The sequence below is a fragment of the Mytilus trossulus genome, chromosome 14 (assembly GCF_036588685.1).
Source record: "Mytilus trossulus isolate FHL-02 chromosome 14, PNRI_Mtr1.1.1.hap1, whole genome shotgun sequence".
NCBI classification, from domain to species: Eukaryota; Metazoa; Mollusca; class Bivalvia; order Mytilida; family Mytilidae; genus Mytilus; species Mytilus trossulus.
Genome location: NC_086386.1, coordinates 58033612 through 58105700, shown reverse-complemented (window position 1 = coordinate 58105700; position 72089 = coordinate 58033612). Strand labels below are relative to the sequence as shown.

At 31.7% G+C, this 72089-nt stretch overlaps 3 protein-coding genes across 3 annotated transcripts; all 3 read left to right on the top strand.

The window, feature by feature from the left end:
• The first annotated feature begins 16056 nt into the window (after positions 1–16056).
• On the top strand, positions 16057–30438 carry LOC134696470 (uncharacterized). Its single transcript, XM_063558298.1, has 2 exons — positions 16057–16108; positions 27699–30438. Exon 2 carries the CDS (start codon positions 27701–27703, stop codon positions 29621–29623), a length of 1923 nt encoding a protein of 640 aa, XP_063414368.1. The 5' UTR covers positions 16057–16108; positions 27699–27700; the 3' UTR covers positions 29624–30438.
• Positions 30439–43767: 13329 nt separating this feature from the next.
• LOC134697916 (uncharacterized) lies at positions 43768–51747 on the top strand. Its single transcript, XM_063560202.1, has 3 exons — positions 43768–44734; positions 50658–50864; positions 51660–51747. The coding sequence occupies exons 1-3, from the start codon at positions 43788–43790 to the stop codon at positions 51745–51747; spliced, it is 1242 nt and encodes a 413-aa protein (XP_063416272.1). The 5' UTR covers positions 43768–43787.
• A 6570-nt stretch (positions 51748–58317) lies between these two features.
• LOC134697915 (uncharacterized) lies at positions 58318–65918 on the top strand. Its single transcript, XM_063560201.1, has 2 exons — positions 58318–58455; positions 64006–65918. The coding sequence occupies exons 1-2, from the start codon at positions 58449–58451 to the stop codon at positions 65916–65918; spliced, it is 1920 nt and encodes a 639-aa protein (XP_063416271.1). The 5' UTR covers positions 58318–58448.
• Positions 65919–72089: the final 6171 nt, after the last annotated feature.

Sequence of the window (72089 nt, the reverse complement as noted above, 5' to 3'; positions counted from 1 at the left end):
TTTCAATAAACTCATCATCATGATCATAGATACCAGGATTAAATTTTCTTTTTTACGCCAGAGGCGCGTTTCGTCTACAAAAGACTTATAAGTGACGCTCGAAGACAAAAAAGTTTAAAAATCTCAAGTGTGACAATATCTTGATACAATAACATCGGCACTTGCAAACCCTTCGAAGAAGTTTTTTTTATCAAAGACAGAAGATATAAAACCAGGTTTAACGTCCATAATCACTGAACTAGTATACATATTTGTTTAGGGGCCAGCAGAAGGACTTATCCGAATTCGGGAGTTTCTCGCTGTATTGAAGACCCATTGGTGGCCTTCGGCTGGTATCTGCGCTATGGTCGGGTTGTTGTCTCTTTGATAATTCCCCATTTCCATTCTCAGTTTTATTCGCAATGTTATGTCTGAAGTAAGCATTCCAAAATGCCAAAAAAATGTGAACGATTCAGAGTTGAATTATATTTGTCAAATTTCCCATTCATAAATGTATTTTTGCATGGATGATATTACTTCCATTTTACACGGACCATGTGTGATCGACAGGAATGGGTTTATCGACCTTTACCGTTGTCTTTACAGTAAATATTGGGTCAAACCTGCCGCACAGTGGATTACTAGGTCAAATAATTGCTGGTAATATCACAAGACAAAGCAGTTGATCGTAAATCATGAAGTGGGGTTTGCGCCAGTAGGTATCAAAGGGTAACCAGCTGAAGAATTGGAATTGCGTATATCATTTTCAGTTGAAGACAAATTTCTAATTTTTACATTTAGTCATATACAGCTTCTTTGTTATGTTCTCATGAAAATTTTGTTAAAGAGTGTTATAAATAAGGATATCAGAAATAAAGATATCATATGCCAATGTCAAAAATCTTTTAGCGCATAATGTGTTTCTATGTGTTAATCATTTTGATAACTACAGTATAGCTGTACATCAACTGTGTTCATATTGTTCTTAAACATGCAATGCATTCATACTTCATATCTGTGATATGTTGTCAAGTTTCCCATTCCATAGATGGGAGCAATTCCTACAGGAGTATGATTATATAAAAGACACAACACGTGTCTTACTAATGCATTAATGAACCTTAATCGTGATGCTGTCATCAGGGTGGTTTATGTTGGCTTCACTTCATTTTATCTGAGAAGGAACCTCTTTGAAAATATTCCAATATTAAAAATTGAAAAAAATTGAAGAAATAAAACTTCCATGATTGAGGGATTAAAAATGAAAAACTTGACTTCATTTCTCAATGATTACTTTTCGTTTATGCTGTGGAAATAAATAAATAAATGAATGTTAAGGAATGTATCTGAAAATGTTTAGTATTCAAACATAAAAAAAATGAGGTACAAATTAATTTAGTTATGTGATTCTCTTTTTATATTGTAAAGTGTTGTTTTTTTATTCAAAAGGATCCCATGAGTACTGTGTCTCGTTGTGTTTTAAATATGTATATAACATGTATGATACTTTAAAAGTCAGGGAATATATGTAAAAAAATCCAATATTAGATATTTAGTAAATAAAATGAAACTTTTATGACAAAAACAATCCCGGAAATAAAACTCAGTTTTGTTAAAATATTGTCCTGGTGAACTTAATCCATTAAAGTTAAAGTTAAAAAAAAAAGATAATGTTTCTCGCCATTGAAATTGTTTTTCATAAGGAAAATTTTACCGTTTGTTGTAAATCATAGACAGGATATTTGTATCTTTTATAAGTTGTCAAGTTAGATACCAACTGACTGACAAGCACATGTGTAACTGTGAATTCCATTTTATTATTTCGATCTTAGCGACACATACACTTATTTCAGCTTTTGTTTTCAAAGAGATTCTGTAAAATTCTGCACAGTGTGTAAATCTGTTGTAATAGATCTATATTAAAGGTGGTGAAACAATATAGAAGGTAGGACAAAGCCAGTTTATATTGATAATTTCAATATTTACTTTGTAAATGTTAATGTACTAAAAGTTCAATACTGTAAATTCACCAATGTTTCTAATATTTCTATAAAGGCGACAATGTAGCTATAAAAACGGTTAAAACTCGCATATCAATATTTTATCAGCTAAGCTAATTTCCGGTAATGGAGAACACGAAAACCATGCATACTTCATAGTTTCACGATTTTTCATTCAGCACGACAATGGTTTACACTTATTAGACTGTCCATTCAGTGCAAAACTTATATAAAAGGAATGGGGCCTCCAATAAAGGAATATTGTTATTTTTTTATTTGAAAAGCCTGAGTTTTGGCCAGGATAGGGGATGTGTCCTGTAATTTACCCATCACCTTTATGATACATGTTTTTTTTCCATTACATATTATTTGATTCGTGAAGATTATTTCTGCTTTTCAAACCGCAACACTTACACTCATGTTTGTCCTTAGTAATAAATAGGTCGATACAGTTCGTGAAAACGTTAATGTTCCGATCGTCTTCACATTACTTACTTAATAAATTACGTAAAACAACATCAGCAAGACTGGATATTTCTTTTCTGCATTAAACTAGGTACTGATTTTATCAAGGAAGATCTTAATTTCGTGCCCTACTATATAATGTTTTTGTACTTTATTTAACTGGTAATATGAAATTTACTCAAAAACTAAGACATGTCTACCTAGCACTGTTTGGTTCACTATCAACAGTGTAGATTATAAGAGCTCATTCAGAGTGTTTTTGGCATATGGTATTATAAATATTTTTTGTACTTTCACTATTGTTCCGGTAAATACTCATACTAATAGTACAAGATTTAGTAAGTTTCTATAGCGATCTGTTCTCAGTATAAGTATTTTTATGTTTCATTACTGAGATCAGAATTTTTTTTTAAATGCTATGTTTTACTCCTTCATACTTTTCCGTGATTAGTCTAGTAAGGAATGAATGTTTTAATTTACTATTTATCAATGTCTCTTTTATCATTTATTTCATTTGGTATTGATGACAGATCTGGGATATATTCTTTCATATATGCTCTTTATAATTATAAACACAGTACAATTTGCCCATAACAAATTTTAAACTCGCTTGTTGCTTCAAATTACATGTTCCTACCTTTTTCTATTATTAGTTGTGTGTAACGTTTGCATTGGCTGGTGTCTACCGGACGTATGCAAAACATTAACATAATTTTACAATGCGTTACTTGAAGCATAAACTTATGGTAAAATTATATTAACGTAGCTAGTTTTGTTTTTTAGGCTTTTTCCTCTTACATTTTGACCTCAAATATATGCGCAGCTCACCAGTTTATAGAATAAAGTTATGATGAAATATCAATTTCAGTAAGACTTTGATGTGTACGCTTCAAACATACAAATAGATGTATTGCATTATTCAAATCATGGTATCCTTGAAATGGGCAAGATAAGCACCCATAAGTATGTAAGCAAACAAGTGTATTGATCATGTTAATATATAGATTAGTTTATACATAAAACATTGGACATAAAAAATGGAAAATTCAAATATCACAAACGTATAATTATTGAAAAATGTTAGTTATTACATGTAGTTATCTGCCTCTCAACCTGTGGAATAAGAACACAACTTTTGTTCCAAATATGACTTTAACTTTTTTTTTAAAGGTGTAAATCAAATTGGCTGATATAGAATGAATTTTCAATAACCATGATGTATTGATGAACTATTCTCGTAGTGTAGTCAAATATGTTGTACTGAAGTCAAATAAAATTGATAAAGACATCCTTAATAGTTTACTTGAAGCCATGGTGTCCTTTAAATCAGATTGAACAACAAAATACCTTGAAAAAGATCAACCGACTGGTAGTTATCTCGTTTCAACATGAAGAATATAGACATATCCCTTTGTTTTATAGAGAACGAATATCGAAGTCATACATTTTTCAATCGCTATAAAGTTCATTTACTTGTTGAAGCTGTTAGTCATCCTTTTTGAAGAAAAATTGTAAAACATAATTTGTTCTGGGAACTTGTGCTAAAAATAATCTTCTTACACAGTGTTTATAACAAAACTTTGAATTTTTCGAAAAACTAAGAATTTTCGTATCCCAGGCATACATTACCTTAGTCGTATTTGGCACCATTTTTTGGAATTTTGGATCCTCAATGCTCTTCACCTTTGTACTTGTTGGGCTTTATAAATATTTTGATATGAGCTTCACTGATGATTCTTATGCAGACGAAACGCGCGTCTGGCGTACTCAATTATAATCCTGGTACTTTTGATAACTATTTATAAACAGGTAACCGTTTTTGTAATATATGTTCCTCTTTGCATATATATCTATATAAAAGTTCATTTACATCTTAGTTATCAGCACTTGTTTATTATTCTTTTTATTTTTTAATTCATTGCAAAAGAATTCTATATGAAAACAGACAAGTATATATATGTTCAATAAAAGATATAATTATAATTAAAACAATCGTCAACTAAAACCCGAGAGCCCCGATAAAGCTAATGGAGCTGACTGTGCGTTTCTCAATAATCAAAGTATTTGAAGTATTATATGATGAAGACACTATTTCAATCAGTTTAACTTTGACTTCTTTTAAACTGAGTATTACAGTGCGTATTGTTGTGTGTTTGATTATTCTACATTGGCTAGAGGTATAAGGGGATGATTGATATCTCATAAAACAGGCTTTACCCCGCCGCATTTGTGCCGCACGTGAGCGTCTCTCCCAAGTCAGGAGCCTCTCGCCTTTTTAGTCTTGAGTTTTCATTTTTTGTTTTATTTTAGTTTATTTATATGTTCGGAGTTTAGTGTGACGTTCATTTTCACTGAACTAGTGCACACTTTTTTTGGAGCCAGTTGAAGCCCGCCTACGGGGGCGGGATTTTCTCGCTGTGTTGAAGACCCAGTTGTGGCTTTAAGCTGTTTTCTGCTCTTTGATCGAGTTGTTGTCTCGTATCTATGATGAGTTTATTTGACACATTCCTCATTTATATTCTCAATTTTATTCATTTGCAGACGTACGTTTTCAGAATCGCTCAAGCATGGTATATGTTTTACATTGATATGCTATTGATTACTTAATAGATATTTCTGATAATTAAATAGGTTATTGTTGATCATTAAATAAATTGATTATTTATTGTTTCAGGTGTGTCATCATCCCTTTATCGTCATATGTGCAAATACGTAGTCGGAACAGAAAATCACGTTAAAACCATAAGACTGATGAACACAATTATTGATAATCTTTCCAGTGACGACATAAAAGTGATCATTACAAGTGGAAGTTTTGGTGAAGGACTGCAGATGATAGGTAGTGATCTAGATCTTATGTTTGTCTTAAGGGACATCGAGGTTCACGATAGCAGAACACCTATTGTTTTTAGTCGTTCAAAAACGAATTTCTCAATGATGACAGAAGGTACAAAACCAGGTTTTGTAATGTTGCAACTTATCGGTAGTCCTCATCCCCTCTTTTGTAAAAAATGCAGGATGGACAATTATCTTTCAAATGTCTTATTCAAACAAACATTTTTAAACGAATTAGGTCCCTTTGTACATGGACCTTGCATATCAGATATTCATGGTCTTTATGACATGGCTCCTAGCCTCCATAGTAAATCTTGGTTTAAACCCGCATCAGGATGGATTGTGAGATCAAATAGTGCATGGCCAAATGAAAACACAAAGCAGATGATCATTGATCACGGCGTGCTGTTTGTACCAATCGGTGCTAAAGGATCACCACACGAGGAATTTGAATGGCGAATTTCATTTTCAGTTGCTGAAAAACTTCTTATTTATACGTTCAGTCATACGCAGTTACTTTGCTACGCACTCATGAAAATTCTTTTAAAGGATGTAATAAATACTGATAGTAGATGTACACATTTATTGTGTTCCTATTACTTGAAGACAATTATATTTTGGATATCAGAAGAAATACAACCGTCTGCATGGACACATGAAAACTTGATACCATGTTTTATGAGATGTTTCAGTCGGCTGATTTATTGTGTGCAGTATCAAATTTGTCCACATTATTTTTTTCCAGAAAATAATATGCTTGAGAATAAGATAGAAGGTTTAGATAGAACTAATTTATTACATACACTTCATGTGCTATTTAGCTATAGATGGCGATGCATATTATTCTCTAAACAAATATCACATGTTTCGATTTTCCGATGCAATGTTCAAAATGGTCACAGTGAAATTTATTATGAAGATATACACAAATTGTTAAACTCAAATGTGATTATTCGTGTTGCTTCAGTAAGTGGCAAATACAAAACTCTAAGTATGACTGTTCATAACAGTATGTCTTATAACTCTAAGGAACTGAAATACCTATATGCATATTTCATGTCAATCATGTGCAACAAACATTGCCAGTCCGTTTCTCTGAACAGAACAATCAGTAATAAGAATCAATATAAACAATACAAGACTTGCCTGAGTTATCTACTAATGAACATCAACCATGATACTGTCTCTGGATGGTTGATGCTTGCTTCGTTTTTCTACAAGACGAACCAATATAAGAAATCTCTCATAATAATCTCGTATGCATTATCGAAGTGTACACATGAAAAACTATTCCGCGGATCGGAAATGTCAGTCATGCAACGTCTTATAGTCAAATGGCATTTTGTACAAAAGCTAGGAATGGTTCATTTATTAAAAAAAGTACTGGTAGATTATGTCATTTTTAAAACTTCTACATTTATTCCAATGGAACTGCTAATTGAAAGAACTGTTATTGCAATACCGCCGGTAGTTTATGCACATTTTTTGTCTTTCCTATGCCATTACCATCTAAAAAACGAGCTAAAATTTCGAAATTCCATTCAAGATCTTAAATTGACAATTGACGAAGACTACTTCATTGGGGAGGATGTAATTGTAAGAGCATCATCCTACTATTGTCTTGGTACTGCTTTACAGTTAATGGGAGACAAAGTATCAGCCAAACAAGCTTTCTCTGAGACAATTAAATTATTGTCTTCGTTACCATTGTTGATTAGGCGATTGAAAAGACTATCTATGGTAGCTTCCTTGTAAAAAAAATCATCGTAATTAAGATAATTTACGTGCTTGGTAATTTTGATGAATATTATTTAGCGATTGTATCTGACAATATCGGGACATCGGTACTTCGTTATATATTAATTGGAAAGATTTCTCAACCTCAAAACTAATGCGGATAAAACAAGTAACAATGTTAAATTGGTGATATTGTTTCAGTTAATGAATACAGGCGTAATTTTTGTATCATTTCTTAAAATAGTAAGAAATGTATAATGATTAAAGAATATACTATAGTAATGTGTGAAGAAGCTAGTTATTAGCTAGGAACATCAAGTTGTTTGACGCGCATTGGTCTTTGCATTCTTGAACACATTTGAAACGATTATAATGTTAAATGGTTTAGCATTTGTTGGCAGTCAAAATTCAATAGATAAATGGCTAATGCGTATATTGATAATTTTGAATCATCATATTAACTAGAGCTAGAATGCTATGTTCTTTTGGTATGCCATTTATTGGGAAAGTGATTTTCCTTTGATCTATGTTCTAATTCAAACCAGTCCTTCTAATTGATTAGGTTATTGTCTATGTTGAATCAATTCAGTATTTCATTATTCATAGTACATGTATAATGCATAATCAGTACAAAATTGATATTGAGTCTATAGCGTCTTTTTCAATATAATCATAAAGAATAAAGAATTGAGACTTTTTTTAAAATATCCTTTTACATGTTTTATTCAAATTTGATGTGAATAACATTGTTTGACAAAAGCGTCCCGGAAATAGAAATCAGTGCTTTTTTTTTCATACTGACCAACTAAACTAGCTTACGATATAAAAAGACGATTGATGCGTATGAATCAATTATTTTCACAGGGAAGCATAAACTGGTTTTGTAAATTTGATCTTTTAAAGACTTTTATGGGTTTTTTCTTCATACGTTGATTCAACGGTCAGAAAAGCAATGTTAAAAAAGGGCGTAACGATGGGTTCGATATGTTTACCCGAAATCTGCGACCCCGTATTTCAATTTTCACTGATGGTTTCTAAGTTAGATATTAATTAGATCCTACACAATAGAAAAATGTATGTTAATGGTGTACAGTGGTGAAGCATCATGAAAGATAAGATTAAACAATAAAATTGAGAAAGGAAATCAGGAATGTGTCAAAGCGATAACAAATCGGCCATAGATCAGACAACAGCCAAAGGCCACCAATGGGTCTTCAATGTAGCGTGAAACTCCCGCAACCGTAGGTGTCCTTCAGCTGCCCCTTGAAAAATATGTATACTAGTACAGTAATAATGAACGCCATACTAAACTCCAAATTATACACAAGAAACTTAATAAAAAAAATAATACAAGACTAACAAAGGCCAGAGGCTCCAAACTTGGGACATGAGCAAAATTACGACGGGGTTAAACATGTTTGTGAGATCTCAACCCTCCCCTATACCTCTAGCCAATGTAGAAAAGTAAACGCATAACAATACGCACATTAAAATTCAGTTCAAGAGAAGTCCGAGTCCGATGTCAAAAGATGTAACAAAAGATAATAAATAGAATGACAATAATACAAAAATAACAACAGACTACTAGCAGTTAACTGACATGCCAGCTACATACCTCAATTAAACTGATTGAAGTAATAAGTCTTTATCATATGAATATCAGGAACAATCCCTCCAGTTAAGGGTTTAGTGTCATACTTTTATAACATATATGAGAAGAACTTAACCCGTGTCATACCAACAACTGTTTGTTTTTTAAATAAATGTGTTTAGTTTCAATGCAAACACCCTATAAGTGAATCAATATTAAAACTAAAATAGGCAATCTTTAATGACCTGACAACAGTATCGTAACTATTTCCCTTCTTAATAAGTCTGTTTAAAGGTAATAATTTGTTAGTAATACATTAATTTCTCTCGCTACAATCTAATACGACGTTGTTACATACGCGAATCGTACAAGTTGAGATATAGAAACACCATAAGATGGTGACAAGGGAACGTTATCATATAAAATGGATAATTAACGATAGGAAATGAAACATTATCTCTTTTATCCTCAATTTTTGTATTAAGCTTCCCGTTAATGATATAGATATCAAGATCGAGGAAGTGACAGTGGTCATTGTTCGTTTTAACTGTATTTCAAATAATTTCAACAGTATAAATTTCTTTAGTATACATACTGAAGTCGTCATTATTGAGAGCCTATATATCATCCAAATATATAAAGGTATTGTTAAATGTTTGTATCAAAATATGTTTCCATGGGTCTTTGCAATTACAATTTAGTAGTAGAACAATGGTTAGAAGACGAAATAAAACTATATTTGTAAGGATTTTTTGGTAGCTTCGGAATCCAGTTTAGTTGGGACTTTCATTGTATTTGGTTCTGCTTGTAAAGAAGTAGTTACAAGTTTGTGTTTGATACAGATGTCGTTTTCTGAAAATGAAGAAAGTTGGAATGTTGGTGAATTCGTTATTTTCCTTTTGCTTTTTTCATTTATGTTGATAAATGATTTCGTCAGTGCTGATGCTTTTGTTATTTTATAGTTCATTGATGTAAATATACGAATATATCCGCAAGGGAGTAGGTCCTGTAAGGATCGATTTTGGCCTCAAATTTCAGATTCGTCAGACGAAATATTTTGGACATTTTTTAAACACTTAAGAGTCTATCTCAATTGATTCAAACCGTTTATGTGAAAAAATTTAGCTGATTAAGTCATTAAAAACGCTCCGGTGCAAGCTTAAATATGAAAAATTTATCAAATATACCAAAATATCGTTACTATTCAGATGGTTTTTGCCAAAAATGAAAGTTACCGCATCCGTGTTCAAACTCAACCTTTTAAAATATGTGTTATGTATTATCATCAAATACAACTAACATTTCAATATTTTGAATTAAAACGAATGCAGCCACTTTCAATTAAGACGAAAACTGTCTAAAATGTAGCCCATATTTATGTAGCAGACGCCTCCTGTTTTACAGTAAATAACTAAAAGATTCCATTTTCACAATTTTGTAAAACTGCTATATTTTGGGACCAAAAAGGGGTCTTACTGAACCTACTGAACCTACTCCCTTCGGTATTGATACAACGGCGACTGTATATGTTTTGGAAAGAAATATAAAAAATCACATTTTAACTATTGTTAGCATTAGTTGTACATGTACGGTATGCTGCATTTCAACAAATATTGCGTTTTCTAACAATCGCCATTATGAATCCACGCAACATTTCTTTATTTACGGAATATGGTTTTTTTCATGAGTTGGTGGGGTTTTTTTTTACTGTCTTATAAATGTATCTTAAACAGATTTTTGCTAATATATTTATTTATTACAATCATGATTATAGTGTTTCGCTGAATGATCAAAATGTTAAACCATTTAAAGCAGAAAGATACGGCAATATATATGCTGACACGATATACGATTACATAAATAAGATAGACAGACAGACTATAGCAGAAATTACTTTTTTTGATAAACTTAGATCATAATCATTTTCTGTTTTCTATTCACATTTCAGCCTTTACATATATGACTATAGGAAATTTGGAGATTAATCTCTGCCCCAGGTAGAAATTGAAAAAAAGTAAAAAATACTTAATTGACCAAATTACCATAATTTCTAAATGAATAACAAAATCCTGTATATCATAGCTGTTTTTAATTCATTCAATTTCATACATTTTCATTCATTTTCCTGTATAAAAAGATTAATATTTGAAAAGCTTTACTGTATTTGATTGTTGTCAAAAGATCAATGAATACTTTGTTATGATTAAATAGCAGATAACTGAACATTGTCATAAAACACTAATTAGTTTTTTTTACAATCAATCCTTTCACAATTTTGACACTTCGTCATTAGGCTCTTTGTTTATTATATAAATAAGAAAAATTCTCAGTAAAAATTTTGGTTGAAATTTAAAAAACAAATGTACATTTATAATAGTAAAACGATCATTAAATTAATATCATTAGTATTAAACTTCATCTCTATTATTTCTATTAGAGAAAACACAGACATGTATACCTTGAAATGTAGAATTCGCATGACGAATAAATTCTTTGAAACCCTTATGATATTTTAAAAAATGTAATATTTGTATCACATATTGAATAAACTTTTACATGTATATGTAAACTAAAATTCAATATATGGAACATTTACTGCATATGCGAGAATCTTTTGTGACCTCATATTGATTTCAAAATGTTTGATTTTTATTTTCACTTGCTAAATTTTATTTCCAATGTAATGTGTAATTCAATGCATTACTTTGATAAATACATGTAATTGTAATTGTAATTTAATGAATGGTTTTGTCAATGGTATTGTAATATTATGCATTTCATGGCAATGCCATTCGCCCCAAGCCTTGAGCGTAGTGATACCGTTGTTGAACTACTTAGACCACTCGGCCATCATATCTATGCTTACAAACGTTGAGCTTTTGAATTGTTGAATTCCTGCAAAATCCATTGATAAACTCTAATAAAAATGGTGGATTAACTCTATTGCAGTGCTCTTAGATATTTATTGTGTTATTCTACAGACTCCGAAAGTACAGAACATCCTTCAAAGCGAACACAATTCCTAGACACATTTACAAATGTTAGTGAGATATTACTATAAAAACAGTAATGCGGTTTACATGAATTGGGTGATTTTTACATTTTTTTATGTTTATGGATAAAAACAATAAGCCACGTAATTGATTCATGAGCCTGTTAGTGTGTTATAAATAATTGTGATAGAAAACGATTGTCAGTGTAATCTTGCTAATTATGCAAAACGATGCGTTTGTCCATTTTAAAGTTTTAGAAAATCATTGGCCGCAACCAACGATCAAAAATGTATTTTAACCAAGATTGGCCTAGCTATATATAAAATCCCTCGACACACCGGTCTGGGTTTGCGGTTGTGGCTAACATGGCTAAATGTAACTTTTCCGAAACCTACCGCAAAGTATAGAAAATGAACAAAAAACTGGCGTGATAACACAATGAAGCACACCTAATAGGTTAGAACTGTGTTATGTCTAATGTGATGAGGTGTCAGACAGTAGTTAACTTGTATTTTAAACTGTGTTGTTAGTAGAATTCTGGTAAGAGTTAAATACATTAACATTGCAGGACCAGTAGTTTTTAACACTTAGTGAACCTACGGATTTTTGGTATCATATACAGTTTTCAGAAAAAAAGTAAAGTATATGACAAATGTTTTCCGATGGAAGCAAATGTATTTTATACAAACAATCTTGAGATTTCAAGATTACAGATTGTCATTGCCACTTATGTATTTTTAATAACAAGAGAAAATGTTAGTACTCTAGATAACAGCCGATATTATTTTGTAGTCAATAATATTATCATTTGTTTTACCATTCTACCAGCATACAATTATCATTATAAAGTACTAATTTGGATAGTGTTGATTGATGCGGATATCATTTGTATTATACAAAAAAGTATGACAAAAATACCGAGCTCCTTGGCAAATTTAAAAAAAGAAAAGTCTATAAAAACTGCTAAATCAAACGCTATAAATCAACGGAACAAGTGAAACCATATTCTATATTTTTGACTTGGTACAGACTTCAAAAACAGTCCTGAGATATAAAAACTACCTATGTGTAATGATAATTTAATATAGTTATGAATACAAAGAGGAATCATTGGCGCTCTAAATTAAAGATGGTATCTTCAGTGTATGTAAAGTGCGGATCCTAAAATATCATTTTTACTGTATATGCCATAAATGTCTAATGTAGAATGATAAATAAACAGACGAACTTTTTTTAATTTTTGAAGAAAATGAAGAAAATTAGTTAAAATTTATATGTTCAGAAATACATAATACTAATAAAACAAAGTAAGAGATGCAGCGGGGTTTTATCGCGCCTAAAGCCATCCAGCTGTGAAATATATACCAAAATAGGTGAATATTTATGACTTTTCACGAACAGATCGTGCAGGTGCTTTATAACTAACAGGTGAGATTTTGTTGCAGTGAAAAATATTCATTTTAATACAATTAATAAAGTTGTATAACGTAGAATATGTTTTGTCATTCAGTTTCTTCATATTTAACTAAATTCCACTATGATGATTTCGTAATGCTAGTCATGTTTACTGTCGAATAATGATACTATTCTTTCATTTTCACTGTGGAGCGAATCATTAGTATTGTATACGCGGTGCATTTTCACTGTATATTTTTTTTTTGTTATCTATTACAGCTCATTTCTTTAAGCATGTAGAGCAAGGCTTTAGTTGACTTGCTTGCTTTTCTTTTATTGGATAATCATTATGATAACACCCAATGTAATTCAAATATCAAAAATACAGGTTAAACTATGCGTATTCATATTGTTTAGAAATGCAAATCTACAAAGTTTGTATAATCAATTATACAAACAAAGCAAGCAAGCCAACCAAAGTTTTGCTTTACATGCATTAGGAAATTAGCTGTAAAGCTTTAATTTAGCCGACTTGCTCAAACAATTATAGATAAAGTAAGAGAAAGATTTGATAAAATTTAACTTACGGAGGAAAGTTTGGTTTTAAAACACTCTAATATATTCAATAGAAATAACATTTATTTCAAATGTATTCCATTTAGTTTCTTATAAAGCGTATATAATTCTTTATCCTTACTGTTTTATCCATTTCCATGACACTTCACCACTAATTACGTACATCTTGATATAAATTGAACCTTTGTTTTCCCGTTTCAAAGGTTTTACACTGGAGCCCTTTATAGCTTGTTGTTCGGTGTGAGCCAAGACTCCATGTTGAAGACCGTATTTTGACGTATAATGGTCTACTTTTATAAATTGTGACTCTAATGGAGAGTTGTCTCATTGTCACATACAACATATATATATGGCTCAAAAACGAAACGAGACGGGATAAAAAAATCCACGCTACTTTTTTAATATATTTATAATGGGCTTAATATGAGTCAGAATAGAGTAAAATAGTGGGTCGCATTTGGGTATAAGCGTGACGCCGGATTGCCGTTTTTTTTTTGCAAGCGTGACAGGTGAAAGTCAAATGATTGTGTCGTGAAAAACGAGAAATGAAGTCTAGCGGGACACGGATAATTACAAAAAAAAGAGAACTGCATAGTATAAGCGGGATACGGGAATCTGACAAAACAATAAGCGGAATACGGGAATCTGCCAAAACAGTAAGCGGGATCCGGGATCAGAACCCCCAATGAGACCCCCAGAATTAGATATTTTTGTATATAAGTCCTATTGTTACAGTCATGCCTTCAATAACAAATGCATCCGATGCATGCATTTTTTTTTTATTTTTGGTCCCTTTTTCAATTTTGTGGGGCCCAAATTTATAGACAAAAGTCCTTTAATATAGATATTTAGGATTCGTTTACATGCTGAATCTAACCGTGTATCTAGTTTTGGGAAATTTTGCCTAGTTGCTGAAATAGCCCACAAAGAGTTCCAAAGGGTCTTAAATCAACAAAAATGATTTGTAGCATGCATTTCGTGTACAATAACCCAAATGTGTATGGTTTTACCTCTGCGGTAGTATCCATTCGCGGATCTAGAATTTTTCATTTTGAGAATCGCTTTTGTTACAAGTTTGAAAAGCTATATATTTGATGAAGAATGAATGAGGAGTTTGTATTTCAATTTGAAAATACATGTTTCATAAATCCTTAAGTCATCAACTAAGTTTTTTCGTTTCTTGCAAGTGCATTTATCACATAATTCAACAATAAAAATTCCGCGCATCTTTGAAAATTCTACATTTATAATGACTGCACTAACAGTGATAATTCATCGCATCTATAGTTAAAATGGATCGCTTTCAATAATTGATATGCTATATTATGATGCTTTTATAATATTTATTTGAACTTTAATGCTATGTTTGTATATTATAAAGACATATCACAATGAAAATATGTTAAAACTTATCTTCAAATCACTTAACTTGGTATTTTCAAAACATAAACAAATACAGTTTTGCCATGATCCTTTATTCTACAATAGACATACCCGCATATAACAGTAAAAATGAGCTAGCTGGATTCGCACTTTATATACACGGATCTTGTTTAGTCATTGTTCACCAAGATTTCTGTCATTTGCTTACATTATCTATCCGAAGCTGACGAATGAACTGTTATGTGATACTTGCACATAATGCTGATGGCAAAACACAAATATCACCTACGTCGGTTGCTATTTTTGTAACCCATCCGGAAATATGAAAACAAAAGAGTTTAAATTCTAGCTCAGTATTCTGAAAAAAATACAAAGAGTCATGCTGTCACCTTGAATGAAAGCAGACAAAACGATATTGTTGAAGTTATATTACATAACTCATCGTCATTTTCAATATATGTTTTGATTTATGATACTGGCATATAATGACGCTTATCTTTATTTCATGTAGTATATAACAAAGTATTTAAATAAGAACGCTCTTTACAAATTTATGTACAGGTAATTTATATTAAAACGTCATGCAATGGACTAAAGTAATGTTAAGCGCAATGTTTAAATTTAGATTATTTAAATCAATAATACGTGTGTGTTTTGTGTTTCAATTTTAAAGGATATTCTGCTGCTCTGTTTTTAAAACCAGAAATTGTACAGAAATGATGGAAATGAAAGGTAAACATGTTAATCTTTTGTTAATATCTATTACCATGACAACCAACTATATATCTTTATTTCTCAACAAACCAAATTACAATGGTATAGAGATACACACAATAATTACATAGTGTATATGTACAGACATACAAAAATTATACGATCTATAATATGATCTAGTGATCATTTTATTCAATAAAAGCAAATTTGTAGTTTCAATTAAATATTTACGACGAATAAAACAACGATGACACGTACAATGGAAAATATTATGCTCAATCAGTTTTTTTTTTTTTTAATAATACATACTAATTACCTTATCAATTTTTGTGTGTGTCTATTAGTAATATAGCTATATATAGACAAAAGAAACGAAACTAAATGGGAAATACACATTTCCGATAACATACATGCATGTACTAATGAAAGAGAAACAAAACGTATGTAAGTTGAACTATTCCAAACTTGTAAAAACCTGATAAATCTGAATATCGCCTTTTTTGAAAGAAAAGAACTAAGAGCTATATTTTGTTGGAAATGTGTCATATAGATTATCTTCTGATACAGTTTTCTTTACAATTGTAACCTATTTTGGTATGTGATGTTGCATATGTGCCTTTTAACCTTAACATGCTTAATTATCAGCATTTGACGGCGTAACACCTTCAACTGCCCCCAAGAAGAATTGGTTTTTGATTTTATGATTTACCTTAATATTCATTACAAATATAATGATATATTAAAACAAATAAGTTTTATACGTCCATTGAAAAGTATAGGCGTACATTCAAGCAACTGCAAAAACAGAAAGTCACGATTAAGCCAGTAGTGCCAAAATTGGTCTTTAACAACAACTGATCTATAAATTAATCAATCAAACAAGAGTTAATATAATAAATATATTTGTCCCTGTTGTTCGTGGGGTGATTTATTGATGGCATAAGCATGAACCTATGTAGAAATCAACAAACGTTAATAGTTACTAGACATTTTTATATTAATTTGTTTATAAACATATGTTAAATTAAATATGTTTTTCGTTACACTTAGCTTTGAATTTCAAAGTCTAATCAAATGAAATAGGCTTATACTTTGATATGATAATCACGTGTTTCGTCTGAATAAGACTGTTCAGTGGTGCTCGAACCAAAAAGGTTAAAAGGCCAAATAAAAAACGAAGTTAAAGAGCATAACTATGATAAATGACAGACAGAACCAAACAACAACCACTGCACTATGGACGGACAACAGACTCATGTCTTGGGACAGGCACATACAGAATGTGGAGGGGTTTGTCATGGATTTTTTTGTTTTTGTTTTTGTTTTTTTTGTCGATCGACATCATTATACCTCGAGCAGTGATGTAATAGAAGTATACAGTTTACAGATAAGAACCAATTGAAAATATGAATGGCTTACTCAAATCAAGTAATAAAAAAAGTCAAAAGATAAACACTAACTACCGATGTTCTCAGTAGTCAAAATCTCTTTCAAAGCTGATCTTCAACTATAGATACGCCATGTTTTCTAAAACTGACAATAACAGAAACTCCTACAGGCTAATGGTGAACACTTGAATAAATAGTCCAACAAAATGATGGCCTCGTAAAAGGAAAAGACATGTGAGACAGGCCACAAGATTTCCAGGTTTATGGAGGTTCCTATGTTAAAATAGGTTTATTGCATATTTATCAATTATAGAATTTAAGAAAACACCCTGTCATGTTGTTTTGACAGATATTTTTAAAATGAAAGTCTTAAGGGGGTACAGAACACCTAAGAAAAGATAACTCTTACCCATGGTCTGATTCATTGCTACGTTTTAAAATCATGTGCAATATGCAACCTTTTAGAAAGATCATGATTAAACTATTCACACCACTGGGTCGATGCCACTGCTGGTGGACGTTTCGTCCCCGAGGGTATCACCAGCCCATTAGTCAGCACTTCGGTGTTGACATGAATATCAATTATATGGTCATTTTTATAAATTTTCTGTTTACAAAACTTTGAATTATTCGAAAAACTAAGGATTTTCTTACCCCAGGAGTAGATTACCTTAGCCGTATTTGGCACCACTTTTTGGAATTTTGGGTCCTCAATGCTCTTCAACTTATAGTTTGGCTTTTTAACTATTTTGATCTGAGCGTCACTGATGAGTCTTATGTAGACGAAACGCGCGTCTGGCGTATAAAATTATAATCCTGGTACTTTTGATAACTATTTACATTATTGCTAAGAGCAGCTGTACACCTATTGTTATTCATTTAATCTTTTAATCCATTTAAAGTTACTCATTTTCCATGAAAGAACCTTCAAAGAGACATAAAAAGGAAATTTCAGAGTGAAATAAATATACCAAAAGAAAACCAAGACGTTAGAAAAGGAGGGAAACAGAAAGGTCAAATAACTGATTTCGTTTTTTACTTGCCAATGCATAGGTCTTACATAACATGAAATAGAGTACAAAAAATCAAAAGTCTAAGGATACTATCATTTGATTTTAGGGGGAGGTGAGAATAGGATTTTGGAATCTGGGAATTATTTTTCCAAATTTCGGGATGTCGGGATTTAAAATTTATTTAAACTCAGGATTTTGTGTTTTAAGCCTTGGATTTCGGGGTCCGGACCCTCCCTTATCTGACATCATTGTCCTGCATTTTTATTTTTCATTCTTTAGGGACCTGCAATTTTCATTAGTTTATCCTGAAATTGTTTCCATTAAAATAGTAATCTGCTTGTTATGCCAGATTACTATTCCTGTCTTTGTTTGCTCCAAAGCCTGTCTTGCCTTTTTTCAAATTTCATCCAAGCCTCCCTCCTGTAATGGTAGCTACCTCTGACAATAAAATATTAACCAAATGAATAAATAAACCATGGACAATTATACAATGCTTCTGTTCGTAGATCTTCGTACCAAATTGATTAATATCAAAACTGAATTGACTCCACAATACTTTTTTTTAAGCCATAGTTTTTAATGAAATACACTATGGGCTTAGTTCTACACGTAGTAAAGTTAAATAGGTTATGAATAATTTATAATTTTAAAATTTCTGGCATATTGAATATTTTATTACATGATTTATATTCATGTTAAAATTTAGAAGATACCGAGGGGGATAGTCAACCAATACTGACAAGTGTGGTGTTTTTGCAAGAGACAAGTAAAAATGTTTCTTCTCAAGTCTCAATTCAAGATTATTATTGAATTACAGTAATCATTCTCTATAATAATAAGGGGCCCAAAAAATAATGTGAAATTTGTAACTGCCGTGCTTTCATCTAAAAACCAGTTGTAACGTATTTTCATAACCTCTTCAGAAATACTAAAAAAGTTCTATGTTTAACGAACTTGATTTCACAGTATAAGGATTTTGCACTGTCAGCTCTATTTCATCTCTCATGCGCCGTGGTTCTTTGCACAATAGTTTTGTTCTTCAATTTTGAATTGTATATTTTTGAATCTGTGGACGAATAAAGTGAAAATCTTGATCATGTAAAGCAACTGCCAACTTTAAAGCTTCTCCTTATGTATCATATGTATTTTTGGCGTGTCATGATTTAAATTTCAACAGCTCGTATCTCAAATCAAAAATTACATCCTTTTTTTTGGGGGGGAGGGGGGTGGTATTGTTTTACCCCTAGCCGTCTGTCCTTCCGTCCGTACCATTATTGATATATAGTTATTTGGCATAACTCCTCCTACTGTTTGATTCCTAGGAAGTTTTCACTTTGCTGTTTGTTGAGTAGTCAAGTACGTACACTGCGCTTCAATAGAAACTATTCCTTTTTCAAACTATTTTATGTGACCACATGTCTATTATGTATTCCGTGTGCAAGGAATGGGTTGACAGGTCATAAAATGTGTCTATATTGTTATATGGTTGATTGAAGCTTGTGTAATATGATTTTTTATAAATAAATATGAATTTATAACTACATAAAAGTCATGGCCCGTACATGTGTTTCTTACCAAAAAGCACAATTATCGTCCTCAAGGTCAAAGTTCAAGGTCACATGAAGGTCAAAATTTTAAGAAGGTACACCACCTCATGATGACACATCCACATGCCAAAGATGTAAGGCCTAGGTCAAAAGGCGAAGAAGTAATGGCCTACATGGTTGTGTTTTTCAAGAAGAAAAAACATAAAGTTGACCTTGAGGTCATATTTGAAGGTCACAAAAAATGTCACCACGATTCAAGACACTTAACCCTGGGATGATACATCCGCATGCTAAATATCAAAGGCCTAGTTCAAATGACAAAAAAAAATATGGCCATTATGTTCTTTTTGAATAGATTTTGCTCTTATTTAATGAATCAATTTGAGGGTGGGTCGTATTTTAAACTTAAATACCAAAAATCTAACAGTTACATTTTAAAATGATTTTGCGAGAACAACCGACTGGTATAGCACTCCAAATGCTTAGTTTTTTGTTTTTTAAATTAAACCACAAAAAAAATCTTCTTCTAATACTAAAAGCATAGGATTAACTTGTCGGGGCTGATTATGATATCCCTATTAAAGTTTGGGCAAAATTTTAAACCCGAAATAAAAAACTTACAAGAAAAGGGTATCAGTGAACTTATATTCACCTCAGCTATCATTATAAGCTATATGCTATTGTCAATTAAGGAATTTTTTTTTTATTTTTAACATATTTAACCCTAAACCCATATTTCAGAAATTTCCAATTTTGACCAATACTAGTATGTAAAAGATGCCATATTTGAGTTGCCAAATCTTTTAAACCAATAGTTCAAAACTTTTAAATTTTTTACAAGATGTTAAGGTTGGCCTAGTTTATCAATGAAAAAAAAAAATAAGAAAAAATAAACGACAGGATTTTTTTGGGGTATAGTGTTGGGTCCCCCCTTTAGGGACTTTTTGTATTTCGTCATGTATGGAATTGAATGGCCGCCGAAAATGTTCGAACACTACGCATAAAGTATTCTATGAGCTTCTTATTCCAATAGTACATTTCTTTTAAATCATTTCACAAAGATATTGTAATAATTCCTTCACATAACAATATACATTTAATTCATAATAACTATTTTTTTATTTGATAATACACGATGATTGTTTGCTCATTTTTTTTAATGCAATCTATACATGTTTACATATGGATTTTAGTGTTTCTGTGTTGGTATGTTGCTGTCTCACTAATAAATACCTCATGTCATGTAAACAGTTCTAATCATATTCGTTAAGGATTTGGAAAAAAAATCTAAATACATTGTCAACTTTACTTTCATGCAAAGGGATTAAACAAGTGTGTTACCGTTGATATGAAAATGATATTTCCAAAGTTGCGATAGAAATAAAATACAAAAATAAAGAACTAAACAAATATTGTTTCTGTTTGGTTTTATGTAAACTTCGTTAGCTGCTATTGTTTTTGAATCATTATGAATAACCAAGATAAACATATAAATTTGTATTTGGACGCAAAAATGTATATCTGTCATGGTCATTCCGCTTTCAAATTGGCGCATGTTTTAAATTTGAATAAGTAGCTGAATATAGCGAATGTATGCGTTCTGATTTTTTATGTATCTCTTTAATCACCATGTAAGCAGTTTTGCTTAAATAAGTATGACTAATATTATATTCTAAAATCTCAAATCAATTACAGATTAGTGTACAAAGCATAATAGGTATCTAGTAGTCTACAGTATGGCATTGTCAATATTATTTTGTTTTAATAATGAAAGAACACTAATAACTCTTAAACAGAGAACAAATATCATCAAACTTCATTAACGTACCCACAAGAGTATAAAACAATTTATGGTTCATGAACATTCTTATGAGTATTAAGTGCAGAGCATTTCGAATGAAGATAAATTAGATAAAAATGTATTGGTTATTGCGGTTTTTTCTCTCTTGCAATTGGAATGCCCAGTGCCAAGATATAATTATGGTAAAACTTTCTTTCGAAAAAGTAAAATTTAACGTAACATTCAAAGTAACGTAGTATCCCAAAAATGATGTTAATCCGAAATAAGCCAGGAAATATCTCGGCGGGCCACATATATGTAACCCCATGATACAGAATCAACAAGTGTTCATAACTGGATAGGAATACGGGTTAAGTGGTGTATTTAAACTATTAAAACGAAATATCCTTACGTATTAATGATTATGGTAGTCCAGTCGAAATGTGAAACAATTGCTCAGATTGTGGCAAAAGCATCAAACTTTGCAAAGTGTTAGTTGAGGTCAATTAACATTTTTAGCTATGGACCCAATTCAGAAAATCAAAATGGCGGCTCTATGCGGCCATTTTGAAATCATGTCCAAAAAAAATAGAAAAATAATTAGAAAAAATATGAAAAATATTTCTTATGATATCGAATGTCAACTGAGGACTATTGAAGTATTCAGTGGACATCTTGAATGGTGGCTATCCGGAAAAGTAAATTTCCAATATATCATTATTCGCTATCCTAAATTGAGTTTTGAATTAATTCTAAGTTTTATTTGCATTTACAACTATTTTTGCTACTCATTTATTTATGACTGTTAATATAGGATATATTCACCAATTGCTCAAATAAGCCATGCGTATGTAAACATGGTTAACAAATAAATGTATGTAAAGAAATACGTAAATTATTTTAATTGCAGTTAAGCATATAGAGCTTAGTTACTTTTTTACCACCAAACAATGTGTACATGTATATACAATATGAGTTATGACCACTGTATGTTGAAAAGGAACTTGCGTAGCTATTAAAATCACTTGAGCTGAAAAAAAGTAATAAAAAATAGACTGGAAAGAATTCCGTTATGCGAAGAAAGGACACGTGAGGATTTACAATGCCAGGCAAATATAAAAAGAGCAGACATAGATATTTGAGCTGGTAATCAGTCATGTGTTGTAAGCATACAACTGTTCCAAGTTGATGAAGGCCATGTAATGGGAGAATAACAAGGCAAAAGGTACTAATGTTTTCAAGGCAAATCTTAAGATCTTAATATTTTTTGTCAGGAAAAACGAAAAAAGTCTAAGATGAGTCACGGATTGAAAAAAAAAACAGTAAAATAACCAGCCACAGTTGTGATGAATCAACAAAAACAATGACTGTAGGGTGTTTTGTTAGTCTTTCTTTTCAATGCGGTATCTGACTATCATTCATCATGAAGCATCGACAAGTTTTTAGATTTAATATTAAAACCTTTATTGAGGAAACTAGAGTTTTACATTCAAGACACAAAAGATTTTATCAATAGGATAGAGTCAAAGACCTGTGTACGTAGCTGTACACTAATTGCCTATGATGTAACTTCAATGTATACAAACATGAACATCGACAATTTACTAGATACAACCAAGAATTTCGTACATCAAATTGATCGAACAAAGTATAAGTTTAAAGTACCAAACAAATCAGATCTAATATCTTTTGCAAAAATTATATTGGAAAACAATGAGTTCCAATTTAATGGGACTTTATATAAACAAGTTATAGGGGCACCACAAGGAGGAATATTATCACCCACTGCCACCGATCTGCATCTGTCAACAATACTTACAAAAATCTCAGATTTCAATTTAAATATAGCATTAGTATGATTTGTCAATATCGTGACGATGGTTTCATGATTACAGAGTGCAACAAATCACAAGTTGAAGAGTTCTTTGCAATTGCAAACAACATTGACCCTCTACTTAAGTTTACGTATAATTTCTCCAATACAGAAGTGACGTACTTAGATACTGAGGTGTACAAAGGGGAGCGTTTTCAATCGAGTGGTGTCCTTGACATCAGGTTACAGGTCAAACCAACTGAAACGTATCAGTACCTCCCAATTGTAAGTGCACATCCTAAACATTCTTTTAGAAGTATTATTACAGGTGAAACAATTCGTCACATAAGAAACAATAGCAACGAAACTGAACTCAACAAACATCTTCTGACTTTGGAGAATAAACTTATAGATAGAGGCTATGATAAGTTGGAAACTTCAAAAAACATTTAAGATGTGAAATACAAGATTAAACGATGCAGTACTCTGTCAGAACATTTTAGACAAAGGGAAATTCCACTTACACTAGTAACTAAATATAACCCTACAGTTATAAATCTCAATTAAGAAGCATTGGCAAATTTTGCAATGAGATGAATATTGTAAAACAATAGTTAAACAGATGCCTATCATTGCGTTTAAACGCAGTAAAAAATTAAAAGAGCACCTAGCAAAAACAAGACTTTTAAATAGGGAGACTTTTGAGAAAGGACCCTTTGCTAAAATAAAACTTAGCGAAAAAATCCCGAAACACCGTTAATTAATTGTATATATATGTCTAGTAAAAAAAAGGCAATTAGTCATTACGACTCTATAAAAACGGTGTCAAGTCTTGAGGTTTAAGAATGTATGTTGGTGATGGGAATCTTTGCATTTGTGAAAAGTTTACCCAAATGTTTGTTAATTTTGTTAGTCTTTCTTTTTGATGAGGTATCTGACTATCATTCATCATGAAGCATCGACAATTATGATCGACAATAGTGTACGTTACTGTCACTTGAACTACTAACCATTGTTCTTTTAGCCAGACTCAGTGCTGGAGATTAATATTTCAGGGGCAGATAACATGGTAAATGTTTGTTAAAACTGCACGACAAGACAATTAGACAGAATTCGAGACACAGAAAGAAAGTGAAGAATCTGTTATCCATGGAATGGGTCTCGCCAAAATGATAGAAAACAGTGACGGCTCACTGTTTTAATATTTGAAATTGATGATATCTGTAAATTGTACGGTAAATGTTCTTAGTAAATATGAAAGGAATGATTAATACAACTCTCCTTAAAATTGAAAACTAGCTGCCATAGATGATATGCAAGCACACATGACTGGTTGCGTCTTTCTCCGGATTCTCAGCGAATATGTTGGGGAAGTTCTGAAACAAGCCATGACTTTTAGTCGTGATGGTGAAGGCCTCTCTATAGTCAAAGTAACTAGAATAGTTTGAAGAGTTAGGCTTGCTACTATAAAAAGGTTTACAGGGACACTCAATGTAGACTTTCAAAATGAATCAGTTCAACAATCTTTGAGACATCTTACTATCTAATTGAGGACTGATAAGTTGCAGTTGTATCCTTTCGACTACGAGTTGCACAATTGAACTATTATAGCTGAGAAATGGTATGTTTGTCTGCCACTCAACGATATAACAAGACTGTGTCGCGATGTTTAGCCATCATGTATCATTCTTACTGAGGAAACTTAATATGTCTGTTGAACTAATTCGTGTCAACAGCGTTTACTGAGTGTCCCATTAAAGCTATTTTTAGTATCAATTATATATATTATGCCTGCTATGGCTATGGTGATTCCTTTATGTTTACCCTTTTATTATGAGGTCTGTTTTAGAGCGTCACGAATACATGTGTTTAAAATCAGAAGAACTAATTTATCTTGTTTCATGCTTGCTATGGCAGCTTCATTCCACTTTTGCTAACAGCGTTGTATCAGTTCTTCCTTCCATGATAACTCCAAGTTGTTCCAGGCGTTAACTTTACAATTTAGCGTGAAGTGCAAGCTTGAAGATTAGTACAATACCTCTTTCTGACCGTGTGCCATCAATGTATTTTATTATTTTGAAAAGCACAGATCCAAGGTTAAAAGATTCCTGGCTTTCTTTGTGTGTCTTGTACTCTCTGATTTGCTATGTTGTCAAGTTTTATCATTCATCAAGCAGGAGATCAGTGCGTTTACATCTTCAGCTCTTACTTTGGCTAGGGGAATATGTCTTGTAGTACATGTGCACGGTCATGCCCTATTTTTGTCGATTTGAAAATGTCGATGTATCATGGAGATCTTAAGTTACATCACCACAGAAAAAATACGTTGCAGTCATTGATTTTGTTGATCCAGTATCACCTTACAGTGTCTGGTTACTACTTATTGTTTTCTTTCAATTGGCAACTTATCTAGTATGTTTTCCCTTTTACTGATGAATTATTTTGAGATCTGAACATTTGTTTGACATGATTTGTGCCAATATGCCTTATGATTCTGGAGTTCTTCTGCAGTTCCATAGCTCTCATTCAACTATTTCGAATTGAGCGAATGGAAAAGAATTTCAAATCCCAACATCTTCTTATGCTTGCATCAAAAGAGTGATTGCTAGCTCAAATGTTTGTGTCTGTTCCATTTGTACCTGCTTGACATTGCACACCTCCACGTGTCCTCTTTTGTCGTCTCACACATTCCGTCCAGTCTAATTGCCCATAATTTTCTTCTGATATTTAGCCCCAGGGTTTTCGAAATCTACATTTTGGTCTTTTCCAACAAAACTTTCGGTCATAAATTATATCATATATACGTAATTTCTGTTTGAAAAAGTTACTTAGGCTAACATATAAGTAACAAAAAATCTGATACTGATTTTTATTTTGTAAACATGTGCATGCCTTATCTGACTTCTTTGTGAATATCAAATATAGATTAGTAAAAAATGTATGAATGCAAACAGTGAATTAATAAGATTAGCGAATAATGAAATATTGGAAAATCATGTTTTCAAAATGGCCATCACTCAAGATGGCTACCCAAAAGAAATCAATATATATGAAGTTCTCAGATGACAGGCCTTGTCATCTGCGATGAATATTCCAAATGACTACTAGCATATGATAACTTCCTGCAGTAAGCGCTCAATTGTTACATGTCATAAGTCAAAGTGAACACGGTTACTAAGGAAATGCAAAGGTGTAAAGGAAGTATTAAGTAGTACTACGATTTGTAGATGTGGATGACAATGTGATCAAATTTGATAGACAGAGTGTGGTTTGCAAAACATGTACATTTCATTTATTGTTAGATATTTTTAACGTCAATTGAAAACATTTGAGTAATTGATATTCTTTTAACATTACTTGCATGCTTTGAAATTCATTATGTCTGCAATCAAGGTTTTTGAAAGTTGTTTCAACTGAATAATATCAACAAAACGAATTATCGTGTAATCAGACAATTACAAAATGTAGGTATACACATATTTTCTTGTTTTATTTGTACTTGTAAAATAAAATTCTCCTGTTATTCTATGTTGAACAAGTGGTGGGACGGTTATTGCTTTTAGAGTAGTTCATGTTATGATCCTCTTCGTGGTTCGCGTTTTAATGCTGTTATACCCGATACGAAATAGAAGAATAACTCGGGAAGGGGGTATGCTCACCTTTTCCTGTTTATATAGCTCAAACAAATACATTTGTATATCTTCGACAATGCTTCTTTTTATTTTTATCGAAAAATGACTCCATATTTTGGCTTAGAAAAATCAAGATTTTTCAAGATGGCCGCCATTCATTATGGGTAATATTTCCAAAACTTTTGTTCAACAAGACAATTGAAATCAGCACTGTTGTTCTATTAACCAGGTTTCATCATGCGCATGTCAATATCTTCTCTAATATCATTTTCATGATCTTTTTTTATTAATCTAAAGAGATAAAATGGCCGCCATTTTAAAATGGCTGCCTCGTCCACAAATTTCGACTTTCAGAGTGGGTCCATAGCTTCAAATGTTGTCCATGACATATACTACTACGCAAAATTTCATGTTTTTTCCACAATCTGAGGTATTTTGTCAAAAATCTGCACAAATCGACTGGACTATGGATCGTATCTGCAATTTAAGAGCATTATAAACAAATCAGTGTTAATGTTTATGAAAAAATTTAAACAGGTTTCATAAAAAAACAACGACACATTTATAGTTACATAATTTAAATTTTGTTTTACTGATACGAAATTTTTGGTTTAATATTTTACCAGCCATACGTTATCAACATAATCAATTGCACGATTTATTTTCTAAATATGCATGTATCTAAACTATTTTGCATGACTTGTTTCTTCAAAAATGTACCATGGAGTAACACATGTATCAATATATCGTACACTAATTTTTAGACAGGGCATACATTTCAGGCTGCACTTACATATGTTCACATTGGTATGTTGTTGATGATTAAATTTGATAATGTTGAACATTTATTGTTTTAGATATGTCTATATCCCTTCACCAATATCTATGCAAATTCCTTGTCGGAACAGAAAATCACGTGAAGATAATACGACAAATGAATACAGTATGCGATAATTTATCAAATGATGATATTTCAGTACAAATTACCAGCGGTAGTTTTGGTGAAGGACTGCAGATGCGTGGTAGCGATATAGATGTAATGCTTGTATTAAGATTCATCGAGGTCCACGATAACATAACAACTATTGCTTTCAATCCTACAAAAACGTATTTCATACTGATGACAGACAATACAAACTCAAGTTTTGCAATGTTACGTCTCGTAAGTAGTCCTCATCGCCGATTGGTAGAAAGTTGTGAAACATTCCAAGGGAATTATTATCTGTCAAGTGCCTTATTTAAAAGACTATTTTTGAGTGAGTTTTGTCCCGTTGAACATGGACCTTGCGTATCCGACAAACATAGTTATACTGATTATGCTCCTTGCCTGCATAGTAGATCATGGGTCAAGACAGCATCACGATGGATTGTGAAGTCCAATAATCCTTGGCCAAATGAAAACACAAAGCAGATGATTATCAACCACGGTGTGCTTTTTGTGCCAATTGGTAGTAAAGAATCAGCAAACGAGAAATTGGAATGGCGAATGTCATTCTCAGTTGGTGAAAAACTTCTTATGTATACGTTTAGTCATACGCAATTACTGTGTTATGCCCTCATGAAAATTCTTTTAAAGGATGTAATAAATACTAATAGTAGATGTAAAGACTTAATATGTTCTTATTATATAAAGACAATCGTTTTCTGGATATCAGAAGAATTACAACCCTCTGTGTGGACACCTGACAATTTGATACAGTGTTTTATGAGATGTTTTAGTCGGCTGATTTATTGTGTGCAGTATCAAGTTTGTCCGCATTATTTCATTCCAGAAAATAATTTGTTTGAGAATAAGATAGAAGGAATAGATAGGAATAATTTGATTGATACACTAAGTGTGCTATTTAGCTATGGATGGCGATGTATTTTATTCTCTGATCAAATATCAGATGGTCCGATTTTATTAAACAACATCCAAAATTATCAAAGTTTCTTGTATTATGATGATCTTAACAAATTGTTAAAGTCAAGTACGTCCATACGTGTTTCCTCTTTGACAGATAAACACTATAACTTCTGTAGATCTGTACATACAATAATTTCTTGTAACTCTAAGAAATTGAAATTCATTCATGAGTATTTCATGTCATGGATATGCAACTTAAAATGCCAGTCGATATATGTGAGCAGTACAATCAGGAATAAGAATCAATATAAACAACACAAAACGTGTCTGAGTTATCTACTAATGAGCACCAACCATGATTCTGTATCCGGATGGTTGATGCTTGCTTCGTTTTTCTACAAGGGAAACCAATATAAAAAATCGCTCATACTTATCTTGTATGCATTATCAAAGTGTACACTTGACAAATTAATCCGTGGAACAGAATTGACAGCCATGCAACGTCTTCTAGTCAAATGGCACTTGATATATAAGCAACGAGTGGTGCGCTCGTTAAAATTCATGCTGGTAGATCATGTCAATTTTGCAACGTCTGCATTTATTCCTATGGAACTGCTAATAGTAGAAAGTGGTTTTGTAATACCGCCTGTAGTGTATGCACATTTTTTGTCTTTCCTGTGTCATTACCATCTGAATAATGTGCGAGAATGTCAAATTTCCCTTCGAGATCTTCAATTGACAATAGCCGAAGATTACTTCATGGGAGAGGATATATTTCCTAAAGCATTTTCTAAATACTGTCTTGGCACTGCTTTGCAGTTAATAGGAGATCATTTATCAGCCAAACAAGCTTTTACTGAGACTGTGCAAATATTGCATTCGTATCCATTCTTTATTAGGCCATTAAAAAGACTTTCTATGATAGCTTCCGTATGAACAAAAATATCTTATACAATAAATGTACGTGTTTATTTTGATGAATGGTAACAGGAATCGCACTAATTTAACTGTTAAGTTATTTACTTAAAAAATATAATTTACAATCGTATTGAATATTTCTTCCGTACCGAACATATATAACTCAACTGCAGTTGCTTATGGTCGGTTACATAAACTTGTATTGTGAATTTGTTGAAATCATAGTTTTCATAGACTAATACATCGGTAAACACCTGGAATAAGGTTGACAAATTCTTTACATCCATAAAATGTTTACGACCTTTGACAATAGATTGCATGCGAATAACAAAAGTTTATAAATACGTTCAGAAAAGGGCTCATACCGTAAGCAATTTAAGTTTTAAAATAAACAGCATATTTAATGAATATTGAGTTCATACCAACGATATTGGTATTTTGCGAAACGGAAAGAAAAGAGTTAGCATGTTTAAGGCATCGTAAAAAATTGTAACGAATGTTACAGTTTTCATTTGTTTTCAAATTAGATATACTATTACGTGAATTACAATATCTTTGTTATTTTTATATACGATGATTCCCGGTGTTTTTTTTAAAGTTTTAAATCATACTCTTTAAAACAAATTAACCCTTCTTTCAATACTGTTGCATTCATAGTCGTTAAATTCTCCCTCCCCCTGTTCGTCCGAATTTAAAGTATTTAATCTCTAAATTTAATAGGCTATACACAAGACAAACACAGATATAGGATTAGTTGCTGGCAGTATCATCTTATTTTTTCTTGCGATAAAATATTTTATTTTACTATATTGTACATATTTCTTCGATTGAAACAATATATAAATACATGACAAATAACATTGTTCCTCTTTCGCATTGTTTCTTTTTCCTCGTCTTATACCTCCAAGGCCTGTACGTACAATAAACATAGCAGCAACTGCACATATACCTATGTGACCAACTTCAATTCGACGTAACTGCGAGCACCTTCGATACTTATACATTTAAATGCCAAACTTTATATAGTACCATTAAACCCTACCCATAAAAACCGCCAAAACTTTCTTCCTGCACCTAACATTAAATTATAAATAGTGCATACTGTTAGAAAACCAATATTCGAACTAGTTATACTAGTTCCCATCTATAAACAATAACTACAAATAGCAAATGGGAAAAACCATATTTCAAACGAAATAAAATACATTTTGTATAATGAGTTGAATTAAATAATGTGATACCTTTAAAATTAAGAAGGATGCTTTTTATTATAAAGAATGTATTATCATTGATAATTATAAAATCAAGAAGATGTGGTATGATTGTCAATGACACAATCCCACAAGAGACCAAATGACACAGAAATTAATGACTATAGGTCACCGTTCGGTCTTTAACAATGAGCAAAGCCCATACCGCATAGTCAGCTATAAGATGCCGCGATATGACATGTAAAACAATTCAAACGAGAAAACTAATGGCCTGATTTATGATATACAATTAATGATCAAAAACCAAATATGATATACAGCAACAAACGACAACCAATGTCTACAGGCTCCTGACCTGGGACAGCACATACAGAACGTGGTTGGGTTAAACATATTAGAGGGCCCCGTTCCTTCCCCTAACAGGGACAGTGGTGTTATCGTACAACATATGAACAAACTATAAAAATCAGTTAAAAGGGAAAAACTCACCAGATAGATACAAAGCACAAAAACAAGTAACAAAAACACAGAGTGGACGTGTCAGGGTACTTAAACATCCTCACCACAAAAAGACACTTAGTAAAGATCTGAGAGTACTCGAAGTTATTGACAGCTAGTTCAAAACCAATACCTACTAATAAAAAACCATGCAACTAAGACTAAAATATCAATCAGTACACACCAATCATCCAACGGGTTTAGTGTAAAGACGTCATAAATAGTTAGAGAAAAACATGACCTTGTGTAATGCTAAGATACAGACATCGATATATTGTGGAGCCATGAATATGAATATGTAAATACAAATAATATTTACTTTGGTTGTAATTTACTGATAACAAAATCGATATTAATACTAATAAAAACTATATTCAAAGATCTAATTACAGTGTTGAATAGGTAACCTTTTAGAAAATTTCTATTTAAAGGATCGATAAGTTTACCCGGATCGTTTCTACATTTTTGGGGGTCGGTAAATAACAGTACAAGAATAAGTCTGCTATTTAAGGGAGGTAATTGGTGACCATAGAAATACCTACGACCTGTCGATAAACTTTCTTGCCGAAACGTACATAAATATTATTAAGGATATGCTTGTTTATCTCCCTTTGATTTCTGATGTTTGAGTTGTCTCAGGCTCACTTAATTTCATGATACTAGTATACCATTAGGCTAAGTTCGAAAATAAATTAGAAAAATACATTCCTTGCATGTTTGTTAATATGTGCAATAAAGTCATTGTTAAAGGGGCATTATCTGTCAAATTCATGTTCGACCGTTTGACTCAAATTCCTATGTTTAAATTATAATATACTGAAACACATATTCAAATTACAAAAAGTCATAAATAAACAACTAACAATGATTGGAATCGATTAAATGCATAACTTTTTGTGTGTATTTGTCTAGACGCTATCTGATTAACCATTGAGATTACTTTAAGGATATTTATTCAAGTCTTTGCCTTTTTGAAGTTGGCCTAGTCTTTAAAGATTGGGTTTTTCTTTTTACATTCATGCGTTCTGAGGTCTGTACTATTATGCTAAGTTGCTGTCTATTAAATTGAGACTTACACTTGGCATATTTTTTATTGATTCATTAATTTCATCAGGTGATTTCTTTTTCAAATAATATCAAATAATAACTAAAGATTGGCCATTTGTCTGTTGTTACAGTAAAGAAAAATACTGAAAGAACAGAAGATTACAGAAAAATCCAGCATTTCATTCACTGATCTTCTGCTTTGGACTTTGTCAAGTACATGTAGAGATTTTGTGTCATGAAAAATAAAATTGTCTCAGGTTAATTGTATGATTGTTGTCCTTGTACAAGAACATGTTATAGGAAAACCTTATCTCAAGACGGCCAACTAAAATAGCTATCATGTTTAAATTCTTACTCATTACATTTTGTAATAATTAATGCTATGCAGTTTTTACAAATGTTTAAGTTGACAAATAATTACCCAATATAGCCTTTAAAAATGCATTTCTTAACTGTTAACAGTATAAAATTTAAACATTTTGCTTCATACTTATTTTTCCAATTGTTTTGATTATCCAGCAAAATTATTTGAACGCGTACATGACAAAGGGAAATCATTATTAAGTCACCTGTGATAACTACATGTATGACCATTTGAAAGGATTAGGTCCAGTAAGAACCTTTTTTGCCCCAAAATGTATGCAGTTTTACAAAATTGTTAGAATTTAAACTGTTAGTTATTTATTGGGCAGAAGAATGCTTCTGCTACATAAATATGGGCTGTTTTTTACAATACAATGCACATACAATTGGGTACTAGCACCTTTAAGTCATGCTAAATTACTGAAACCCTTCACAATTCCAGCAATTTAATTAAATTTTAGACGGTTTCCGTGTAAAACGAAAGTGGCCGCATTCGTGTTCATCCAAAATATTGAAATGGAACATTTAATTGATAATAATTCATAACATATATAAAGATTGAGGATGAACACGGATGCGGCCACTTTCGTTTTTGACAAAAACCATCTGAAAAGTGTATAAAAGTCGCATATTTGGTAGATTTTTTATATTTGGGCTTGAATCGGATCGTTTTAAATGACTCAGTAAGTTTAAATCTTTTACATAAATAAATTGAATCATATGAAATAGAACTTTAGTGTTTAAAAAGTGGTCCAAATCTTCCGTCAGATGAAACTGAAATTTGAGGTCAAAATCGGTCCTTACCGGACCTACTCCTTTTTACCCCAAGACAATTTACTGTTTTGGTGACAGCTGTGTATTACCTATACTAGGTACATGTATATTCTTATTTCTGATTATTAAAATACAATGTTATCCTGAGTATTACTTATTAAAATTAACATCCTGAGTATTACCTATTAAAATTTCACATTTTATGGTCACGAATTCAGGTTCAGTAAATATATTGTGTATCATGTATCGATATAAGAAGATGTGGTGTGAGTGCCGATGAGACAACTCTCTATCCAAGTCACAATTTGTAAAAGAAAACCATTATAGGTCAAAGTACGGCCTTCAACACAGAGTCTTGGCTCACACCGAACATCAAGCTATAAAGGGCCCAAAAATGACTATTGTAAAACCATTCAAATTTTGTGCATGTATTACATATACAAATATTTTTAAGAAACAAAATAACTATAAAATTATTATTGAAACCGACATTGTATTAGCTTATTTTCTAGACAATTATAAGTTGTATAACAATTAAGCTGTTATACAAGTTGTTTTACATAAAATAGTTTACGAAAATACGTTATATAAATTAAAACACATAAAAAGTGTAAATCAAAGACAAATTTGATTACCTCTTTTCCTGTTACCTTTTGTCTAGGGCTCTCTGTCCTGCATTCTCTAAATGGTTATACACATGGATATGATAGATGAGGAGATGTTGTGGGATTTTAAATGAGAAGCTAACCCAAGACCAAAGAATGCGGATGATAATAACTATAAGGCACTGTACAATGATCAACAACGAACATAACCCATACCGTATTATGCGGTGATAATAAATGGTCCAGAATGACAAATTCTGAAATTTTCATAAGATATGCCATGATTTATGCCTTAAGTTTTTGTTGTTTTATTTATTTAGGAGATGTGGAATGATTGTCAATGAGATAACTATATACCACAGATCAAATGAGCCATAAACCAACACACAACAGCAATACTTGAGTTGTCTTTGTTAAAAAAAAGATATTCTGAAAATCATAACATGTGGACAGTGGTTTTTACCAAATTTTAAAAATTGTAGTGTTCTTTAAATGTTACTGTCACAGGGAACACGTAATACCCCCTTCGCCTAGTGACAGGGGCATACAAAAAATCCAGTTTCTATTTTTTTTTATATTTGGAGACTTTATATCCAGTTTTGATGTAAACTATATCATTTAGTATATGTTTATTTGTCACATAGTCTCATATATACTCAAATATAAATCATGTGTACTAAGTAAGTTTCAAGTTGGATGGACTTCATCAAAAAAGCTGTTCAACCCAATCCCATTTTCATGTTCAATGAAACGTCAAATTTGGACCAAAACCCAATTTTGCCATACTTAGAAAGTCCCAATCATAATGACTATGTATGCAAAGTTACAAGTGGATGCAACTGTAACTTCATCATAAACTACTGTGACCACAACTTTAACCTGATCGACACGGGACAGACGAACAAACGGACGGACGAACGTACGAACGGACGGACGAACGAATAAGTGCATAGACCCTACTACTATAAAATTTATGCAGTGCAAATCAGAGTACTACCGAGACTATAGACTATTAAACGCATGCACAACAAAAACAAAAGTAAAACTATATTCAATAACAAATGATACCATTGTACTGCTCAAAATAAACCAAGTATCGTCCTATATACATGTATTTATATTACGGATTACAAATGTTTCAACTAAAATGATTAGATTACCACACTGAGATTCGAAACCAGTGTGGGTAAATAAAACGTGTTTTGTATTCAATTGGAACCTCAATAATGTCAATAAATAAACTCATAATAGATACCATGCACAAAATTGTGTGGACCAGACGCACGTTTCGTCTACAAAAAAACCTCAAACATGTTTTCTTATTTACATAACATGACAACTATACCTGTTCTAAATTACTGCTCATATTAATACAGTTTTGAAATGTTTTACCAAAGAAATGAGTCTCTACCTTAGAACTTATTCTAAAAACTTTAGCCTTGAACAGTTCTTGTATAACCTAAGAACTGATTTTGATTTTTGTTACCTAAAACAGTTCTAGAGATTGACTGTTCTAGTATCCTAGTCTTCAATGGTTCGTTTTTTAAAATAAAAATCACATAATGTAAACGCGTACGCCACATATTAAATTAATTACTGAATTGTTGTAATCTTTTAATACATTATGCATTTTAATAATCCTATGTCAATGTGTTTCAGGATGATAAATCATAACCTTAAGGTAGCGCTACAGTCTAACAAAAAAATTTTGAAGATATTTTTTTTATCACATAATTTTGAAGTAGGTATTATTCTGCACAGTTTGCATTGCAACAAAACTAATACTAAAACATAGAAGTTAAGAACAGAGATTTAGAAAAAGAAAAAAATATGAAAAGTATTAAATCTGAAGTGACAAAATCTATCAAAATAAAAAAAAACTATGGAAAAGAGTTTAAAAGTATCTTTGAAAGCCTCTGACTGCCTGTATAAATTTCTCATCTTTGGTCTTCTACATTTAAAAACAATTTTAGGCATTTCAACTAGTTCTAAAGTTATGTGAATTTTTTTTAATTCCATAAAACTCAAAAATCATGTAGGACAGTCTATTTTCAAGAAGGGGGCGTGTCTTTTAATGCACACTTTTATTACTCTAGCTAATTTCATGGTCATATTATATTTCTTTTTAAAACTCAAATGCATAGTATTCTTTATAGTGCGAATAATGATGTTAAATATTGCTTATATGCAGGTGGTCAATCTTGTTATTCTCTTATTTAAAACTTCCTTGACAAAAGAGAACACGGAAATTAAAATATATGATTTCTTAAATGTTAAATGCTGTCCTTAAAAACTAAATCCGTCCGAGATACAAAAGAATCTATTTCCATTATTACTCATAATAATATTTACGATGACATATATATATATATATATATTATATGCCAAAAAAAAGGCAACAGTAGTATATCGCTGTTCAAACTCATAAATCCATGGACAAAAAACAAAATCGGGGTAACAAACTAAAACTGAGGGAAACACATTAAATATAAGAGGAGAACAACGACACAATAATACAATGTAACACACACAGAAACGGACCAAGCATCAGACAAAATTCCACGAGAATAACAAATATAACATCAAAACCAAATACATGAATTTGGGTAATGGCACCTGTTGACAAATTTACCGTCAAGGAGGGGGGTTGAAAAAAATGAAAAGCGTAGGTGTGATATAAAAATGTTTTTGAACTCTGTGTGTTCTTGTATTGAACTTATCTAAAAAATACACAGTCATCATATATAAAAGCAAAAATTGTGCACGATATAAAAATGCTAGGTTAATAACTAGGTGATTGCATGTGAAGCAACGTGGCAGGTAAGATTTGTGTTATTCAATTCATATTCTGTTGAATACTTATTTCATTATTATTTCATTGATGTTTACCTGTCAACTTTAAACAAATTAGTATATCAACAGTATACACGTAAACTAACTCCGTTTTTGTTTTCGATTGATAACTCTAAATGAAGGTGTCAAGTAACGGTTTGCAAAAGTGGGATTTTTTTGGGGGGATATCCTGAGGATTTCCGTAATACAGGCATTTATCGGACCACAGATGAATTATCACGTTGTGATTGGTTAAACGCTGTCACGTGGTGACCCCCTATGAGACCATATGGGGTTAGTAAGTTTCATATGGGGTTCATGACGCGCCAATGGCGACGTCATCTATTATTGTTGTTTTGTTTCATTGTTTATTTTTCAACAAAACGCCGCAGAAAAAGTCCAGCGTTCGATAAATTCGTTATACGGTTAACTACTGACCCCCTACGGATCCATAGAGGGTGAATAAAATTCATAGGGGACTCGGCCTCCGGCTTCACCCCCTATGGATTTTACTAACCCTCTATGGATCCGTACGGGGTCAGTAGCGAACCATATAACTTATAATATTACCTTAATCGTATTTGGCATAATATTTTGGAATTTTTGAGTCCTCAATGATCTTTAACTTTATTATCTGAGCGTCCTTGGTGAGTCTTATGATATTCCCGTGCTTGCATTTCCTATCATGTTTTTCTTGATAGAGGGTTACTGCTTACAAGGAAGTTATTAAACCAAGAGTTCCAAATGGTGAAGTTGAAATCATCCCTTCGTAAATTTTACGGACGCCATCACGAGTTGGTTGACCGTTATGGAATAACCGTTTCACAAAAGATATCGGATATGTTCCTTACGTCGTAACTACAATCCCCTTCGCTTTCATGAATTTGACCTACCGAATTATACTATTTACCGGATTTGTAATCACACAAGCAACACGACGGGTGCCGCATGTGGAGCAGGATCTGCTTACCCTTCCGGAGCACCTGAGATCACCCCTAGTTTTTGGTGGGGTTCGTGTTGTTTATTCTTTAGTTTTCTATGTTGTGTCATGTGTACTATTGTTTTTCTGTTTGTCTTTTTCATTTTTAGCCATGGCGTTGTCAGTTTGTTTTAGATTTACGAGTTTGACTGTCCCTTTGGTATCTTTCGTCCCTCTTTTATGAAAATAAAACGCGTGTCCGTTTTAAATCATTTGCATCGTACCTCTTATAACTATATCTACAACAACCATTACCTGTATATACAATGCTGATCATTAAAAGTTACCAGTGTTTATGCACAAATTTGAAAAGTTTAAATTCAACTATAGCGGGAAAACTATCTTTTAAAATTATACAAAATGCATATTTGAATAATTGCTACCACAAACTGGTGTTGAATAAAAATAGCTTTTTCGATTAACTGGCTACATGCAAATTCATGAATTGATCTCATTTCCCTCATATAATTGCTTTGTGGTTTTTTGGGGGTTTTACTGCAAAAAAAATAACCTCTTTGCTTTTAGTAAGCAAATTTTCAGATTTCCTGTGCGAAACTTATTTTTATTGAATCTGTTTCGAAGTATCAATGCTGAACTTCATTATGTTGAAAAATGAAACTGAAAATCGTTTTGTGTTCATACATTAAAACGAATAGAATTATCGATAAAAAAAAATGCTCTTCACAGAATAAAGGCATGTTTTTTTTTCCTTTACCATTTTTGTATCATATTGCATTACACATGTTACAGGACATTATGTCATATAACAAACAAGATAATGTATATATAAAATTAGAAAGAAAATTAGCTGAACTACCTGTGCCGTGCCATTTATTGTGTGTGAACGTTTAATATTTCAGAACTAAATAATGAAACTTGCAGTTTTATCAATATTTTCTTTCAAAGTCTGCATTATCTGTGTATTTCATTTGCGTTAAATTTATAATTATTCTGTTGTACACAATAAAATTGAAAATGGGAATGGGGAATGTGTCAAATGTTTACAATGTTTTTTTCAAAATGATATGGAAAAGTTTACTTTTATTAAACATTATTAAATGAATTTTATGCAACTATAGAAATTTTAAATCATAATATAATTCAAATATACGTTTTCCGTTTGCGGACAGTACATAGAGTGTATGCTGCTTTTTAAGTGTATCCATTAATATCAACAAGTAAACCGATTATCTGATTAAAGAATGTCATGAAATTTGTCAGATTTTACAAATGGCATATTGGTATCCCTGTATTAATATTTGCGTCAAAATATAGTCGGTACAGAGTACCAAGTGAACACAATTAGATTGATGCATACATTTCTTGGTTATTTTTTTGGTTTTGGTCAAACAATAAACATTTCTGAAGAAAGTTTTGTTGGAAGACTCGATATGCGTTGGAGTGAAAAGATACTAAACCAGGTTTAACGTCCATTATCACTTAAAAACATTTAGTATACACATTTTTTAGGGGTCAGGTGAGGGACTCCTCCGGGTGCAATAGTTTCTCGCTGTGTTGAAGACCTCTTGATGGCTCTATGGTCGGGGTGTTGTCTTTTTGACACATTCCCCATTTCTATTCTCAGTTTTCTTTGCAATGTTATGTCTGATAAGTAAAAATTCCAAAATGCAAAAAAATATGAACAATTCCGATATATATTTTATTTGTCAAATTTCACACTTTTGTTCTATGAAATTACTCCTATTTTACACGGACCATGTGTGATCGACATGACTGGCCTTATCTACCGTACCCGTTGTCTTTATAGTGAATATTGGGTCAAACCTGCAGCCGAGTGGATAACTAGGTCAAATAATTCCTGACAATATCACTAGACAAAGCAGTTGATCGTAAATCAAGGAGGACTGTTTGTGCCAGTTGGTATCAAAGGGTTACCAACAAATAATTTAAATGGCGTATATCACTTTCAGTTGGAGACAAACTTTTAAATTTGACATTTAGTCATACACAGGTACTTTGTTATGTTCTCATGAAAATTTTGTTAAAGGACGTCATAAATAAAGATAAAGTAAGATAATGTCAAAAATCTTTCAGCGCATAATGCGTTTCTAAGTGTTAATCATTTTAATAACAACAGTATAGCTGTACATCAACTGTGTTCATATCGTTCTAAAAAATGCAATGCTTTCAAACTTCATATCTGTGATATGTTGTCAAGTTTCCCATTCCATAGATCTGAGCAATTCCTACAGGATCAAGATTATATCAAAGACACAACACGTGTCTTACTTAAGCATTAATGAACATTAATCGTGATGCTGTCATCATGGTGGCTTATTTTGGCTTCAATTTTTTTGTCTGTAAGGGAACCTCTTTGATAATAATTTTTTTTTAAATGCAGAAAAAAAACCTTCCATAACTGATCAAAAATGAAAAGATTGACTTCATTTCTCAATGATTCCTTTTCGTTTGTGTTGTGCAAATGAATAAATAACTGAATGTTTGGGAATGTTTTTGAAAATATTTAGTAGCCAAACAAAAAAAGAAGTACAAATGATTTCGAATAGGTGATTATTTTTTGCATACAATTGAGTACTATATCTCGTTGTGTTTTATTATATGTATATAACATGTATGATACTTTAAAAATGAGGGAATATTTGTAAAAACAATCCAATATTAAATATTAAGTATATGAAATGAAACGAAACTTTTATGACAAAAACGTTCCCGGAAATAAAACTCAGTTTTGTTAAAATATTGTCGTGGTAAACTTGATCCATTAAATAAATTTAAAAGTTAATAAAAAGATAAGGTTTCTCGTCATTGTATTTTTCTCATAAGGAAGAATTTAGCATTTGTTGTAAATTATAGAAAGGATATAAACATATTTGAATCTTTTATAAGTTGTCAAGTAAAAGATCATCGGACTTACAAGCATAGGACCGGTGTAAAAAAATATCGATCTTGGCGACACCTTACACTTTTTTAAACTTTTGTTTTCAAAGCGATTTTTTAACATTCTGCACAATGTGTTATTTTGTTGTAATAGATCTATATTAAAGGTGGTGAAACAATATGGAAGGTAAGATAAAGCCAGTTTATATTGATAATTTCAATATTTAATTTGTAAAAGTTAATTTACTAAAAGTTCAATACTGTAAATTCAGCAAGGTTTCTAATATTTCTATTATTGCGAATCAGACGACAATGTAGCCTTAAAAAGAAACCAGTAAAAACTCGCATATCAATTATTTATCAGCTAAGCTAATTTCCGGTAATGGAGAACACGAAAACCATGCATACTTTCACGATTTTCATTCACCACGACAATGGTTTACACTTATTAGTGCAAAACTTATATAAAAGGAATGGGGCCTCCAATAAAGGTATATTGTTATATTTTATTTGAAAAGCCTGGGTTTTTGCCAGGATAGGGGACGTGTCCTGTAATTTACCCATCACCTTTACAATACATGTTTTTTCCATTACATATTATTTGATCCGTAAAGATTATTTATGATTTTCAAACCGCAACACTTACACTCATGTTTGTTCTTAGCAATTAATAGGTCGATACAGTTCGTGGAAACTTTAATGTTCCAATCGTCTTCACATTACTTACTTCATGAGTTAAGTAAACCAACATCAGCAAGACTGGATATTTCTTTTCTGCATTAAACTAGGTACTGATTTTATCAAGGAAGTTCTTAATTTCGTGCCCTACTATATATGTTTGTGTACTTTATTTAACTGGTAATATGAAATTTACTCAAAAACTAAGACATTTCTACCTAGCAATGTTTGGTTCACTATCAACAGTGTAGATTATAAGACCTCATTCAGAGTGTTTTCGCATATGGTATTATAAATATTTTTTGTACTTTCACTATTGTTTCGGTAAATACTCATACTAATAGTACAAGATTTAGTAAGTTTCTATAGCGATCTGTTCTCAGTATAAGTATTTTTATGTTTCATTACTGAGATCAGAATTTTTTTTTAAATGCTATGTTTTACTCCTGCATACTTTTCCGTGACTAGTCTAGTAAGGACATTGCTCAATGAATGTTTTAATTTACTATTTATCAATGTCTCTTTTATCATTTATTTCATTTGGTATTGATGACAGATCTGGGATATATTCTGTCATATATGCTCTTTATAATTATAAACACAGTACAATTTGCCCATAACAAATTTTAAACTCGCTTGTTGCTTCAAATAACATGTTCCTACCTTTTTCTATTATTAGTTGTGTGTAACGTTTGCATTGGCTGGTGTCTACCGGACGTATGCAAAACATTAACCTAATTTTATAATGCGTTACTTGAAGCATAAACTTATGGTAAAATTATATTAGCGTAGCTAGTTTTGTTTTTTAGGCTTTTTCCTGTTACATTTTGACCTCAAATATATGAGCAGCTCACCAGTTTATAGAATTAAGTTATGATGAAATATCAATTTGAGTAAGACTTTGATGTGTACGCTTCAAACATACAAATAGATTGCATTATTCAAATCATGGTATCCTTGAAATGGGTAAGATAAGCACCCATAAGTATATAAGCAAACAAGTGTATTGATCATGTTAATATATAGATTAGTTTATACGTAAAACATTGGACATAAAAAATGGAAAATTCAAATATCACAAACGTATAATTATGGAAAAATGTTAGTTATTACATGTAGTTATCTGCCTCTTAACCTGTGGAATAAGAACACAACTTTTGTTCCAAATATGACTTTAACTTTTTTTTTAAAGGTGTAAATCAAATTGGCTAATATAGAATGAGTTTTCAATAACCATTATGTATTGATGAACTATTCTCGTAGTGTAGTCAAATATGTTGTACTGAAGTCAAATAAAATTAGTAAAGACATCCTTAATAGTTTACTTGAATCCATGGTGTCCTTTAAATCAGATTGAACAACAAAATACCTTGTAAAAGATCAACCGACTGGTCGTTATCTCGTTTCAACATGAAGAATATAGACATATCCTTTTTTTCATAGAGAAATATATCGAAGTCATACATTTTTCAATCGCTATAAAGTTCATGTACTTGTTGAAGCTGTTAATTATTCTTTTTGAAGAAAAGTTGTAAAAAATGATTTGTTCAGGGAACTTGTGCTAGAAATAATCTTCTTACACAGTGTTTATATACAGGTAACCGTTTTTGTAATATATGTTCCTGTTTGCATATATATCTATATAAAAGTTCATTTACATCTTAGTTATCTGCACTTGTTTATTATTTTTTAATTCATTGCAAAAGAATTATATATGGAAACAAATAATTATACATATGTTCAATAAAAGATATAATTATAAGTCCAAACAATCGTCAACTAAAACCTGAGAGCCCGATAAAGCTAATGGAGCTGACTGTGCGTTTCACAATTATCAAAGTATTTGAAGTATTATATGATGAAGACAATATTTCAATCAGTTTAACTTTGACTTCTTTTAAACTGAGTATTACAGTGCGTATTGATGTTTGTTTGTTTATTCTACATTGGCTAGAGGTAAAGGGGGATGATTGATATCTCATAAAACAGGTTTTCCCCTGCCGCATTTGTGCCGCACGGGATTTTTTCGCTGTGTTGAAAACCCAGTTGTGGCTTTGAGCTGTTTTCTGCTCTTTGATCGAGTTGTTGTCTCTTTGACACATTCCTCATTTATATTGTCAATTTAATTCATTTGCAGACGTACGTTTTCAGAACCGAGCATATGTTTTACATTGATATGCTATTGATAACTTAATAAATATTCCTGATAAATAAATAAATATTCCTGATAAATAAATAAATTATTCCTGATAATTAAATAGGTTATTGTTGATAATTAAATAAAGTATTGTTGATGATTTATTGTTTCAGGTGTGTCATCATCCCTTTATCGTCATATGTGTAAATACGTAGTTGGAACAGAAAATCACGTTAAAACCATAAGACTGATGAACACAATTTGTGATAATCTTTCCAGTGACGACATAAAAGTGATTATTACAAGCGGAAGTTTTGGTGAAGGACTGCAGATGATCGGTAGTGATCTAGATCTTATGTTTGTCTTAAAGGACATCGAGGTTCACGATAGCAGAACGCCTATTGTTTTTAGTCGTTCAAAAACAAATTTCTCAATGATGACAGAAGGTACAAAACCAGGTTTTGTTATGTTGCAACTTATCGGTAGTCCTCATCCCCTCTTTTGTAAAAAATGCAGGATGGACAATTATCTTTCAAATGTCTTATTCAAACAAACATTTTTAAACGAGTTAGGTCCCTTTGTACATGGACCTTGCATATCCGATATTCATGGTCTTTTTGACATGGCTCCTAGCCTCCATAGTAAATCTTGGTTTAAAGCCGCATCAGGATGGATTGTGAGATCAAATAGTGCATGGCCAAATGAAAACACAAAACAGTTGATCATTGATCACGGTGTGCTGTTTGTACCAATCGGTGCTAAAGGATCACCACACGAGGAATTTGAATGGCGAATTTCATTTTCAGTTGCTGAAAAACTTCTTATTTATACGTTCAGTCATACGCAGTTACTTTGCTACGCACTCATGAAAATTCTTTTAAAGGATGTAATAAATACTGATAGTAGATGTACAAATTTATTGTGTTCCTATTACTTGAAGACAATTATATTTTGGATATCAGAAGAGATACAACCGTCTGCATGGACACCTGCTAATTTGATTCCTTGTTTTATGAGATGTTTCCGTCGGCTGATTTATTGTGTGCAGTATCAAGTTTGTCCACATTATTTTATTCCAGAAAATAATATGTTTGAGAATAAGATAGAAGGATTAGCTAGGACTAATTTAATACATACACTTCATGTGTTATTTAGCTATCGATGGCGATGCATATTATTCTCTAAACAAATATCACATGTTTCTATTTTGCGATGCAATCTTCAAAATGATCACAGTAAAATTTATTATGAAGATATACACAAATTGTTAAACTCAAACGTGATTATTCGTGTTGCTTCAGTAAGTGGCAAATACAAAACTTTAAGTATGGTTGTTCATAACAGTATGTCTTATAATTCAAAGGAACTGAAAAACCTATATGCATATTTCATGTCAATCATGTGCAACAAACATTGCCAGTCTGTTTATCTGAACAGAACAATCAGTAATAAGAATCAATATAAACAATACAAGACTTGCCTGAGTTATCTACTAATGAACATCAACCATGATACTGTCTCTGGATGGTTGATGCTTGCTTCGTTTTTCTACAAGACAAACCAATATAAGAAATCTCTCATAATTATCTCGTATGCATTATCGAAGTGTACACCTGAAAAACTATTCCGCGGAGCGGAAATGTCAGTCATGCAACGTCTTATAGTTAAATGGCATTTTGTACAAAAGCTAGGAATGGTTCATTTGTTAAAAAAAGTACTGGTAGATTATGTCATTTTTAAAACTTCTACATTTATTCCAATGGAACTGCTAATTGAAAGAACTGTTATTGCAATACCGCCGGTAGTTTATGCACATTTTTTGTCTTTCCTATGCCATTACCATCTAAAAAACGAGCTAAAATTTCGAAATTCCATTCAAGATCTTAAATTGACAATTGACGAAGACTACTTCATTGGGGAGGATGTAATTGTTAAATCATCATCTTTCTATTGTCTCGGTACTGCTTTACAGTTAATGGGAGACAAAGCATCAGCCAAACAAGCTTTCTCTGAGACAGTGAAATTATTATCTTCGTTACCATTGTTGATTAGGCGATTGAAAAGACTATCTATGATAGATTCCTTGTAAAAAAAAATCACTTAATCAAGATAATTTACGTGTTTGGTAATTTTGATGAATATCATTTAGCGATTTTATCTGACAAGCCCGGAACATCGATACTTCGTTATATATTAATTGGAAAGATTTCTCAACCTCTTAACTTACGCTGATGAACAATTAATCATGTTTAATTGATTATATTGTTTTAGTTAATGAATCAATATTAAAACCAAAATGTGCAATCTTTAATGACCTGACAACAGTATCGTAACTATATGCCTTCTTAATAAGTCTGTTTAAAGGTAATATTTTTTTAGTAATAAATGAATTTCTCTCGCTACAATCTAATACGACGTTGTTACATACACGAGCGAATCTTACAAGTTGAGATATATATAAACACCATAAGATGGTGACAAGGGATCGTCATCATCTAAAAATGGATAATTAACGATAGGAAATGACACATCATCTCTTTCATCCTAAATTTTTGTATTAAGCTTCCCGTTAATGCTATAGATATCAAGATCGAGGATGTGGCAGTGGTCATTGTTAGTTTAAACTTTATTTAAAATAATTTCAACAGGATAAATTTCTTTAGTATGCATACTGAAGTCGTCATTATTGAGAGCCAATATATCATCCAAATATCTAAAGGTATTGTTAAATGTTTGTATCAAATAATGTTTTGATGGATCTTTGCTAATTTTAGTCATAAATTGTAATTATATATTCAATGACAATTTAGAAGTGAAACAATGGCTAGAAGATGAAATAAATCTATATTTGAAAGATTTTTTATGTCGCTTCGGAAGCCAGTTCATAGTTGAGACTTTCATTGTATTTGGTTCTGCTTGTAAACAGATGTCGTTTTCTGAAAATGAAGTAAGTTGGAATGTTGGTGAATTCGTTATTTTCCTGTTGCTTTTTTTATTTATTTTGATAAATGATTTCGTGAGTGCTTATGCTTTTGTTATTTTAAAGTTCATTGATGTAAATAAACGAATGTTTCCGCAAAGGAGTAGGCCCTGTAAGGACCGATTTTGGCCTCAAATTTCAGGTTCGTCTGACGACAGATTTTGGACATTTTTTAAACACTTAAGAGTCTATCTCAATTGATTCATACAGTTTATGTAAAGATTTTAGCTGATTAAGTCATTAAAAACGCTCCGATGCAAGCTTTAATATGAAAATTTATCAAATATACCAAAAACATCGTCACTTTTCAGATGTTTTTGCCAAAAATGAAAGTGACAGCATCCGTGTTCATACTCAACCTTTATATATTTTATGTATTATCATCAAATGCAACTTACATTTCAATATTATGAATAAAAACGAATGCGGCCACTTTCAATTAAGACGAAAACTGTCTAAAATTTAACTTAAATGCCTAAATTGTGAAGACTTCAGTAATTTGGCATAACTTAATGATGCAAGAACCCGATATATGTGCATTGTATTGTCAAAAACAGCCCATATGTATGTAGCAGAAAATTACTGCTTTCCAGTAAACAACTAAAAGATTGCATTTTCACAATTCTGTAAAACTGCTATATTTGGGGGCCAAAAAAGGGTCTTACAGAACCTACTGCTTTCAGTATTGATAAAAACACGACAGTATATGTTTCGGAAGGAAATATGAAAAATCACATTTTGAATATTGTTAGCATTAGTTGTAAATACGGTATGCTGCATTTCAACTATTATTGCGTTTTCTAACAATCGCATATGAATCCAAGCAACATTTCTTAATTTACAGAATATGTTTTTCACATGAGTTGGTGTTTTCTTTATTGTCTTATAAATGAAATAATTTTGATTTAGTAATGTTCCTGTAAGCCTTCTATACTGACGGATTTTAAAAGTGCATCAGACATTTTGAAATTTATGTTTACCAAATCATGATTGATCCCAATGTAACTACTCTTCGATTATCATACTTCCTTTTGGTTTCACAAATCAAATACCTGACTCACCCGAGGTAATATAATTACGTGGCACGAACTTCTCAAATTCAAGCAATATTTGAAACCCAAGATTTTTTGTCTTTCTAAGTTGTATTATTTATGAAAGGACAATTCTTTAAATCAATACTCACACGTAAAACAATATTGCATATACATATTGCCGACCATGTGCAATAAAAATCTGAATTGGACCATTAGAACATTGCAAACAAGAATGCAGAAACATGTTGTTGCTAATCGATTTCACATCAGGAACTCTGATTATTGTGCATACAACACCGATACTAGCAGACAGGCGTTGTTTATGACCCCCCCCCCCCCCCCCCCCCATGACCGGATCAAGATATACTTGACAACGCCATATCAATTGCAAGACATATTTACTGCTTGTGTGTAGATGGTGGGAATGAGGCCAAATCAGAAGGAACAAAATAGAACTCAACACACCAACCAGAACTTTTTTGTTGATAACTTTGCGTTGATTACATATAGTCATTGCCTTCGAAGATTACACATTCATTGTGTCGGAAAAACAGAGTGTCAGTGCTACCACATCATTTCAACATACAACATGTCTAAATCAGTTTCAGTTTCGATCAAACTTGTTTTAGACAAATGAGAAATGAATAAAATGTATGCAAATACAATAATTTTACAAGAAACACATATTTGAACATGAAAATTAAAAAGAATAATATAGTGTTGCATCTTTAAAGTCCGTCAGTATTCATAACATTTTAAGCTAAAAATTGATGACGCTCAAAATGCAAAGATGCACACATGGGGCTCTTTCCCTTTAAATTTAGATGTTACAAATAAAACCGATACTTGGTTAGAATAAAGACGATCCATGTGTTTACTTTCACTTCTTAAGGTTGAGAGGGCTATATTGTTCTGTGGCTCTTTTTTTATATGCATTTCACTTACATTCATCTGCGATATCGACATTATTCACAAAATGACAAATATAACTTCGAAAGAAGATTATAGTACATCTGTACGGTTATCGTAATATAAACATGTTAAAATGAGATTAGTGGAACATAGATAATCATAAAACTTTCAGATGTTTGAGGGGAAAAAAGACGACATATTTCTTAAGGTCGATTCGGACTCGAGACGTTTTTACAGTGTTGCATCTATTTTGTTTGCCCTTGTTGACCCTTTTTGTACTTATATTTTACTTAATTTGTACAGTGTACACTACTCAAAACGTTTGACCTGATACGACATGTACTATCAACTACAAACACTATTCTATCGGCGTCTTCGTCATTTAACTATCAACTGTATTATTATTTTTTTGTAGTCGTTGTTCTCAAATTTACAAACAACTTTTATCATTTTTTATGTTGCCGTTTTAATTTTTTAATGTTTATGTATCTGGGTGGTTTTTTTTATTTTTATCCAGATGGTATGTTTGTCTGTGTTGTATGTCTGCACATGTTTGGATGCTGGATACCAATTGCACATGGGAGAAGCATCTCTCTTTTTAGTGGTAAAACTTCAAGATGCGGATTCTTTCTCTCTTTTTATACCAGTTTGTATTTAAGTGAAATGATAATACAACCTGGGTAAATTCAGAAAATTGTCAATAAAGAAACCATTTACTTCACAGGTTTTGTGCATTGCTTTTCGACGGTGTCCATTGGAAAATATTGGAAATTTAAGGGTTCAGAGCAGTTCACAATATGTTGTCATCTTTCTTTGAATATTTCCATTGAAAAATAATCATAAAAATATAATTAATGGTAGAGGAAATTATTTGAAAAATAATCAAATATCAAACTTATGCAAGTACTGAGTGATACAAATTATAAAACTTCCTCGACAAACACGTACACGGAAATTAAAATATGCTTTGCTTGTTCTATGGTTGGGTGGTTGTTTCTTTGAGACATTCCCCATTTCCATTCTCAATTTTTTTTCTTAAACGTGTTAAATGCTATCCTTTAAATATAAATCAGTCCGAAATACAAAAGATTTTTTTTTCTCCATTGTTCAAGTTTACGAAGAAATTCATATGATATTCAAACTTGGGTGTAAAATATACCTGTTAACTTATTAATGTATACAAGTCTGTAAAAAATATATAATGTGAAAAGTGTAAAAGCGTATGTCTAACTTCGGTTTCTTCATCAACTGTAAATAAAAGTGTCAAATAACACGGACAACGCCATTACAGGTTTCTAACTACAATACAGACAAGTGTTGCTGCATCAACTTAAATAGCTTGATTTTCGACTGAAAAGTATATTTTTAATTCATACGAAACGCATATTCAAATAATTGTTACCATAAACCTGAAATGATGTTACAAAAATAACATTTTCAATTGACTGGCGAAATGAAAAACCTGGATTTAACCTATTTCCCTCAAATCTAATTAAAGATTTAATTGTGGTTTTTATTCTCACTGTAATAAATCTAAATAAAGATAGGGACTTTCTTCATTGTTTTTGGAAACACTTTTAAATATTTCCTATGTGAAACTTTTTTTTAATTCAATCTGTTTCGAACTATCAGTGTAGAATTTCAGTTTGTTGAAAAATTAAACTGAAAAGCGTTTTGTGTTCACCCCAAAAAAATACATATATATATCAATTAATAAAAGAAATGCCCATCGCAGAATAAAGACGTGTTATTTTACACGTTTTTGTACCATATTGTATAACACATGTTACAGGACATTATATCAGATGACAAAGAAGATAATGCATTTATTTTCAAACACTTATGGTGTTTGAAAGTTTAATATTTCTGAATAAACTATAAAAAATGCAGTTTTATAAATGAGTGCCTTGAAAGTCTGTAATATTTGTGTTTTCGATAACATATATTAAGTTAATCTGTTACACAATGTATTTGAAAAAGACCATCCAAAGTTGACTAAATAAGTTTTAAATCATAATATTTTAGAGTCGCAATATACGTTTACCGTTTTCAGACAGATCATATAATTTGTGCTGTTTTGTTGGTGTTTATAAGTACACTAGCTGTTTTATAAAATAAAAATATTTTCAAATATATTTTACAGATTTAACAAAAGACGTATCGGTATCCCTGTATCAGTATATGTGTCAAAATATAGTAGGTCCAGAAATCACGTGGACACAAATAGATTGATGCATACAGTTCGTGATTATTTAGCTAGTGTTGGTACAACAGTCAACATTACCGATGGAAGTTTTGGTGAAGGTCTCGATATGCGTGGAAGTGATATAGATAATATGTTTGTGTTTAGGTGTGTCAATATATTTCATAGTATACCATCTGCACTTGCAAACCCTTCAAAGAAGTATTTATTAGCTAACATTTGTAACGTCAAGACTGAATATGTTAAACCAGAATTTGCGATCTTTTGTCTGATAAGTAAGCATTCCAAAATGCAAAAACTCTGTGAACGATTTAGAGGGAAATATTATCTGTCAAATTTCCCACTTAAACATTTATTTTTGAATAAGGCTTCTCCAATTATACACGGACCATGTGTTACCAACAGGTTTGGCTTAAATGACATTGCTCGTTGTCTACATAGTAAATATTGGGCCAAACTGTAGCCCAATAGATAACTAAGTCAAATAATTCCTGGCCAAATCACAAGACAAAGCAGATAGTCATAAAGCATGGAGTGTTGCACCAGTTTGTATCAACACACGAAGAATTGGAATGGCGTATTTCATTCTCAGTTGGAGAAAAACTTCTTATTTATACATTTACTCATACACAGCTACTGTGTTACGCTCTAGTGAAAATTTTGTTTAAGGATGTCATAAATAAAGATATAAGATATAAAGATATACTATGTTCGTATTTCTTGAAAACAATAATTTTCTGGATATCAGAGGAAATAGAACCCGAAGTATGGACACCCGACAATTTGATAACTTGTTTTATGAGATGTTTCTGTAGACTGATCGATTGTGTGGAGTTTTCCGTTTGTCCGCATTATTTCATCCAGGAAAATAATCTTTTTGAAAACAAAATGGCAGGAAAAGAAAGATACCTGTTATTACACAATCTAAATATGCTTTTACAGTACAGATGGCGATGTATTCAGTTTTCAGATCAAATATCCAATGCTGAGTGTTTTTCAGCCAACTTTCAAAATCATCAAAGTATCGTGAATTATAAAGATGTAAATACATTTCTAATGTCGAAAATCTTTTAAGCGGATAGTGCGTATCTAAATTGTATTTTTTTCAATAACTACAGTAGAGCTGTATATCAACTGTGTTCATATCGTTCTTAAACAATTAGATGCATTCATAAGTACTGTATATCACTGACATGTAGCCAAATTTGTCAGGCCATAGATCTGCGCGATTCCCAATGCAATAAGATGATATATAAAAGACACAAAACGTTTCTTACGTATGCACTAATGAACCTTTATCGTGATGCTGTCTCTGGGTGGTTGATGTTGGCATCATTTTTTTTTTAAAAAAACAAGCAATATTACAAGTCGCTTATATTCATTGAATATGTATTTTCAAAGTGCACATTGGATACATTATTTCTAGGAACGGAGTTGTCCGCCCGGCAACGTCAGTTGGTTCAATTTAACTGCAATAAAGAGGCAAGGAGTAATCCGTGTGTTACACCTAATAATGATAGATAAAGTTAAGTTTGTATTAAATTCTACAATCATTCCTTTGGAACTGACTTTAGAACATGGGAAATATGTGTACCTCTGTTATGAGATTCAGTTTACGCACACGTTTTTGTCTTTCTTATGTCATTATCAACTTAAATATGTGCTAGCTCGTCAGGCATCCTTTCTAAGATCAAGACTAACAATGGCCGAATGCCATTTTGATGCTCGAGAACACATACAATGTATCTTACTGTCGTCTTGGTACTGCTTTACATATGATAGGAGAGGAGAACGTAGCGAGACTAGCCTTTTTATGTCATTATCAACTTAACAATGTGCTTTGCACGTTAGACATCCCTTCTGGGATTAAAACATACAATGGACGAAGGCCGTTTTGATGCTCGAGAACTCGTATCTTAATTTTGCTTTGGTACTGCTTTACCGGTGATAGGGGGAAAAAGGTAGCGAGACAAGCCTTCGACATCTTTTAAAATAAGGACAGGTGTTTGGCGGATTGCCTCTATAAAGCTTATGTAAGATGGTTCACAAGACTGTCGAAGCTTACTTCTATGTAATTATATACAACACAGTTAATCTCAGTAACAACTTACATACATATATCTAATTGTCAAAATTCAAACAAGTATTAACCTATAGCTGTACATTGTAACCTATGGGAATGCAACAAGCGTATAAATCACAATAACCGAAAATTGTACCATAGTTATCTATGGTATAAGTTTCATAATTATACCATGGTTTTGTTGTAAATGAAAAGAAAAGGAGACCTGGTATTGGCCGCTTTTTTATCACAAGATCTAGAACAACAGAGTCAGTGCGGGCCACTAAGCTAAACTACCCACTGTGCACTAGCCGATTTAAATGAATGCCTAGGGTGGGAATCGAAAACACGTACACTAACTCTGTTCTCCTATATTTTAAAATAAGCAAACAGTCCCTCTCAAAACAACAAAACGAATAGTTTTAAAAATCAATATATATTACTTTAAAATATGCGTTCATTTTCAGTTATTGAAATATATACCTAGATTGTATCCTCATAGGCTCCAATGTACAGCTACCTTTTTAGATTTAAATTTGCAGAGGCATTTATCAGAGGGATGGAATGGCGGGCACGCCCCTTTAAGGAGGTTCATATACTGACCCACTTTAGAAACGCAACACTAGATTATTCTTTTTAATTCCCATTTTTAAATATTCAATTTTTGTAAACCAAATTATGAACAGAAAGTTTTTTCATTAATTCAATGTTTTAAAAAAAAGTGCAGTTCAAAAGTTGAATTGATTACGTCATTTTCAATGTTCAAATTTTGTGGTTAAAAATATTGAACGTGTCATCGTCAAAAGCAATGAATGCCTGTGACGTTACACGACGTTCCTAATAAAATGACGATAATGACGTTGTTCCACGGAAAGTTTCAAACGTTGACCTTATATTCTACTCATGTGAAAATGCCGCTCAAAGTAAAGAGATGTTCGAAGTTGCTTCTTTATATGGTTTTATTTTTTCAAGTGTGTGCAAATGCAAAATTCTATTGAATTTGAACAGAAAGATACATGAACATTTTTTAATTTTTGCGAATAATTGCCTGCAACAATAGCACAAAATGACAATTTGATGTCTTGTTAAATTTTAAAGACACAGATAAAACAAAATTGTAACAGCGGGACACCCTTGAAATGACGGTATAGGCATCGGAATGAGCAACGTTTTTCATTAAAAAATAGACAAAGCACAAAATCATCTATGTTATTGATTTCTGTGGTTTATTTCCTTTCGAATGATATGCATGACATGGACATTTATTGTATAGGATTAGAGCTTGAAATTGAATAACCCGCCTTCTAACCCACATTTCCAAAGTGACACAAATATCGTGCGCAACGTCTGTAACAAACGCCAAAATAATTACCAGAAAGGTCAACCAATTCTGTTCGGCACGTTTTGGTTTCTGATTTGCACCTTCTGATTTCGACGTTGTTCCACCAATTTCAATGGGTTTTGGCAATCATGCGGTTGCAACTTTAAGGCTATACATGTTTTTTGCAGTCGTTTCTTTGGCAGTTCATGATCAGTTAATGGGAAACATTTATGGCATAAATCTGTGCAAAATTCATTCAACAATTTGGTTAGCAGTTGACATTGAGGCCGTAGATCTGCGTAAAAAATGATGTTATGTAATTAAATTCTATTGACGTTGCATTGTCACTACATGTTGATCTGGTCTTTGATGGAATTCAACAAATCCCGTCTACTGGTATCATTGTCGGAAGGACAGTACATTTTTAAGCAAGTTTATGACGTCAAATTTTCTTGTCGCGGCACGTTCACGTTTTCCTGTTTGCAGTATTCTAATTGATTGATTCAGTTTTTTATTCCTCAGTCTTGGCATATGGAGACGCAACATTTGTTTGATGATTTAAGTGTGCCAAGGTTTGAACGAATTGTTTCACAAAGAAAAACAAATGATAAACAAATTGTATTGGCATGAAATTTCGCTTTCTGAAATTCGTGCAATCTCAATAATCCGGTATGTTTGATAACCACAGGTTAGTCAGATGTTGGTTTTTTTCGAAAGAGAAAGAAGTATGATGAGCATGAATAGTAGTTGTATGAGGATAACATGATTTGGTAAAAAAAAATCTACAAAATGAGTTGGACCGTTAAAATTTTATATCAACTGGTTACTCGCAATGAAGCTAAAGTTTTTGTGTAAATTACCTATGATCAACATGTGATTATAATCGTGATAATTTAAAATCCCATTTAATTAAACTTTACAAAAATCTTGGTTATATTTGCCACAAAACAGCCTTTTCTATTAAATGTAATGAAACAATACAAAATAAAGATTTGCACAAAATTTCTCCTTGGAATATGTACAAAATGACCCATCTCTATTATTCATTAGATTTTTTGATACTATTGCCATTTGAAAATTTAGAAATTCACATGGCTGCAGAAGGGGTCAAAAACCTTATTACTAGCTCTGGTGAAATAAATTTTCTCGTTTTAATAAAAAATAATTGAACATTTCGACCGTTGAGATGAAAATTAATAAAAAAAAAAATAACCCTTAATCTGGGATTACAGAGAGTTTCCAAATATAAAAAAAAATCTGTGTCTTATCTTGCATCCATTTCCAGTAAATCTAATCCCTTCACCACATCTTTGTCTATAAATCTGTAAAGTTATCCGACACTAATGTAAATGTGAAGCCTTCGGTGTCGAAAATTCAGGTTTAACTGATATTCCCGCGGTTTCAGAATCCCGTTCTTATTAAGGAAAGTAGGCGGAGGTTTGTGTGTAAGGCCCGTTATTTAGCTAGCGCTGATTCTTAACAACGTATAAGATAAAAAGATGCTATAGGTTAAAACAGATATTTCATATATTTTGGATAGTTTTGTGGTGTTTCGTAAATTATATCATATCTTTTGTTGAAAGCTTAACATCACGAGACGGTTAATTATACATAGCTTTTGTTGAAAGCCCCGGCCTTAACCTCACAAGACGGTCTCGTGAGGATAAGGCCGGGGCTTTCAACAAAAGCTATGGTATAATTTACGAAACACCACAAAACTATACAAAAGATATGAAATAGCTATAACTTATACAGTGGGTTATCCAGTGTCTGTGAAACTGTAACGGTTTATTTCTTCCTCTGTATTGCTTTTGCCGGTGGAGAATTTGTCACAGTAAATATTTTTCAGACACGGTATTTCACTTTCCTTATTTTCTTATTGATTATTTTATTAATTCACAATTAATATTTGTGACATTACTTAGTACGGTTTTGTTTAAAATGTTTCATGATAATTGTCTTTTAAGATAATGATATTTCATTCAAAAATCAGTTCAGAATATCATTTTTAATTATACATTTGTCATAATCTGTGAAATATTTCCGATTATGATATATTTTAAAGTTGATTTTTGTATTCACTAATTTAGATTTTATTCAAATCACTATTATTGGTCCATAGTATTAGCAAGGATTTGTCATAAGATCTTACTATACAATTTCTATGCATTAGTAAAGTTGTTCGGGTTTTTTTTTATTAACTGTTTATATCAGTTTAACTTTCAAAAAAAAAATTCAAGGCGATGGAATATTATATATCACAATGAAATATTTTCCTGCTGAAGAAAAATAACAACATAATCTGTTACATTTTTCTGTCGGATGATATTTGATCTGGATATACATTTGCTTTAAACATCCACTTAAGGTTTCCCTCCCCCTAACTTACATTCCCCTGTCAAAATGCCTGAACGAGCTCGCCTGAACCTCGAAGATAATTTAGTGATCCCTCAACTAATGAACTTCAAGTTTATTTATAGCAGTTACTTATAAGTAAGCTGAATACTTTTTGTGACAGTTCGTTCAAACAATCAAAAATGTTTCTTTTAAAATTGTAACACCATGATGACTGCTGTACCCATATTTTGACTATTTTACTTATTATGTCTGTTTAGTTCACGCATCGTTGTCAATATAACGGAATTTGATGACACTTTCGTACATAGTAAAGGTTCAGCGCTACAAAACCAGGTTTAATCCATCATTTTCTACATTTGAAAATGCCAGTACTAAGTCAGGAATATGACAGTTGTTGTCCATTTATTTTTGATGTTTTTTGTTGTTTGATTTTGCCATGATTAGGGACTTTCCTATTTGATTTTCCTCCGACATGTGTCTGAGTTCAGTACTTTTTTTTATGTATTTTGATACCAACATTGCAATAAAACATATGCCGATACATAGATCTAAGGAAAAGAAAATACTCCTAAGTAAATATGTTATTATATGATTTGAAACCACATTCATTTTTTAAAAGATAATTCGTCGTCTAAATTTCACTCAGTAATATAGAAAAAATCGATGAAGTAGCATTTAGTTTAGTGTTTATGAGGCAAATTCAAAATTCATCACAAAAAAGAACAAATCTTTAATAAGCCAAACATAGTTAGTCCTAATCGAAATGTATTTCATCTGGTATGATAATTTATATCAATAGCGAGCGAAAAGGTGACTAATGGCTGAAAATTAATATTCTAAATGTCTGTTCAAGTTTTCAAAAAAACTAAAGAGGAATAGTAACAAACACAAAAAGAAAATTACATTCAATAGATATGGATTGCCGTAGAGTAAGACATACACCCAAACAGTTTAAAGATATGTAGATACAAAATGAAATACATTTAGTGTGACTTCTTGTGTACTTTGGGACGTAAAACAGAGTGTTAACCCTGTGAGTTTTTTACATGTTTTATAGAACCAAAAAGGTTGGTTGTGGTGTGTTTTGTCTTTTTTGGTCAAATTTTGAAATGTATGAAAATTTTCCCGATGTGTACTATCCGACATGTTACAGTTCTATGATTTTTGACCAGATGAATATTTTGAAGAATTAAGATTCGTAAATTAATACTCGTTACCCTTATAAAAAAGAATTCACTATGTGAAATGAAAAGCTGGACATAGTTTTCAAATATTTCATATTGTACATTTTTTAACAATAAAAAGCAGGACACAATAATATTGTCCTCTTAGATAAAATGATAAAGGAATATTTGAACATGTTGAATGCAAGGGAATGTATTGGAAAAAATTCCATGATTAGAATTTAAAAAGTACCTGAGGAAATAAAACTTCCATGACAAATCAAAAATTGAAAGCTTGAGTTCATTTCTTAATAATTCCTTTTCTTTTTATTTTGCAATACTATAATAATTTCGTTGTACAATGTACATACAATTATAAACAAATAATTGAATGTTTATGAATGTTTTTGTAAATATTTAATATTCAAACACAAAAAAGAACTAAAAATGAAATAAAACATTGATGAGGAAATTATTTGAAAATTGAATGTTAAAATATAAAAAAAAAATTAATCTTCTTTATCAAAAACGTTCCCCGGAATTAGAATTCAGTTTTGTTTAAATATTTTCCTTGTAAACTTAATCCATCAAAATTTCAAAAACGATAATGTTTCTCGTCATTGAAATAATTTTTATAAGGAAGTATTTACAACTTATTGTAAATTAAAAAGGATATAAAACAAATAATATCTTTTATGTGTGGTCAAATAAGAAGTCAACGGCAGAAAGTCAATGAAATGTCAATTTGGTTTCAAAGTGATTCTGTAAAATTCTGCACAATATGTAAATCCATAGTAAAAGATATAGGTTAACGGCGGTGAAACAACATGGAAGGTAAGACACAGCTAGTTTATATTGATAATGTAAATGTGTAATTCGCAAATGTTAATGCACCTATAGTTCAATACTGTAAATCAGAAATGTGTCTAATATTTCTATTATTCCAAATTTGGTGGCACTATAGGTATTGGAAAAAAAAATAAAACTCGCATATCAAATTTTTTATCGCATAAATTGAATGCAGCATTTCATAGAATCATTATAACTTTTTAGCATTTTTTTTGGATGAAACCAATTATAAATGCACTGACAAATTTCATTATTTACAAGAAACGAGTTTTTACTACAATTGTACAGCAAATAAAAACATGTTTTTGAATTGTGATCTCATCATTTAAGTACATCTGTTTCTATTAATAAATGTTTTCTGTACGATTTAGCGCAAAAACAGTATATTACTAGTTGATTTTTATAGTTTGTTGTACTGTTTAACCATTGACCCAGGTGAAGGGAGAATTGGCGCCTTCAAATTGGTTTAACCCCGCCACATTCTGTATGTGCCTTTCTTAAGTTAGTAGCCTGAAATTCTGTGGTTGTCGTTTGTTGCTGTGTGACATATTTGTTTTTTTGTTAATTATTTTGTACAATAATTAGGCCGTTAGTTTTTTCGTTTGAATTCTTTTACATTTGTCATTTCGGGGCCTAGATGACTATATGGTATTGGCATTGATCATTGTTGACGGCCGTACGGTGACCTAAAGTGTTAATTTCTATGTCATTTGGTCTCTTGTGGAGAGTTTGGCAATTATATCACATCTTCTTTTTTTATCTTTGGTACACAAAAGAATCAATTCATATATGGGGATCTTTCCTTAAATTGTTTATTACAAATAAAACGGATACAAAATTAGAGAAAAGACCATTTTTGTTTATGTAATGACAATTCATCTGTTCATCGAGTTTCATGGTAAATATAAGATGTATGCTAATGTTTGCCTTCTTGTGCATTTAAAGTATGTACATGTACTCCGAAGTATGTATTTCAAAGATGTATTCTTATCCACATAATCACAAATGTACACTGACGATTTAGTGCAAAAGCAAAAATTTAATTATTTAGTGTCTTTCATCCATTACATTACATTTGCTTCGATGAAAATTGTTAGTGTCTTCCAGGCGTTAGACACCAACATGCATGTTTGTTATCACAAGGTTATTAATTAGACAGAAATATTAAAGTTTGTAAGATACGTATTCATTTTTCTATATATTTATACACAGCTACCAAGAAGTCTCGATTTTATAGCACTTCATTTCGTTCTTTTGTTATGCTAATTTCTATTATATTCCGCTCAAATGATCTTTTGCCACGTGCTGCTCAGTAACAAAAAATTGAAAATAACTGTGCAATTCATTCATAAAAAGTAGGATTTAATTTCTTTTTTCCAAAAAAGAGCTATTTCAAAGATATGGTGAGTAAATATTTGCTTATAATATGTACCTGTTGCTACGATTTATCTTTGTTAAAAGTAAATATTAGACATGGTTTATATACACAATCGAAAAGGCATAGAACACAAGGACTGTTGATTGAAATGTATATGATAATCTATTAAATATTGAAGTGGTCATTACACTAGCCTGACCACGCAAAAATATAAAGTTATCTACAAAAAGTCTCACACATATAAGAGAAGGTTTTATTGTTTGTATTTCGCTTAAACAAATTTGAACAAAAAATTCCATTTCATATTTTATCAAATTTAAAATCCTCAGTTTTGTTATCCCTTTTTTTTGATATTTTGCGATGTTTCTAGTTTTCTAAATAATCCAAGCACCGAATCTAGAATATGAATATCAGATATATCTACATTTAAGACACCAAAAACGATACTCATTGCTGATTTTTGTAAATTTTCGATTTTAAATTTTTGAACAAAATTTCCATATTTTCTAAAACATTTTCCGCCAAAATTCTTTCACCAGTTTACAGTATAGAAAATAGATGACATAGTGATTCTTTTTCATTACAAAAGTTACACGTTCCGTTTGAGCGATTCATCTTTTGTTCATTTTTCTTCCGTGTGAATTATATTATGAATTAGCTTCAAGTGAAGTTGTTTTGCATTCCTGTTAGCTAAATTCTTATTTAAAATGTCCCAAATATCTCCTAATGGAAGTTCCTTCCAGGAATGTGAATTGCGCTTAACATGACTAAAAGGAGTTTGTATTATTTTACAATAATATTGTTACAAAAGTTTCGAATAATTATTTTTTTGTCATCAACGACAACTCCGTTTTTTTCTAAACTGACAAGAATAAATTAATTGCATAGGTCTACTAGAACGACCAATTTGCCCAATTCCTCGAGTGTCCGAATACGAACATAGGAGAAAGTCGGTACCATATGTTTCCTCTAGTGACGTTAACCAGTATTTACCTTTTGCATTCCATTTATGTTTCTGAGTTTACAATACTGTACACACTTTTTACCTGTTTTGATTTAATAAAGTTTCTAAAATATATCATGCTTATCCCCCCTTTATCTTTCGGTAAACAGCAAACTGCCATTTGATTTGGTTTGTTCCTTATATAGGACCATATAATATTATTTATTTGTCTTTCGTATATATCTGGACACCTCTCGTTTCAATTTAGTATCCGATCATATACAGTATAAATGATTTAATGAAAAGCATTTTTTCCAACTCATGATTTTTTTCCCATAGTCAAAATTTTAATAGACAAAAATCTATCCTTTCACACTCCGCCCTATCACATATTTAATTAATAAATTTAGAAATGAACGTAGTTGACAAAACGCTTTTGAAACAAATATTACACGAAATGTATTAAACCAAGTTGTTAGGTTCAAATCATCCCTTCCGAATTTATAATTTATAATTTATATACGTCTCTACCTGCGGAATAACGGACAACTCCTGCTCAAAAGTAATTTTAGCATCTGACAGAATTTGCAAATTAGAAGGTTAGTATAGAACGAAGTTGTGAATACAAAGTATGCCTTCATTTGTTAAAGTTGGTGATTTATCTTATATTGAAGCCAAATGAAGAGACACATCCGTATTTAATGATACGGAAACTATATATTATTGTTAAAACATATTTTTGTACTTCCTTAAACATGTTAAAATGATTTTAATAAAATGATTTTTTTTTAAATGATTTTAACGAAATGATTTTTCATAAACAAAAATGTTAGAAAATTTGTTTTGTTCCGTATACTTTTTTTCAATCTGAATTTAAGATTTAATTTTCTCTATGTGTAAATTACTCTGGTAAAACCTTCAAGAAATCATTTTGTTAGCTCTGTCCTGCTGTCGCGATTTACAGGTAAAACGAAATGTTATTATACTCAAAACTATATATCACGTTCTAAATAGTTATCCAATGTACATGTCTGGCCATCCTGTGCAAAGGGCAATTTGAGTCATTTCATGTACAATGACGTATGCGTCTCAACCGCATTAGTGTAAATAGGATAATAAACGTTATCATTTGAAAACTTTTGTGAATTTTAATCATGGAAGTTAAAATTTGAATATCGGCAATATAATTTATTTTTGTAGTATAGGTATTTACCTGTTGTTTAAATTCATGGACATTTATTTATTTATATATATATTAACATGGCCAGTACACATGTACGTGTTGTACTTTAAATAAGAAGGAATAGAAAGAGGAACATTATAATAAGTTCTATACTCCTCCTTTTTTTATAATTTACAGTCATTGTGTATCTTGTTAGTGATGCTTTTTTTATTTTTTTCTTCACATGTGTGATGAATGACGGATGTCGTGCTTTGTAATATTTTATCAAATACTTTTTTTTTATAATTCGTAAATTGACACCATAATTTTAAGATTAATGACCCTTAAAATCCTGGAATTGTTTACGTTAGAAAGCCGTATCATGGTAAATAACACATGTTTCATTCTGCTGTGTCAACAATACACTGTTTAAAGATGTTTTCCGCAACATCTAACCTCCAACAGCATTGCTCCTGCTACTCGAACAAGCATTTATTGTTTTAATATGGTGTACATACTTATGTCAGAATTCAAGGTAGAAGACATGTTGCATTACTTTATTCCTTAGAGACTTGTGTGTAGACCCCCACTCTTCCTAACACAAACACACACAAGATACACATACGCACAAACACAAAAACAGAACACCATAACCACCAATTTATTCCAGAAACTTCAAACGAAGGTCAAATGCTTTAGTGAGAAATTATGAAAACATTTGAACTTTTAAAAAAAAGACTATATAAGAAAACAATTATATAAGCTCCTCATAATGATAAAATGTTAGAAAAAATGACCACAGTTATCTTACAGAAATCACAAGGAGGTGATAGCAAACAATTCTCAATTAGAGCTTAATTAACGTTAAAACAATTTTCCCTTAAAAAATAATGTTACTTTATTCAATAATAAGGACTTAGTTAGCCAAATACAGTCTAATTGTATTTGATATTATGATTTTTTTGCAATAGATAAACATGCTAGTACATGTACACTCATAAATACTAGCCGACATTTGGCCGTGTATACATATTTCAATTGTTAAGTACAGGTCTTCCTAAGAATCATGCAAAGGGTGGTATAATGAATTTTCAATATTTAGTAAACAAATGGGGCTGTTATATCCATTTAAGTGTAAAATAAAATATTATCATGATTTTCTCCTCAGACTGATCGTTGCCAATGTGACTGTGTTAAGACCATACATCAAAAATGTTCCTATTTCCCATATGGAAATATTGTTTTCATCTCTTTTTACACAAAAATACCAACACAATACCTCAAATTATAATCTGATTTGGGATATAATGTAATAAAACAACTTGAAATAATGAAATTCCAGTAAATGGAAAGAACCTTAAGTGGAAAAATGGAGAGTCTTATTGGTCATATTGGTACTTTGTACAAAAACAACTAGTAAACAGACAAACACTAATCGTCAATCTTAGAGTGCTCTAAGTAATTGAAAAATCTAGGTCAATGCCGAATTAATAATGTTACCGGTTTTAAATATTGTTTTCTTAAACTTTACAACAATGAGAGCATGGACGCTGAGCGAGATAAAATGTCCGAGGAAAGCATGGCCTTGCTAACGGCAAAGATATATATGCTACTCTAAGACTTATAACCACAACTGTTAATTTCAGGATAGGAATACGGGTTTAATTACTACTACAAAAACAACTCTGAAAATACAACTTTCCATAGGACAATTAACTGCTTATGGATCGCATCCTCAATTCACTGTAAATTAAGGGATATTTGTATTTAAGAAATAATTAAACAAAGGTCATGTTATGTTTTGCAATGATTTCTAGCCTGAGCTGAATAAATAACATTATCAGTTACACAATGCATTTTACATATGTCAATGTATATAAATGTATATTGCTGACATATTTATGTTTTCTAAAACATATCCTTGAGTAAGAATATACATCGTTCGTTTTCAGACAGGAAAAAGTTTCAAAGCACACTTTAACATGTTCTATGTTTCACTTGGAAATAATTGTGATAAATAAATGCATCATGTTAAAACTGTATTTCTTTCAGGTGTCTCATTATCCCTCTACCATTATATGTGCAAACACGTAGTCGGAACAGAAAATCACGTAAAAATGTTAAGATTAATGAACACAGTCTGTGATAATTTATCCAGTGACGACAACAAAGTGATTATAACCAGTGGTAGTTTTGGTGAAGGACTGGAGATGCGTGGTAGTGATATAGATATTATGTTTGTAACATCAAACATTAATGTCCACGATAAGATAACACCTATTACTCTCGATCCTACAAAAACGCATTTCTCACTGATGACAGACAATTCAAAACCAGGCTTTGCAATGTTGCGTCTGATAAGTAGTCCTTATCCTCGTATGCGAAATATTTGTGAACAATTCAGAGGGGACAAATATCTGTCAAATGTCTTATTCAAACAAAACTTTCTCAACGAAATTAGTCCTGTTGTTCATGGACCTTGTTTATCCGACATAAACGGTCATATGGACTTTGCTAACTGCCTTCATAGTAAATATTGGGTCACGTCAGCGTCACGATGGACTATGAGGTCAAGTGACACATGGCCAAATGAAATAACAAAGCCGACAATCATCAATCATGGGGTGTTATTTGTACCAATTGGTGCTAAAGGGTCCCCAAACGAGGAACTGGAATGGCGAATGTCATTCTCAGTTGGAGAAAAACTTCTTATTTATACGTTTAGTCATTCGCAACTACTTTGTTATGCGCTCATGAAAATTCTTTTAAAGGATATTATCAATAGTGACAGTAGATGTAAAAATGTATTATGCTCCTATTACCTAAAGACAATTATATTCTGGATGTCAGAGGAATTACAACCCTCTGTATGGACACCTGAAAACTTGATACCGTGTTTTATGAGATGTTTCCGTAGGCTGATATACTGTGTCAATTATTCAGTTTGTCCTCATTATTTCATTCCAGAAAATAATTTGTTTGAGAATAAGATAGAAGGACTGGATAGGGATAATTTGATGGAAACACTTCGTGTGTTATTTAGCTATGGATGGCTATGTATTTTATTCTCTAAACAAATATCACATTTTCCGGTTTTGTCATGCAAATTCCTAAATGATAAAAGTGTCTTGTGTTATGAAGATATTAACAAACTGTTGAAGTCAAACATATGTGTTAATGTTACTTCTATGAGAAGTAAACACAAGGAATTCGTTAGAGTTGTACATAACATTATAACTTGTAACTCTAAGAAATTGAAATATATGCATGCATATTTCTTGTCAGTGGTGTGCAACAAACGTTGTCAGTCCGTGTATCTGAACAGAACAGTCAGTAATAAGAGCCAATATAAACAATACAACATGTGTCTGAGTTATCTACTGATTAACATCAACCATGATGCTGTCTCTGGGTGGTTGATGACGGCATCATTTTTCTACAAGACAAATCAATATGATAAATCTCTCATAATTATTTTGTACGCATTATCGAAGTGTACACTTGACAAACTATTCTATAGAACAGAACTATCAGTCACACAAAAACGTCAAGTCAAATCGCTTTTGGTACAAAAGAAAACCGTGGTTCGTTTGTTAAAATTTGTCCTGGTAGAAAGTGTCTTTTTTGCATCTCCGACATTTATTCCTACAGAGCTGATAATTGAAGGAAGTGGTTTTGAAATACCGCCTGTAGTTTACGCTCATTTTTTATCCTTCCTATGTCATAACCATCAGCAAAATGTGCGAGAATGTCGAAATTCCCTCCGAGATCTTCAATTGACAATAACTGAAGACTATTTCATAGGAGAGGATGAAAGTCTTAAATCATCATCTTACTATTGTCTTGGCACTGCTTTACAGTTAATGGGAGACAAAGTATCAGCAAAACAATCGTTTACTGAGACTGTGAAATTATTAAGTCGGTATCCTTATGCCATTAAGCGATTAAAAAGACTGTTATTATAGCTTCCATGTGAAGAATATATGTATAATCATACGTTCTTGGTTAAGTTGATGAATAATAACATTATTGATTCTAATTTAAATGTTAAGTTATTTACTTTAAGAGTTTAACATCTTTTCTTCAATAGTGTAAACTGCTAGCCGAATGACTAGGATTGGTTATAAACACACAAATGTGTATACTATAATGGAATACCAAAAGTTTGTATAAACAAGTAAAATTTCAATGTTTATGGAAACCTGAATCCCTTTTGGAAATATCTATGCGATTTCACGTAAAAACTGAGTTAGTTATAGTTTACATTCTAATACAAGTTTACTTTACTAGAAACTAGCAAATTTATGACGCTAGATGATGGGTCAAAATTGATATTTTGACATCTGTTCCGCCCTTCACACTGGTTTAAATTAGTATACAAATATTTTGTCTGAAACCTAGCCGAACAATGTTGGATTAGTATATTTTTTTTCTACGGGTCCCCTGCTCCTCCATAGACCACTAGGCCGACTCGGCTATATGAAATTGGTAGTTGCTTTTCTTCAGTTCAAGAGGGAAAATAAAGAGTATTGTATTTTCCGGCTAACCGCAAACAAAGTTTTTTCTATCGGCCATCAGGAAGTATTACTTAAAAAAAGAAAAAAAGCGTGTTTAATATATGTTATACAAATTTGTTATATCATCTATTCACTTCATTGGACACGCAGTATTTGTTAGTTTTCACTTACCTTTCAAAAGCCCCGCCAAACCCATAGCAACATGTGATAATATTAGCAACGGGTGTTAATGCCTACAATCAACACCCTCAGAGCCTGAAGTTTGTCGATCCGTAACAACTAACACCTGCTCCAACCGAATTTTACCGATTCTTATTTCTACATTATTTCCGCCATTTAAATGTTATCAGTAAACTATCATAAAGTATATCTTTATTTGTTTACACTTGTCCTTACAAAAGCATAGGTTATTCTTGAATCATAAGGCTCTCAGTATGATAAAACACATACTGCCTTTCGATAAGGGTGTCAGGGTGATTAACACACTCGTTGAAAAATTTGCACCCGCGACTTCGTCTTTGATGATACTTTTTCCCTTGTGTGTTATTCTACCCTAGCACCTTCAACAAAGGACATTATGTTTACATTTTCTTGAGGTTTAATACAAACGCTCCTGTCTTGCGTTCACAAATTAAAAATATATATATATATCAATAAAAGAAATGCCCTTCGCAGAATATAAGGACATGTTTGTTTACACATTTTTGTATCATATTGCATTACACATTTCACATGACATTATATCAGATGACAAAAAAGATAATGCATTTATTTTCAAACAATTATTGTGTTTGAAAGCTTAATTGTTTTGAATAAACTATAAAACATGAAGTTTTAAAAAATGATAAAAAGTCTGTAATATGTGTGTATTTATTTGTGTTTTCGATAAAAAAAATATATTAAGTTAATTTGTTACACAATGTATTTTCAAAAAGACCACCCAAAATTGACTAAATAAGTATTAAATCAAAATATTTTGGAGTCGCAATCGTTTACTGTTTTCAGACAGAACATATAATTTGTGCTGCTTTTTTTGGTGTTTACAAGTACACTGGTTGTTTTATAAAATAAAAACATTTTCAAATATTTTTTACAGATTTAACAAAAGATGTACATGTATCAGTATTTGTGTAAAAATATAGTCGGTTCAGAAAACCACGTGAACATAATTAGATTGATGCATACATTTCGTGATCATTTAGCTAGTGTTGGTACAACCGTCAACATTACCGGAGGAAGTTTTGGTGAAGGTCCCGATATGCGTGGAAGTGATATTGATAATATGTTTGTCTTAAAGTGTGTCTATATCTTTGATATTATATCATCTGCACTTGCAAACCCTTCAAACAAGTAATTATTAGCTAACGTCAAGACTGAATACGTTAAACCAAGATTTGCGATGTTATGTCTGATAAGTAAGCATTCCAAATGGCAAAAACTCAGTGAACGATTTAGAGGGAAATATTATCTGTCAAGATACCCACTTAAACATCTATTTTTGAATAAGGCTTTTCCAATTATACACGGACCATGTGTTACCGACAGGTTTGGTTTACATGACATTGCTCGTTGTCTACATAGTAAATATTGGGCCAAACTGTAGCCCAATGATTTGCATTTTACCAGGTCGAATAATTCCTGGCCAAATCACAAGGCAAAGCAGATGATCATAAAGCATGGAGTGCTATTTGCACCTGTTGGTATCAGAGGTTCACCACACGAAGAATTGGAATGGCGTATATCATTCTCAGTTTGAGAAACACTTCTAATCTATACATTTAGTCAAACACAGCTACTTTGGAACGCTCTCATGAACATTGTGTGTGAAATGTGAGAAAATAGTTTCATGTATATCAGTTCGATTTAAAGAAATATTAGGGGAACAACCCAAATTTATATCACGTTCAACTTTACGGCAAAGTGTGCAGAGTGAATTAAGGTGTACATATTGAAAGAACTTAGCTGTCATTTTAATATCTCATAACATAATGTTAAGTTCAATTTTGTGTGTGTTTACATGTATTTAGTGACACGTGTGCTTATATATTTCATTATTTCATTTATAATGAGTTTAACGTTGTTGTTTTGTTAATTACACGTACATCGTTACAATAATATGTATCCGCATTACGCGTATATTTTTGACTAGACGCAATCTAATTAACCATCGGTTTGACATCCGAAAAATGCCGAGGGTCATAAAACACGATGTATATATAAATAGAATGCGACCACGTGCAATTGGATTTTTCTATGTCAGTATGATTTCTTATTGTAGATTAAAAGTGTGTTTATCATCGTTTTCACCTGTTTAAGATCGATTTTTTTAGATCGAATAAGTCAGCCAAATAGTTCATCCTTGTTTCAATTTGAATGCTCTTTTTGTTAATACCTTAAAACATGCAATACCAATTTCCAGCTAAATGCAAGTGAATAGTTTATCAGCGATATTTCTTTGCTTATTTTAACAAAAATGAATCAGATTAGCTGCTAAAAGCAAATTAGAATTTCCCTATTTCTTTATAATGTATGATATATCGTAGCTAATGTTCCTTTTATGATAATACACAACTTTTATTACATTTGTAGTAAAACTTTTCTGTTATGTGTCATTAGCCGGCGTTTATAAGAATTTTGCAGTCCGGAATGGAGCATAGCAAACTTATATTACAAGAATGTGTTGTCTTGTTTGTTTTACATCCCTTCTCTTTTAATGTGTTTCTTTAATTTTGTTTAACAGTACCTGTAGACATATTTCACATAGTTCACAGAAAAAATGGATTCATGTGTAGCAAATATATACATTACCAATCTATTGACAACAGTTTCTGAGAAATCTACGTCAAAATGAGAAAAAAATAAGCATAATAGAAACAGAGGGGCGAAGAATACCAAATTCATTTTCAAATAATAGGTCGAACACTTTAAGAAATCGCCAAAACAACAACAACAAAATAAAACAAATACAGACAAAAGTCTACAAAACGTACCATACAATCTAAAGACATAGCAAAACAAAATTTTTAACATTAGTGGTATCAAGTGCCCCGGAAGGATAGAAGATCTTGCTCCACATGTGACATGATCTGATTAGAATATAGCTATGTGTAAGCTTTGCTAACAAGGATCTGACGACGCAATCTACTTTTTTTAACAGAACTTTCTGGATTCTGTGGTTCTTGTCGGATTAATATACACCTTCATATATTCAAAGACTACAATTACATAGGCTGATGTAATAATTTGTAGAACAGGAGCTAAAACATAGTACTATCAGATCCTTGTAAGAAAGGTTTGAATACATGATCTCTATTTAATCAGATTGTATGTTACCCATATACAAGAAACTGATATTAATTTTAATTTTAGTATCTTAGTGTATAATTCGGAGTTTAGTATGACGCCCATTATCACTGTACTAGTATACATATGTTTAGGGGCCAGCTGAAGGACACCTACGGATGCGGGAATTCTCGCTACATTGAAAACCCATTGGTGGCTTAGGGCTGTTGTCTGCTCTATGGTCGGGTTGTTGTTGCTTTGACACATTCCCCATTTTCTTTCTCAATTTTAGATCAAGCGATTATGCACAATGCTACACTAAGTCTTGCATGCAATCTGATATATGTTTGACTTTGTTATCACTCACTTTTGATAAATACCGCTGTAAAATCAACTTCGATTGCAGATAAAATAGATATTTGTTCAGTTTGGATCTTTCTATTTGTAATCACATGATGTTATTTCTTTATCAAGCAGTGTTGGTGTGGTATGTACAACAAAAACGGTTCCATATGTAGAATTGAAGTAGAACAGCTGTTTGTCAACATTCGCATCATGTTGTACACTAGTTCAGTCTGTCTTTTTTAGATGTTAAAACTTCTAGGCTTCATTCAATCGTAACGACTTTCAACGCCTACTTTCAAGGTTTTAAAAATGGTCAATAAAATCAGTATTTTTGTCAATTACGGCATAAGGAGTTTTTAGTTGATGCCGTTTAAAATTGCTTATATGCCTTACACAATTAAGAATTTTCTTTTTGTGTATTTTTTTTTTTGGTTAACATGTTGACAGTTGAATTATTAAAAGTTTTTCATGTACATTAATTGATATATTGACTAGCTTGTAATGCTGTTTTCGTCACTATTCGATATTACATTGCGATCAGTTTGTATTGCTGGAGGAAAGTGGCGAGCCCGGTGAGAACCACCGTCTTTTGGTGAGGAAAAATAAAGTTATAGATGAAGTCGCACTTTCGTGTTGACTTTTGTTGTTATTTAATATATTGGGGTGTATATACAAAAAATCAACTCTGATAGGTCAATCAACATGACATGAAATTTTATCAACTATAGGTCACATTCATAATTTTACGGCGTTATAGAATGCAACGTTCTCCTAATTTAAGAAAATGGTGTAACAGCACAACATAATAACAAACTTAAAAAGTCAGTAGAAAAAGGCTTGACTCATTAAATAGCAAGGTACATATAAAAGAAAAAAAACTAAAGACACAAAGTTTCCCTCTGGGTGTACTACCAGTTACTAAAAGATAGTTCAAATCTTAAATATTTATATATAATAATTCAATCAGTATATTAGCATATATCAAAGGAATGAACCAATTATGATAAGAATTGGGTTTTGTTTTCTCAAATCATTGACATATTCTCTTAAAATCTTGGATTCACACGTTTAATGTGAACGTGTACCCAGCTGACGCTACATGTCTCGCTCCTATTTAGGGTTCCATGCGGTACTCGCACTTTAAGTTTGTTACCTTGGATTGTCATCTTACATGTCTTAGTCATTTTGTGTGATTTGAGCATCCGTCTGGTTAGTAGGAATAACTGAAAATTGCACATCCACAATCATAGCATACATTCTTGTCCACATCTTTATAATTCTACTGATTCAATATGCTTAGTCAAATCAGTATCCATGCTTCCTGAATAATTGCAAGCCTTGAAGAAATGAACAAGGATTGAAAAACAAATATGTCACACCTTTTCCCTGTAACGATTAGATGATTGCTACTTAAGATTTATGTCGCCATTAGATTAAACATGTGTATCCCCGCCCAGTTTTGGCACAGTTGAACAAATTCTCGTCATTGCAATTATAAATAACATAAATAAAATGTATACAATTGAAAGGTCATCATAAGATAACAGATTTTTGATAATTCAAAATGTAGTCTTTCATTTGTTTTATAAATTGGAATGATTAGCATGAAACAATATCGATTTATCACAAAACGTTTAATAGGCAAAACAAGAAACACTACATGTTCTGGGTATGAAAGAATATATGTCTTAATTTGCACAACAGTCAGGTATGTAAAGGACGACAAAATGTTATAAATGGTGTTCTTATGTCCTTTATTTTAAGCTCTTGAACTAAATCATGAATTTCGTGATTTGTATTTGAAAAAAATGTCCGATTCTTTGTTTCAATTTAGTAAAGGCACATTTACCATGTTTAAAAATATTTTCAACGTAGTGATATTTTAAAGTATAGTTTTTGTTGGTTCTAACATAAATTGTGTTTTTGAAGAAAAATATATATATATATATATATATATATTTATTTATAAGTACGTCTGAGTCAGTGACAACC

Bases quoted from the DNA above. Each gene is read 5' to 3' on its own strand.
- LOC134697916 (XM_063560202.1), top strand. From the start codon at position 43,788: ATGTGTAAATACGTAGTTGGAACAGAAAATCACGTTAAAACCATAAGA. The intron at 44,735-50,657 runs GTTATTTAGCTA...TATATTTTACAG, and splicing joins TTAATACATACACTTCATGT to ATTTAACAAAAGACGTATCG. The intron at 50,865-51,659 runs GTGTGTCAATAT...ATGCTTTTACAG, and splicing joins GATAATATGTTTGTGTTTAG to TACAGATGGCGATGTATTCA.
- LOC134696470 (XM_063558298.1), top strand. From the start codon at position 27,701: ATGTCTATATCCCTTCACCAATATCTATGCAAATTCCTTGTCGGAACA.